Source organism: Channa argus, chromosome 2 (assembly GCF_033026475.1).
Source record: "Channa argus isolate prfri chromosome 2, Channa argus male v1.0, whole genome shotgun sequence".
NCBI classification, from domain to species: Eukaryota; Metazoa; Chordata; class Actinopteri; order Anabantiformes; family Channidae; genus Channa; species Channa argus.
This window is the reverse complement of record NC_090198.1, coordinates 2,970,862-3,032,730: the sequence shown is the minus strand read 5'-3', so window position 1 is coordinate 3,032,730 and position 61,869 is coordinate 2,970,862. Positions and strand designations below refer to the sequence as shown.

At 38.5% G+C, this 61,869-nt stretch overlaps 2 protein-coding genes across 8 annotated transcripts in view; both read right to left on the bottom strand.

Moving 5' to 3' along the window:
* Positions 1 to 2,247, bottom strand: part of fadd (Fas (tnfrsf6)-associated via death domain) — a 3,212-nt gene extending 965 nt beyond the window's left edge. The window contains exons 1-2 of the mRNA XM_067494821.1: positions 1,664 to 2,247; positions 1 to 139 (exon numbers count right to left, since the gene is read on the bottom strand). The exon at positions 1 to 139 is cut by the window's left edge and continues 965 nt beyond it. Of these exons, the coding sequence (XP_067350922.1) occupies positions 1 to 139; positions 1,664 to 1,964 (440 nt within the window). The 5' untranslated portion in view covers positions 1,965 to 2,247. The remainder of the gene's footprint in view (positions 140 to 1,663) is intronic.
* A 3,415-nt stretch (positions 2,248 to 5,662) lies between these two features.
* Positions 5,663 to 57,513, bottom strand: ano1a (anoctamin 1, calcium activated chloride channel a). 7 transcript variants are annotated; one of them, XM_067494760.1, is made up of 27 exons: positions 57,418 to 57,513; positions 50,538 to 50,692; positions 42,914 to 43,258; positions 33,855 to 33,953; positions 33,497 to 33,648; positions 30,582 to 30,636; positions 30,076 to 30,127; positions 28,876 to 28,931; positions 28,600 to 28,641; positions 26,289 to 26,353; positions 25,223 to 25,357; positions 24,781 to 24,941; positions 24,197 to 24,282; positions 23,637 to 23,648; positions 23,492 to 23,512; positions 19,362 to 19,430; positions 18,705 to 18,779; positions 18,147 to 18,348; positions 17,722 to 17,833; positions 17,571 to 17,628; positions 16,626 to 16,726; positions 15,048 to 15,190; positions 11,598 to 11,750; positions 10,685 to 10,737; positions 10,255 to 10,439; positions 9,983 to 10,088; positions 5,663 to 7,830 (listed from the first exon to the last, which is right to left on the bottom strand). In XM_067494760.1, the coding sequence occupies exons 1-27, from the start codon at positions 57,485 to 57,487 to the stop codon at positions 7,594 to 7,596; spliced, it is 3,000 nt and encodes a 999-aa protein (XP_067350861.1). In that variant the 5' UTR covers positions 57,488 to 57,513; the 3' UTR covers positions 5,663 to 7,593. The 7 variants fall into 7 exon arrangements, with proteins under 7 accessions (XP_067350861.1, XP_067350896.1, XP_067350852.1 ...); XM_067494795.1 differs by having other exon boundaries at positions 57,353 to 57,471; XM_067494751.1 differs by lacking the exon at positions 57,418 to 57,513 and adding an exon at positions 55,430 to 57,319.
* Between the last annotated feature and the right edge of the window lie 4,356 nt (positions 57,514 to 61,869).

The following is a 61,869-nucleotide window of genomic DNA, read 5'->3' as shown; positions in this document are numbered from 1 at the left end:
ACTGTCTCCTCAACGTCTGATGGATGCTTATGGCTGATGGACTCCAACTTAACATCTTTCACACCCAGTTTGCGTCCCACTTTACGCCAACCTCTTACTAAATTCTCTGCGATCACCTGAGTGGCAATGTCCAGTTTGGCTGAAGGAGGAGGAGAAGAAATTGAGGGTATAGTTTAAAAATGCTAATTTATGCTAAGCAAGGATCTAGCAATATGGATCATGATACATGGGTTGTGATTTGGTATATTGCGATAATTTAAACAAGGTAATATAATTTAGGAAACCTGTCATAGTGAAGAACACACCACCATAAGCATAAAACCAAAGTAAAAAAACATTTACTCATATGTCCTGACAGCAGCAACTAATCAGAACATCAATTTTGTCATTAGGACTTTTACCACAACACTAATTGTGCCATTGTTTTAAGAATCAAAATAATATCAAAAAACATTATACCATAACCATAACCATATTGCATTAATTAACTGTATCAATATTTTTTTCACAGCCCTATCATGCACCCTCAACACTTCAAACAATTAAATATGAATCTAGCAGAAACAAATTGGAATGGGCCAGCTTTCCTCTTCCATATGTGAAGACAATTGAATAGATCTTTAGAGAGTCAGCTGTTGTAATTTGACACTCAGTCAATACAAAACTGACCCATGTTTTTGTTCAGAATTAACATAAAAAAATAAATCCTAATAGTTTGGATTTAAACATTTAACCTGTTATATATGAATTGTCTTTGAGCCTCGGTTTATATCAGGTAGCTTTAAATTTGTTTAAAATAAATCAGCTCATTTTATTTTTGCAGATATACCAGAGTTACTAGTGTTGTTTTAACAGTAAATAACTATTAGTTTATTCAATAATAAAGAAAAAGTTCATCAACGCCACCTGGTGGTCTTAATGAAGTGGTGGACAGAGGTCAGCATGGGGAAAATGTAATACTGGCTTTGATAGAAAGATGTCAGTACACACAGTGGACCACAGCTTGCTGTGTATGGGACTGTGTAAACTTGTACATAATTGGTCTGACTTCAGCAAGGAAAAAATTATCCTGAACACATGAACTACAAAACCCTTAATACTGAGATAAATATGAAACCCGAGCCTGACCTACCTGGCCACAGGTAACAGTTTATATCACTGAACAATAATAGAATTTGTGAAAGTCAATATAGGCAGAGACAGTATTTGACAATATTTGCTGACTACTCTTCGATTAGACAAAAGGATATATGGATAAATCAATAAATAGTATTATCAGAATCAAAAATTCATGTACCTATCTTCCTCGTAGTCTTTTGAAATCTATTTAGGGATGAAAGACGAGCTGTCCTTAGGAAGAGACACTACTGAAAATGTTGAGCCCAAAGTCAAAATATGTCGGCCTCAACTGGCCTACTTTGATATTGAGCATTCATTTTTATTTACAGGTCATTACTTGTCTTTCAACTTTATGGAGGTGAAAGATTTGGTTCATGTAGTGGTGTAATCAGAGTATGAACGTAGTCAGCCAAAAACAGTTCAATTATTCTATAATCATTAGCATTAATGGAAACCAGCAGCAGCAGTAGTAGTAGTACTGTAGTAGAAGTAATGGCCCTGTGCTGGCTGTAGCCTGGACTCCGCCCTGTGGGCTATACTATACCTTTCTCAGTATCGTCCGGCTCATCGTTGGTGTTTGCGGACTGTGTTTCAAAGCTCGTTAGTTTATCTGCCAGGTCTTGTCGCTGGGCTTCTCGGAGACACGCGGACACAAACTCGGTGTTTTGGGGTCCCAGTTTACCTCTCTCCGTCAGAAGCTGGAACAGTTTGATCCCGCTGTTGATCTTTTCCCGATCTTTTTTCCCGATCATTTCTCTACAAAGAAACTTCAGTGTCTCCAGATTGTCCACGGACAGCTGGTTAGAAATGTCCAATAAAACGGCATTAAACTCTAAACAACTCATGTCTGATCGCCCAGCCGAGTTTTCTGAACTAGGAAATACTCCAGTTTTACTTTCACTTCCGTTTGTGGGTGGGGTGGGCCGTTTTTCCTTCACCGGTTCATTCTAACAGACTACGGTAACTAACTAATATCCAGCCTATACTTACTGAGACATGTTCATATTCACCTACAGATCATCTGGACCGTCCAGGAACCTACACTGGGATCATATTTGTGCATTTCACACTATCATCTCAGGCCTGCTACAGGACAGGCTTCTCCAGCTAAACGTGTCTTACTCCACCTGCAGGTGGATCCACACTTGAATTTGGCTAACATGTCTCTGACTCTATGTATCAGCACCACCCCCACAAGGCTGTGTTCTTTCTCCATTACACTTATTCCTGTAAAACATCTACAACATAAGACATCAGTCTGTCAACACCCTGGGTTTTGCAGAAGACTTCAACCTCATTGGCCTGATCTGTGAGGGAAATGAGTCTCAGTGGGAATTTTTGAGAGACCCCATTACCCTGTACCTCCACACACATACACCTGAACACACACAAGCAAAAAAACTACCACTTGCTCTGCATTAATGTTTTTTAGATAATATTATTTAGCAAATAATCATGTATACACAAGTAAAAAGGCTTTATAAAAACTAGGCTACTTCAGAGAAATGTCAAATTGAACCCGACTAAAGGAGCCATTTCATCTCATAATTAGGTGGTAATTAGAATGAAATGACATTTGGAAAACAATTTTTTCTCTCAATTGTGAATAAGTGCTTAACAAACCTGGGATCCAAAGTTTAATTATCACCTTGTTAGGAGAGCACAAGTCTTCACTTGTGAATGTGTTTACACTTGGTTTCACTCATTTTTGCACCACTTAAGGAGTTATTACATGTTATTCATTGACCCAAAACTTTATTAAATTAACTGTGTCAAAAGAAAGTAAACAAAGCTGAAATAATTTGCAAAATGATGAATTTCTAATATATCAGTGATCCATTAAAAATGCTGCTCTGTGTTGCTATTTGCAAGTCTGGATCAAATACAAGGGAAAACATAGTGATGCTGATGAGAACATGTGGCCTAATGGACAGGAGCAAATGAACTACATGTAAAATTCTGAGTATTTCAGGTTTTCAGTTTGATTTTCTTTGGGATATCCACCCAATTTGTTTATTTGTTTTTTGTTTTTTGTTGTTGTTTTATTTTTCTGTATTTTCTCTTTTGTATTTACAGTGTTCAGCTTTTCTGTGTTTAAACAAGTAACAAAAGAATGAAATCTGATGCAGCACAGCATAAAAATAATTTCTGATTTTCAGTGAAATTTCTTTTTTTTTACTTTTTCACATTTTGTATACTTTGAATATGTGTCTTTTTTTTACTTTTTCACATTTTGTTGCCATTGTGTAATAACTTATTTAAATAATGTATTAATTTGAGTCTAAGCTGCGTTGTTTGGGGGACATTTTTGGTTTAAGAAACTTGAGCAATCAAATTAAAGGAGTAGTTCCAGCATCTTTGGAAATTATTTTTTTACTTTCTTGCTGAGAATTAGAAAAAGATGTTGACAGCGTCATTAAAACCAACATGTGCTTGAGCTATAATGAAACATAAATCTGTGTAACTGACTTTGACGCCAGGTACCTGCAGTGTAACAGGCTCAGACTAGGAGGCTTTGTATCAGTTTATGCAGGAATCAGAAGAAGCGATCATTTTCCAGTAATTAGTTCTCTCATCACACTTACACAAGTCTTTGTTCCTGCAATCACTCAATTTGCAATCAAATTCCTCAGGATTTTGTCCTGTAGGTTGCCGTCAAACGCATCCCTCTAGCATTGGATCTGATGTCTCAGCAGCAGCTGTTTAGACCACAGCCCAAATCCTCTTCTTGTTTATCCAAGAAAACAGAACCATACTCAATAAAAACTAATTCTGTGATGTGTAGCTCGCTTTAGGTCTTAAATGGGTTGAAGTACATGATCTGCGTAAGGGTCTTCCTTCTACTCAAAGTGGCTGGACCAGAGTCATCAGCTGTGTCCTTAATAGACTGGTATGATGTGGAGCTGGTTATGGAAAGGCTGGTGCCCCCTCTGGTACTGCTTAAGTACTTGGAATACAATAATGGTCCCCTGGAGGAGAACACAATCAAGGTGCAGAAGCTGGTGGAGCATGTGTCTGTGTGTGAGGGGTTATGCAAGCTGCACTGGGGTCCATCTGAATATGTTATCATTTGAAATGTGTCCGTGTCATTGGAGATTTTAAGTCTTTAAAATGCTCAGGAAACACTACCTAGGAACCCCCAAAGGCTACAGTCGACCTAGTAGGTTATAAAGAGTCAGGAGCAGCACAGAGTTCCTTTCTTCACTGCACTGAAGAATGATCATCATCATGAAGCAGCTGATGGAGGCAGCCATCAACAGTTCCAGTTTATCTGTTGTGATCATTTGTTCTCTCATATTGGCTGCTTCTTGTCTCATGTTCATTTTTTCTTTCTGCCTCCATCTATCATCCATTTTTGAAGGAACTGAAGTGTATGCTCCTCCTGAGTTTTAAAGGTATGGAAGGTACAAGGCTGGCCCCACCACTGTTTGGCAGCTAGAGGCTGGATATAGACAGCTCATCACATCTGAGTTTCTCCACAGACAAGTTAAAATCAACAAGGAACTGTCCGAAAGCGAATGTCCATCAGCTGCATTTTGTAAGTACAATGTTTTCCTCCCTCCACAGAAAAAGAATCACAGTAAAGTTGGAGTTAGAGAGAAATAAGATTAGTGTGGAAGCTCCACTGATCTTTTGGAACATGTGAACATCATGGGAAAAACTATACAGATATTTACTCCCAAAAAGTCTGTATAGCTTTTTTTTGGAGGGAGGAAAACATTGTACTTATACTCTGCTACATTCATTTTTCAGCTTTAGTTACTATAATCTAATTAACTAATAATTGATTATTATTAATAGACATTATTACACATTATTAGTACATTATCACGTTACACATACTAAGTACACAGAGTGGTTAAAATCAGCTTGAACTTTACCAGCTGTACTGTTTTTGTTACACATCAAATTGCTAATTAATTTTGATTTTTCATTAATTATCATACCTTTTCTTTGTCATAAGTTTTACCTTTGAGAGTTTGTTGAAAAGAATCTTGATAAGTATCTAATATGTATGTTATCAGTCCCTGTAAGTGAAGTTTAGAGCATGTACTTTAATACTTTTAGCAAAATATTTCACTTTTACTTTGGTATTGAGTTTGTGGGCAAAGAACGGTGGACTTTGGATGACTGGAAGAAAGTCTTGTGGACTGATAAGTCAATGTTTGAGGTGTTTAGATCCAAGTGAATAATATGTGTTAGAACCAGAGCTCATGAAAAGATGATAGGTGCCTGCCTCACACCATCTTTAAAATATTGGTGGAAATGAGATGATCTGGTTAAGCTATGGCAATAGGAGACTGGGTGATCTGCACTGTATGCAAGTCATCCTCAATCAGGATGGATACCACTCCATGCTGAAGGGACATGCCATTCCCTCTGAGAAATGACTGACTGGGGATAGCTTCATTTTCAGCAAGACGATGACCCTAAGCATTCTTCCTCACAGTGCTTTCAGACCAGTTCATATTAGCCATTGATTGTTTGTGGGACTGCTCTTGAACAAATCAATGTACAATGTAGAAATACACCAGAAGAAGAAGACTGTGTGCCCATTTATTTGCAATTAAACATAAAACACTCAAAATATCAGAGACAGAAGAATACATGCATATACACATGTTGTGAAATATGCACTTTCATACATTATTATAGATAATGTCATGTGATGGGTTGTAGCGATTTATTGATGCTATAAGTATACAACATATCAACGGGTGGCAGTAGGAAGACATCTCATATATCTTCATATGTTACATCAGCTTATAACATGTTCTAAAGATAAAAATATTCTTGTTAAAACTAATTTGCAGTCTGTAATCTTTCACAACATTAACTCTACTTACTAAGACCACTAGTAGTATTAAGAGTTGCTCTTAAAAATATTATTAATAAAGTGTGCAGTTTTTGCTTAAACAAATAAGTCACATCCCAGCAATAAAATCCCTTTCCGTAATGCTCTTGTGTTGAATATGATTTTTCCTGGTACATTGAAAGCACTCAAATCAAATATTTAGAAAAAGTCCCCGATGTTTAAATCAGTGGTCTGTGGTGGGTTGAGAAAAGCCCTCTAACATATAAAAAAAAGACATGGAACATAAATTACAGATAAACATTTTCACCTGAATGGATCATTGCATCTTTAAAAATAATATATGTATTAATACATTCTATCAGTCTGGGTTGTTGGCTTAAATTTAGATGAGTTAAAATAAATTTCCAACTGTGACAGGATTTGACCCTGCAGATGTGAATGCACATTTTGGTTTATACAATTAATTTAACTCAAAGTGATGTCAAATCACTCACGTTATTCAGTCTTTGTGCTTTAACAGTTAAAGAGTTACAGCTTGAGGAAAAAGCTAAAGGATTGTATAAGGTTAATTTAAAGCAAGAAACAATGTTGTTTTCCTATTTTAACTGATCATGTTTGTATGAAAATTGCTAAATGGATCTTAAAATGATCCTTAAGGCAGTTATGTATGGCAGGGAGAGTCAGGAGCTGTCACCTCACTACTTTCAAGACACATATAGACATTCCTACTTTACCTAAAACAAAAAATACAACATAATTTTAAATGAGACAAAAGCCTATTCAGTCCTATCTGATGCAAGATGCAACTTTCTTGTTGCATGTTATAAAAGCCAATGACACTTTATACACACAAGTTCCATTTTCAGTTTGCAACCTTAAACCTGGGTAAATGATTAAACACACATTCCAACTGGACATTTTCATTTCATTTACAGTTGCTAACACTACACTAACTAGCTACCAAAACAACCAGATATTAGGATGAGATTCTATAAAGAGGACCAGATTGTCGTCTGAAAAACTCTCTAATGAACAATGCTGTAGGCATCTTAACAATATATGCAAATATGTGAATAGATTTTTTGGTTTTAATGAACAAAACTAATTTAATTGATGGGCTTTTTATGGCTGCATAAGGCAACATTTCCCATTGGTGGTTCAAAGTCAAAGCAGGTTTTAGTGAGGCTAACCAGGGTGTGCAGTATGTACAGTACAGCATCTCAGCTGATTGTGCTGAGTTTGACATCATGACAGTTCATTAGAATTAATTATATAGTGACTTTAAAGGGAAAATGCCAGTGAGCACTGATAATTTGAACTCAAAATGTAACAGTGAGCACAGTGGTGTACAAGTCAACAGGCCTCATGACACAAAGTCTTTAAAAACCTGCAGTTCATGGCAACAATTGTCCATATTTAAATCAATCAATCAATTAATTTCTCTATTTGTATGTAAATGTGCAAAAAACAAACAAAAAAACCCCCAAACAAATAAAAAAAAAAACACAAGATCTGATGATATCAGATAGTGATATCAGACATCACTATCAGTTCATTTTACTGACATTGTAAATGCAGCAAAATACTTTGTTATTTATTACCATTTGTGTGTTGGATTAGACTCAATATTCAGCTTTCAGCAGCTGCACAACTCACCATCAGTTAATGTGCGATGCGGGCCTTGAGCGGGGCTGAGGCAGACTCTGGTTGTCTGATGAGGAATACGTACATTTGTCCTGGCTATAGTTGTCCAGCGCTGCAAGCCTTTTGCCCTGCTCCTCCTTCATAAAGAGCTCCACCATGAGGATCTTCTCCTTGTGCATCTGGAGGCTGATGTCCTTGGGGATGTCGGGGATCAGCCAGTCCACAAAGTCACTCATAAGCATCACCACATTCTGCACAGAACAGAGTGAACTGATCAGACTAGCTAACTCCTGACTGTTGGCTACTGAATCCAAAACATTTTGTTATTGTGAAAACATTTTACTTTTTGTTATTAAGAAGAAGTTGTGGTCTTTCTTTTTTCAAGGCACCAATATTTACATCAGCATGTTAATATTAGCAAGTCCATCTCTTTTTGTTACTAACATAAAATGTCTTCCTGCTAAAATATTAGAAGCAAATGTTTTCTAAAACAACTGGTGTTTAAAATGAAACATTTTACCATTTCATTGAAAATATTTGCTCATTTTGAATCTGATGGCAGCAACACATCTCAAAAAAGTTGAAAGAGGATAATTTTTAGCATCATGTAGCATCCTCTCTTCTTTTAACAACTGTGAGGAGTGAGGAAACCAGTTGCTGGAGTTTGAGGAGAGGAATGTTGACCCATTCTTGTCTGATGCAGGATTCTAGCTGCTCAACAGTTCTGGGCCTTTGTTGTCGGATAGTTTCTTCTATGATGCACCGAATGTTTTCTATTGGTGAAAGGTCTGGCAGGCAGGCCAGTTCACCTGGACTTCTCTCCTGTGAAGCTATGCTGTTGTGATGGATGCAGTATGCCGTATTTTCTTTCCGAAATCTTCAAGGCCTTCCCTTTAAGAGACATTGTCTGGATCGGAGCATACGTTGCCCTAAAAGCTATGTCTTCTTTTCAGCATTGTGGTGCCTTTCCAGATTTGTAAGCTGCCCATTCAATAATAGGAACTAATGCACCCCCATACCATCAGAAACTCAGGTTTTTCTGTCTTCTGATAACAAGCTGGATGATCCCTCTCCTTTTTAGTATTCAGGACATGAGATCTATGTGTTCCAAAAATAATTAAAAATTTTGATTAATCTGACCACAGAACGGTTTTTAATTTTATCTCAGAACATTTTAAATGAGCTCTGGCCCAGAGAACACAGCGACATTTCTGGATAATGTTGACATATGGCTTCTTCTTTGCATGAAACAGCTTTAACTAGGATTTGTGGATTGCACAGTGAACTGTGGGCTCTTTAAAGTCTTCAAAATTTTATGTTGAGGAACATTTTTCTGAAATTGTTCCACAATTTTTAAAGACAGTTTGTTGCAGATTGGGGAACCTCTGCCCATCTCTACATTCGACATTCAAGAGGCTCTGCTTCTCTGAAATGCTCCTTTTATACCCAGTCATGTTACTGACCTGTTGCTAATTAATCTAGTTAGTTGTCACATGTTCCTCCATTTGCTTTGGATTTGTGGCAATTACTTTTCCTTTTGTTGCTCCTTTTCCAACTTTTTAGAGATGTGTTGCCGCCATCAAATTCAAAATGAGCTAATATTTTCTATGAAATGGTAAAATGTCTCAGTTTCAACATCTGACAACATCTGTTTTTTTATGTTTATTGTTAATAAAATATCGGCTGAAGAGATTTGCAAATCATTGTATTCTGTTTTATTTACGTTTTACATATCATCCCAACTTTTTTGAATTGGGGTTGTAATGCAATCCAATACAGCCGCTCTGCCACGAATTCTACCTTGACAATGTTATAATTTTTCAGTTTTTAGATTAAAACTGTCAGAAACTGTGTGTTTATTTTTGAGGTCATACTGGAGTGCATTATATTAAGGTGGTTCTAATGTTTTGGCCAGCCTATATAAGATTAATGAGGAGGCCAAAACATTAGAAATAGTAAATGCTCTGCACTTATATAGCGCTTTTCTACCTATTGGCACTCAAAGTGCTTTACACTGCTTCTCATTCACCCATTCGCACTCACAATTACACACACACTCATACACCGATGGGGGAGCTGCTATGCAGCTGGCCAATGCTCACTGGGAGCAACTAAGTTGGGGTTCAGTGTCTTGCTCAAGGACACTTCGACATGTGACCGGAGGAGCCGGGGATTTAACCAACAACTGCGAGATTGGTGGAAAACCGCTCTACCTTCCTGCGCCACAGTCGCCCCTTCCGCCGAACCATCTTTGAATATAATCCACCATAAATATTTCCACTATCAATGACTTAAAAATTAATTTCCTTTTCCTACATTCATTCTAAGTGCATTTAAAGCATTTGCATAGTAGCAGTAATACAGTATGTGTGCTTTGATCTTAATATTTGTGCTTGTCCAAACCTGAAAGACAATAACGAAGGCGAGGCGAACTGCCAGAATGGCCCAGAAGTCTTTAGAGAGTTCATATGGTATGCTGGACCAGGGAGGTTCTCTATAGTCCTTATATCTGCAGACAGATAGAAAACACTGGCTTACCTGGTTAACCCTCACACATAATTATGAAGATAATCAGTGTTAAAAATTATAGATCCTGACAGGTACCTGTATGAAGACAATGTGGTTCTCTGACAGACAAAAAAATGTCTGGGAATATCCCACATGATAATACATACCTGCATACTTCTACCTTGTAGCCCAGGTGCATTGAATCCAGTGGTTCTGTGCCAGGCTGGAAGTCGGTGACGTTAAAGAAAGACAGAGTGTGATTGACAAAGCCGTGCATTGTCCCGTCAGAGCTGTATTTGTACTGGTAGACCAGCCGGGGGATAAAGTCAGAGGTGAAGGAGATGACAAAGGCCTGAGGGACAGAAAACTGCATATCACCTACTGTCCTCATAGACTCTGACTTTTTATTTATATTTACGTTCATTTTTTAGGTGTGTTTAAACTGTGGCCTGCACACTATGTACAGTCCAACACTTTAATGTTAAGTTAAAGAGTTAAGTTAGTTAAGTTAGACATGTTTCTACATGTGGCCCCTTGTTTAAAAAGTGTGTTGACCACCCAACATTTACTGTTACTGTAAAGACACAGAAGACTTACATTAACAATCACTGCTACTTTGCTGAGTCCTCTCAAGAGATTGTACCAGATACCTGCAGACAGACAGAAGGTTAAACAATTCAACATGCTGACAGAGTAGCAGCCACCAACAGATGGCACAAGTAGCTGGAGCATCAAGAAAAGACTCGACTGTGTATGACTGTGTGTGCTAGGAATGTTACAGGTTTGTGCTTAGGAATGTTAGAGGCATAATTAGCTTCAAGTTACAGTTTGACATGTAGTAATGAGTTTTTTAAATAAATATTTTCAATACCCAGTGCATTCACTGACATTCAGGAAGAGATGTCGAGTTAGACAAGAGATAGATAGATAGACAAAACATTTTTGTAACTTTTTGTTTTGATTTTTATTTTTGTGGGGGTGGCTGTAGCTCAGTTGGTAAGGCAGTTGTGTACCGACCACAGGGTCAGTGGCTCAATCCCTGATATCTTTTGAAATGTCTCTGGGCAGGATACTTCCCCTAACAGCTCATTCCCCTCCCCAGCTGTGCAGTGGTGGTCTAAGCCTGGTAGAAATTAGGGACAGTTGCATCAGGACAGGCATCTGGCGTAAAAAAAAACTGTTCCAAATCAACATGCAAACAATGGTCCGCTGTGGCGACCCTGAACTCATAGGATAAGCCAAAAGGACAAAAAAGAGAAGAGGATTTTATTTGATCCACACTATGGATCTGATGCAGCTGTGGACAGGAATAACCTCAACCTCTCCTCCTCAGTCAGTCATGATTGTTTTGAGATTGAGGTTTCATCTGCACCCAGCCAGAGCATAATGTTTGGCTCAATTGACTGCACATATTTTCTCCTTTGGGTCTTCACTTGGACATGTGTAGTTGAAGACAAACACAGCATCTTGGGGAAGATGTGAGGTGTCCATTGAGACAGTGAAAACCTACCAATGTCTTTGGCTTTGACTGCAATCGGCCTGCGCAGCTCCTTCACAAACTTCTTGGCATCCAGACGAATCTCGATAATGTTATTCAGGAGAGCGAAGAGTGGTGCCAGAGGGAAGGAAGCCACGAAAAGAGTCACCATTCCAAACTGGATGACTAAAGATTGGGGCAAATGGAGAAATGAGCAGAAGGACAGAGTTTAGTACATAAATGCTAATCTATCATTAGAAATAAAAAATAAAAACAAATAAGCTACATGTAGAGAGCAGGGTTTTCCTATAATGATCTACTTTAGCTTAAGATAATATCAGTGTAAAGCTATAGATGGATGAAGTACCTAAAGTAGAGCTGTAAACTAAATTAAAAATGCAATATCTTTATCACCTGTTGTCCAGATGAGGTGCCCACCAGCACAGCAACATTAGCATTTATATTTCTGCCGATGAGTTAGTTTACAGTATAAGTTTAAAGTAAACTGATGCTACTGAGTATTCTACTATAATATGTTGAGGTGCTTCTAACACCTTTTCACACAGTTGGCAAACATAGTCTCATATTAGGTTTTGGCCCAAAATGTTTAAACGTGGATACATAATTAAATATGTAAGTTTTTTCTGAGTAGCACAAATGCAAGTGTTTCTTGGAGCTTTAATTTATTATGGTAAAGGGTCTGCACTTATATAGCACTTTTCTACCTACACTGCTTCTTATTCACCCAATCACACACACACACACACACACACACCGATGGGGGAGCTGCCATGCAGCTGGCCAACGCTCACCGGAAGCAGCTAAGTTAGGGTTCAGTGTCTTGCTCAAGGACGCTTTGACATGTGACCGGAGGAACCAGGGATCGAACCAACTGTGAGATTAGTGGACGACCGCTCTACCCTTGTGCCACAGTCACCCCTTATCTTGTGAAAACATACTTGGATTTATCTCCTTAGATGCCAAATGTTTATCTTCAACAAATACATTCAACTTTATCTGCAGTTTTGTACTGGGTGGAGTACTGAGGGTGGCAGGCTATAAAACAATGAGCAGTCTGGGGTCTCAGTGAGTGAGTACCACCGCTCACATTACACATTGTCATTTGGTCTATGGTTAATAGAAACAATTATTATTATCCATGAGATTTTAAAAAAATGTTCATGGTGCTTTTGTGTCTCACTGACTGAACTTCTATATGTGATACTACATGTAAATGACACACAGGCTGTATTTAGAGCACAGCTAAAACCAATACTCAGTGTGCAGCTACTGTACTCCAGGAACCGTACTTTAAATTATACGTATTGATCATCAGGACATGAATCTGAAATAGATTCGATCCTCTCTTTGAAAAAATGGGACACTTAGTAGAAGGAAAAACCTAAGGCAGCATATATAACACTTTTATTTCTATTTATTCTTCATTTAAATGCATGTGTTAATATAGATCCCAGAAGAGCAGTTAGTTAACAGCTGACTAGCTCTGACTAGCCACAGTTTCAAATGTTCTCTCCACTATCTATCCAATATCTACTTATTTTCATTAAATACTTGTATGCTGAAAACACTCTGGTGCACATGATTTCTGGCTGCATCACTCACTTACATTCTGTGTTCTGTGGAATTTATAAATCAACTTAAAAGCCAGTAGAGCGAAGCTGAAAACTGAGTTTAGTTTGAATATCAGCTCGAATGTGTCTGCTGGTTTACTACATGAAAACAACAAATTCTTAAGAAAAGAGCTGACATATAAAAAGTTAAGCAAAGGCGGAACATGACATGAAGCAGGAGCACAGAAACACGACTTTGCTGCTACATAGAAGCTTAGCAATGACATGACTGTTCCAAAGTCTTGGTTACTATGTTTTTTAGTTTGATCTCAACACTGGACAAATGTTGTGACTTTAAAAGGACTGACTATGCCAAAAAGATGATGTTTGGTGCATGTAGTACACTTCAAGACAAAATAAGTAACACTTTTCTGAATGAAAGAATATTTCTTACATCCAGGAATCCAACCTGAAACTTTCTTACACAATCAATTCTGTGCAGAAACTGCAAAGTACTATGGGTCCAGTGGACTAAAAATGGGTTCTGTTCAAGTTCCTCCCTTTCCCTCATTAAAAAAATGCTGTTGGTATAGAAAAGAACCACACCCTTTTAAAAGATTTACATTTGATTATTTCAACAGCCCGAAATCAATACACACACGCACTCGCACACACACACACACACACACTGGAATTACTTAATTAGGAAAATGATCACCACCTTGTGTTAATATTTTCTAAAACCATATTTTGCTTTAATTACAGCCTTAAGTCTGTTTGGATACTGTTACACTAACTTTGCACACCTAGACTGAGAAGTGTTTTTCCATTTTGGTTCCCATATTCAGCTTTCTGGCATATAGAGGATTAATTGAAATCCTTACTACTAAAGCTATTTTGGAAGTAATAAATAACAAATTCATAATTATCTGACAGAAAGTGCAAATTTATATATATATAAATGGATATATACAGCTGGGTGCAAATATTTGCATCCTCCTATTTAGAAATGTCAAAAATATGTTTAAAAAATAGGGTAATTTATATTCACTTCCACTAATATAATTTTCATTATTTTGTATTACTTTTTATACACACCTTTTTTCTTACTTCTTCTTACTACTTAAAATAAAATAATAAAATAATATTTGTACCAGCTGTATATGCATTGTTATTATTTTAGGTTCACTTTACATCCCTTATGTTACATTTAAATCTAAGGGGATTCAAAGTTAAAACTGCAATCTAATATGAAAATTTGTGGGCTGTTCAAAACAATGGAATTGTTAGATAACAAATGGATGTGCCTGTGTTTTAATATAAATGCCAGTTTACCCCCAGGTGGCTCGACTCACACACTGACTCAGATCAACTCTTGCCCCTAACATGAAGCAAGTTGATCAACAGCAATGCTTTGTTTGAGAGATCATAATTTTAGGCCCCTATGTCATAGACATAGACATTTTTATTATTTTATTTCATAGGAGAGTAACTTAAAATAAAAGTACATGTTTTTATTTATTTATGTTTGATTTGTTTCACTACTTTTACTACTACTTGACCAAGAGAACACAGTAAAGTAGCAGTCTGTTTGTGCACATTTGGATAGAGGCAGGTTACTATTTAGCTGGGTGGGGCCTCAGGCACCAAAATCTTGGTTCATTAAGCTTGGATTAGCTGTAGAACACTCATGTTTACTTTGGAGCGTAATTAGAACAGCAAACACATAACATCCAAATATGAGTTCAAATATGAGTCATCATCTAGGTTTTTATCTTGTTTGTATTAGATGGAGGCAATATCAGAAGGACAGAGATGGTGAATTTGTTTGTAATGCTTTTTGACTAAATAACATTGTGTCAGGTGAGGTGCTGTGTGACTGGCATGTTTGTGCATTTGCATTTAAACTCACTCATCTCCATGTACTCAGGGCTGATACCCACAAATGGACCCAGGAAGTGGTCTTTCTCATAGCGCTGCATGGTTCTGTTCAGCTCTTCCTCTTCCTTTGAATCCAGTTCAGACTTCCTCCTCCGGAGCAGCTTCTTTAGCTTCCTTCATAGACCACAACCAGTGGTGGAAAGAAGACAATAAGCCTTGTTATTAGAGCCTGATCAATGTTTGAGATAAATATACCACATATATACAAAGATTCATTTTTGGTAAAGACATTCTAGACGTCCTTTAGAATTCTGCATTTGTCAAGGTCAAATGGTTGTTTTAATGGATTTGTTTCCTTCCCTGTAGAGGAAAACAGATACTGCATATGAAACCAGCCATTTAGAGTACAAAGTAACCTTGTAGTATGAGTGGTAATAGTTTCTAAAGGCCTAAAAGTGTTTCAAAGTAAAGTTTAAATCAAAACGTATTTTATTTTAGTTTTGAGATGTCTGTCTGTGTCAACACTACATTATATCTCAGGGTCGCCTTTAGAGGATTTCTTTAAAACTGGCATAAATGTCTACTGGTAATCAAGGATGAACTGATTAGATTTTGTTGTAAAAGGTCAAACATTTTTGCCAGTGTTACCTCACATTTTCGAACTCTCATCAATGCAATATCGAAGAAACAGATGGAGGGACTTTCTTCAACACCCACTTGGACTCATGGATGAACTGATTAGAATATGCCTCTGGACTGACATGCATGTTAAGTGCATCCTCACTGGTCAATGGTGAGTTACAACTAAAAAGGTAATTTCAACTCCTCACGTGGAGTTTCTTTCAGTCTCCAACCAGGAGCAGCTTATTTTTTGTGCTGTAGACCTCCATTGTTGTCAAAAAAGTCAGACACATTGGTCCACTCAGTGACATGTTGCTTTACTCTATAAAATTAGTTTGAGCAGTGTTGTTTATAATTTTGACCCAAAGTGAGAACATTTCTTCAAACATGTTTTTGAACTACAAATGTCTACAGAACAAAATAGCAAGCAAACTGAGTTTAGAGACTCACAGAGCTTTACTGTGAGTAAAGCCAAGTCTAGTTTCTAATTTTAGTGTCTGTATGGGGATTATTAAATATACCATTCATTTAGAAAATGACACAAGTAATTAACTATGGTAAATTTGTGGACATGATGTTCATATGCGCCTTTAAACCCCCCTACTGTTAAACTTTTATAAAGATTTGTAATTAAATAAAATTTTATTATATTGCTGTTAGATCTATGTGACACAGTTTAGATGTGTGCTTTTAGTAGACTGTGATGAAGGGGAGGAAATAAACATACAGTAGCGTAAACCTCCATCACAGTGTACTATAACAATGTTGTTGGCAGCTGACAGAGTTCAGTAAGAGTTTCTGTGGTTTCCGGATAAGTTTGTCTACAAACCACATCAACATTCAAATGAGTCCCTCAAGTGAAAGTAAACCTAAGTGGGTGTGCATTATTTGTTTTGTGGTTTGTTAAACCCACTGTTGTGATCTGTTTTTTATCTTGTCTTCTGTGTGTCAATGTCATGTGTCTGCACAATGTATGCTTTGCACTCACGGTATGCCAATCTCGAACAGGTTGTTCTGGATGAGCTGTTTGCCAAGCATGGTAATGCACAACTGGATACACAGCTCCATGAGGCAGCCTGCGTGGGCACACTGGGGACATAGAAAGTGAATGCTGCATCTGTCTAAGTGTCTGGAGGTGGCAGGACATCAAACTGAAGCAGAGCATTGTAAGAGCTGACATTGGGAAGAGGAAATCGAAGTGTGTGGCAGTAATCACGGTTAGATCTAGCATTTCAGCCTACAGTAGTCCATGTTCAAACATACTGCATGTAGCATCCTTTTTCAAAATATAATAGTTATTGTCTGGTTATTCATGCAGCCCAACACAAACCACATCATTCCAATAAAGGGTACAATTGTAACTGATAAACAATCCAACTTCCTGACGTCACTCTATCTGACACAACAATGACTAAACACAATGTGACATACTAGTAATTGAGGCTTTGCAGGAAAGAGAAGTTTTACTTATTGTCAACTAATCCAACAAAAACACCAAAATCAACAATGCATGTCTCGGCTTGACCAATTCTCTGTGTGCATCAAAGTCTGGTACATTTTCTTAATCTGAACCATGGAGCTTCATTGTTGTCTCAAAACTATTAAAAAAAAAAGTCACGTGAGGCACACGGTTGAACTGACGTGCAATGTGTTTCTTCATTACCAAACACACACACAATAACTTATTTTGACTCAGTTCCCCATTCACCATCATGCTACCAAAAAAACAGATATTGGTCAATCCACCGTTGAAAATAGGCCTAAACAAATGCCCTACATCCCCATATTTGAGTAATGCGTGGTTGTGCAAGGCATATACTGTATACAGTATGAATGTGAGAAACAGTTGAAACACAGACCTTTGTGCTTGGTTTGGCCATTTCATGGAATTTGTTGACATGAAGAAAAAAGGTTGAAAATAAAGCTGAATTACCTCTTCCATTCTGTACGACCCAATAACATACAGATAGTTCCCAGGCCGCCCAACAAGCCTGCAAACCAAGCACAACATGTTTTACAGTTAGTGAGTGATTAGAGTATAAATTGGACAGTGTAAAAAAAGCAAAGAGAAGTTATTATTTTACCTTCCCCTGAAAAAGGCCAAATAGACAATGGGTGTGAAGGCATTGACAAACTTCAAAATAAAAGTCTTGAATATGAGTCGTTCTTCGAAGCTCTTGTCTGTCTTTGGAACCTCTAAAAAAAGAGAACATCTGACTTTCTCAAACACACATGAATTTATCCAGTTGTAGAAATTACATAACTTTCATACTGAACCATGACTGGCTTAAAAACTAGCTGGTTAGAAAAACCTTTAGCAGATGCATGTAAGAACAGTGCACATACACAATTTCTGAATATCTATGAATATACTATACAGTAAAAATACAGTAACTGCTGTTATATTTGCTTTTGTTCTACAAACACCTGTGCTTTGTTTGAGAAGCCCTCTGATCCAATCACACTGGAATGAGAAATTAATCTGTGTGTGAAGTGAAATGTGCCTCACCCAGTATGGTGAGCCAGCGGGCGATGGCAGCGTAGACTTCATCTAAGATTATGATAATTATTAGATTGATGATGGCGGCAGTTGTTTTGACAGTGGCTCTGATGTTGGCTCGCGCTGCAGGGTAGGTGCTCATGTGCAGCGCTGCCTTAATGCTAATCCGGTATAGGATGACCCCAAAGACGATGGCAAATGTCACCACAATCTACAAGTAAAAAGAAGGACGAGAAGGATTGTAGATCACACAGGCTGAAAAGGCGCTTGGATGGACCTAGAGTGATTTTACAAGAGGCAGGAATTTGAACCCAGGATCTCCTGTTTAATAGACAGGTGCTTTAACCAACTATGCCACAGCACCTCTATACCCGACTATGTATGACTATGTAACAACTAATTTGTGTGTAAAAAATCTATATAAAAATAATAAAAACATATAATGTGTGGTGAGGGCTAAATGTTTTCTACTGGTTTGTTAGCATAGAGATTCAGGATGTTCAGATTCCAGAAAGTGCCAGAAATACAGAGGCTGGTAATGTTACAGAAGAAATGTTGGACACGTACCAGGAAGGCCATCATGACCACAGTCGTCAGGTAGGCTGGCAGTCTGTCTGTACATGTCAGCTTCACCTTCTTATCCTAAAACAACACACACACACACACACACACAAATACACACATGCATTTATGTATAAATCATTAGCTGCATCTCCTGCTGTGAGTATGTTAATGTATGTGTTCATCCTCCCACAGCCTCATGTTAGTAGCTCTTTCACATAAACATACACACTCACTATGGGGCTCCAGTGGAGCACAGCTAATTCTGCCCTAAGCTGTCAAGTCACATTCAACCCTACACAGAAATGGGTCACAAAGTATGTGTTGTGTGTGTGTGTATGTGTGTGTGTGTGTGTGTGTGTCCTTATGTGCATTGGGTAACAAGGAGGACCTTAGTTTAAGCCAAAAGGCATAAGGCTAATGATCAACATGAATATGCTGGACCCTGTCATGTTCAATGTGGTTTTATGTTTCTGTGTGTATTGAAACAGTGTTTCAGCACTGAAGATGCTGACTGTTTGTCTCCTGAGATTTGGAAGCTGCTGATGAAGTCTTTGTGTCTTGAATGTTGCTGTTAAGGAAGATTTCAGTTTGTGATGATCAAAGATGTTCGTCTAAACACATAACTTGAAAATGGTTGAACAATTTACCACTCCTTATTACCTTAGTTTTATGTTCCTTTTTTCCCATCTTTTTCATAACCCGGAACTCATACTCTGCTCGGTTGTGGTCCTGGAAAAGAACTCACATTTAATATTATGGTCTCTGAAACTGTTGTACATTTAGCAGTAAAACATGACAGTAGACAGTAGAGAAAATGTGTATGGAATTTAAAGAATGGAGACAAATGAAATGAACAGCCCGCTTGCATGAAAATGTGCAAAATGATCATGGTGTGTTCATGTGCAAGCTCAGCCCTCTGTGCAAGAAAAGAGAGACATGGATCAACCCACCATGAAAAGATTAATAGAACAGTAGACATAAACATGAAAACCGTAATTTGAGTTAACAGTTGATTTGGGGTATTGTTGTGCTATTCCAATATCAATGGAAGTCAAGCTTTTGAACTCAAGTTTGAACTGAGTTTGAGTTTGCTGTGAATAAAAGCCAATAACTTCAACCTTATTCACAACTTGAAAACTACAGTTTGCAACTTAAATATAATATGTAAAATCAATCCTCTCTACTCATCTACTCATCTCTACTACCAGTCATGCCTCTCCCTGCTCTAAAAAAACTTTACATTACTTGTTATGCTCCACTACGCTCTGCACAGCCCTTCGTGTAGTTGTAGTTATCAAAATTATAATAAATAAGTATGCTAATAAATTTGCTATTTAAGCAGAAATTGTTGCTTTTCTCGATTGGTCAGAAGGGTGAGCCTCGCTCCCTTTGAATGAAAACTTTGAGTGAATATCTCTACACTGCTGCCAGTATTGTTTAATAAGTCTCTGTCACAGGAGGGTTCTGAAACACCTCTCCACATTTAGATTAGGGTTTAAGCATATATCTATTAAAAAATGTGGAAGAATGTTGCGCACCGTAACATTAAAGGACCTGACATTTTGTGAAAATATACATGTTTCTACACAGGCTTAGTATTATCTCTGTGTCCAGATTTGGACCTGTTTTGCAAATATGCGTTTACCTTCCCAAATCCACCTTTTAATACCCCCATGATGTGAGCTGTATAATTTGTATCTTTGAACAATAATCCTTTCATGATGAGAAAAATACAATATTAATATGTGATGTTATGTAATATTCAGCAAAAAGTAAGCGCATGTGTACAGTTAGAGTATTAGTGTCTGCAGTCAGCCAAGAGGGATGAGAAAGTGCTGTGTGTACAAATGAAACTGAATTTCTAGAAAACAAAGCTGAGTGTTAGACAGTTACTTTTGGCTTGGGGGTCCATGTGTAAAGCTAATGTAGGAATGGACAGACAGAGTATAAACAGATAAAAGGACGGATGCAGATATAACCTGATTTAACAAAGAGGAAATAACATAATTGATTGTAAAGACTCACCAGCAACCAGCAGGCAAAGCCTTGATTTGCAGTGTATGAAGGGAGGCTGATGTCATGGCTGGGATTTTGAGCTATTTCTACTCAGACTTGGATTGTTTAAAATGTTTCTTGTTTTCATATTCAAAGTAACGATAGATTTTCAGAACACCTCTGAAGACCACAGTGAGTGAACACAGTTTGTCTCTGCATCCCCAAATATAAGTTACAACTCTACCATGCAAAGAAAAAAACATATATAAACAAGACTTAATTTGAAAAGGACTGAGGTGAAGTACAAAACTTGTCCATGGGTCTGACAAATTAAAATTGTATGCTGTGTCTTCCAGGCTAAAGAAGAGAATGCCCATCTGACTTGTTATTTGGACACAGTTAAAAAGACAGTATCCGTCATGATATCAAGGTTCATTAAAGCACACAGCATCGGAGACTTACACATCTGTAAAGGCTCCATTGTTGAGAGTTATATATACGGGTTTTGGAGCAGCATATGCCGCCATGCCATGTCTTTTTCAGGGACAGTCTTGCTTATTTCAGAACAAAGCTCTCCCTTAGGTTTCTTCCACTCATTTCCTATTAGTGAATTTTTGAGTAGTTTTTGTCTTAGCTGATTCGAGAGTCTAAGTACAGACAGTGTTTTGGTTGTTACAGATTGTACGGCTTCTTGAGGAAAAATTCTGATTAGTGATTTTTTGTATGTGATATCAAATTTGATTGGATTGCAGCTGTAAAACTAAATCAAAGCAGCAGAAAACCAAAAATATGAGGTGAAGAGGGTAAAGAGTTAAATGGTAGAAACATGAAAGTAATATAAATATATTAATTAGGATTAGTAACTTTTGAACAGTTATAGCTTTTTAAAATTTTTTGGTTTAACATAGCCCTGTCTTCCTTGTCCATGTGAGTGAGCTGGACATACAGGTGCTGGTCAAATAATTAGAATATCTTGCCAAAGTTGATGTATTTTACTAATTCATCATAACTCACTAATTTTTGGTATCGATCCACCCATCACTAATGATTATAACTGACAACTAATGAAAACCCCAAATTCAGTATCTCAGAAAATTAGAATATTACTTAAGACCAATACAAAGAAAGGATTTTTAGAAATCTTGGCCAACTGGAAATTATGAACATGAAAAGTATGAGCATGTAGAGCACTCAATACTTAGTTGGGCTCCTTTTGCCTGAAGTACTGCAGCAATGTGGCATGGAGTCGATCAGTCTGTGGCACTGCTCAGGTGTTGTGAGAGCCCAGGTTGCTCTGATAGTGGCCTTCAGCTCTTCTGCATTGTTGGGTCCGGTATATCGCATCTTCCTCTTCACAATGCCCCATAAATTTTCTATGAGGTTAAGGTCAGGCGAGTTTGCTGACCAATCAAGAACAGGGATACCATGGTCCTTAAACCAGGTACTGGTAGATTTGGCACTGTGTGCAGGTGACAAGTCCTGTTGGAAAATGAAATCTGCATCTCCATAAAGTTGGTCAGCAGCAGGAAGCATGAACTGCTCTAAAATGTCCTGGTATATAGCTTGGACCTCAGAAAACTAAGTGGAGCAATATCAGCAGATGACATGGCAACAAACCATCACTGACTGTGGAAACTATACACTGGACCTCAAGCAACATGGATTCTGTGCCTCTCCTCTCTTCCTCCAGACTCTGGGACCCTGATTTCCAAAGAAAATGCAAAATTTACTTTCATCAGAGAACATAACTTTGGACCACTCAGCAGCAGTCCAGTCCTTTTTGTATTTAGCCCAGGCGAGACGCTTCTGACACTGTCTGTTGTTCAAGAGTGGCTTGACACAAGGAATGCGACAGCTGAAACCCAGGTCTTGCAAACGTCTGTGCGTAGTGGTTCTTGAAGCACTGACTCCAGCTGCAGTCCACTCTTTGTGAATCTCCCCCACACAAGGTGCAGTTATCCCTATTGCTTGTCCCCTTTTTTTCTACCACATATTTTCTTTCCCTTTGCCTCTATATTAATTTGCTTGGACACAGAGCTCTGTGAACAGCCAGCCTCTTTTGCAATGACCTTTTGTGTCTTGCCCTCCTTGTGCAAGGTGTCAATGGTCGTCCTTTGGACAACTGTCAAATCAGCAGTCTTCCCCATAATTGTGTAGCCTACAGAACTAGACTGAGAGACCATTTAAAGGCATTTGCAAGTGTTTTGAGTTAATTAGCTGATTAGAGTGTGGAAAAATCCTTTCTTTGTATTGGTCTTAAGTAATTTTTAAGTTTTCTGAGATACTGAATTTGGGGTTTTCATTAGTTGTCAGTTATAATCATCAAAATCAAAAGAAATAAAGACTTGAACTATATCAGTCTGTGTGGAATGTATGTATACATTATACAAGTTTCACTTTTTGAATAGAGTTAGTGAAATACATCACCTTTGTCAAGATATTCTAATTATTTGACCAGCACCTGTATACTAGAGCAGGTAAAGTGGCTCAAAACCATAGGTACTGTAGTACATTAGGGTCTGCCTTAACAACTACTGCCTAAAGTGTACCATTAATAGAACCTATTGGAAACTTCAGTCACCTAGAGCCAAAATACAGTGACCATTCTAAATTGCAAAGTAAGGTACATGCTAGAACAAGACCGATAGCAGTGGAAATAAAAAAAAAAACAGTAACTGTGTTGTGCTGAGTGGCTGCATGAATATGAACACCAGGATGGACCTCAGAGAGAAACAGAAGAGCTCCAGAAAAACAGGACACATGAGCAAAAAGATGAAGATGTCCAGTGAAAACACCTCAGTTAGATCGTTAGACACCTTGAGGGAGAAACATTTAGTGTTAAAAGTGGCCGCAGAACAGATCTAAAACAGTTAATCAAAAAGAAAGATGGTAAGTTAAATTATGAGGGACAGCAAAAAGTAAAGCAATTTGGATCCAAACCTTGTGTTCTTCCTGCAAAATACACCACACACATAAAGCACATGGACAATACACGTCAGTAAGTCATTTTGTCAGAAGATTCAAACTTTTAGAGTAATTAAGGAAAATAAAATATTCATATAAGTGGCAGTGCAGTGTTTCATTTCATCGTGATTTAACAAAAAGAACATTCGGTACTGATGTCTGAGGCCATGATGTTTGTGTGGGAAAATCCTTGCTGAGAGCTGACTCATTACAGGGCACACAAAAGACAGAGGAGCTACTTTATATGCATACCTGCATTACCTAATCAGCCACTGATAAAACAATCTAAAGATGGATTTTACTACATCACTAAGATGCAATAATCTTGTTTTTAGAACATTAAATCTGTCACAATCTAAAACCTAAAATCTTTGTGATATGTAGCATTATATTATTTGATGTCTACCTGTAATAGTAATGTGTTATGTTGGCAATGTAAATGTCTGTAAATTGGCACAGATACAAAAATGGTCAGATCCCAGAAAGAAAAAAACTGTAAAATCAGAAAACATAAATAATTTGTGTCCTTGTCTTACCTGTTCCTCCTCTCCAAAGCCTGTCAAGTCCCAGACATAGTTGAGTCGCATCTGTCGTCTCTTCCAGTGCTCCATGAAGAGAACGGCTACATAACCAAGCATTTACAGCAAGTGAGCTCAAAAACACACGTTACATGTCTATGACTTACACGTAAACTTGGAATTTTTTCCAATTGGTAATGTTTCTGTACATATAAAATCTGTATCTAAAATATCTGCAAAGATAAACATGAAGTGATGTGCTAACATGATTTTTATTATAAATGGTTATTACATGGTAAATATGACTGACACAAGCTGTCAGTAATGTTCTGACTTCCATAACCCTAACTGATGCTGTTAACAGATGGCAATGTGATTTGGCAGGACATCAGAAGAGGACAAGCTGTGTGTTTACTCAGGATTTTCCTGTGTCGATTCCTATTGTACTGTAAATTCTATGTGTACGTAAGGTGCATTCGCCATCTTTGCTCCCATAGCTGTACTGAAGGGAAATGGAATCTATTAGCAATGCTTAGCTGTCTCTATTTGTAACACTTTACTTGTCTTTATGGTACCTTGTGTGTGTGATAAGATGTCCTTACCCCACAGAGCCATAAAGATAGAGAAAAAGACAGTAGCCGGGTTGTCAAACAGGTGGCTGGCTCGTGCTGTACCACACGCAGTCTCCAGCTTCCAGTAGCTGCAAACACGGTCGCACAGCGGACACATGGTGATGTTGTTCCTCTCATCACAAATCTCCATACTGAAACCACAGAGGCAAATGAGGATGTAGAGCATTCAGCTCCAGGTGAATGGAAAAACAAAAACAAAAAAACAAAAAATATGTTAAATGTGGAGACTGAAGCAATTATTTTATTTTTTTACAGCAGCTCTGTTTTGATTCTCAATATCCAGACTGAACACCTCTCATTTCCATCCACCTACAAAGGTTCAGGTGTAGTTAGCTTCAGACTGATGACACTGCAGTAGATGAAAAGCAAACATGTCTGCAAGTACGTGTGTGTGTTACCATAAGTCCTATACCTAGGTATGTTTTCATCAACAGTGGCACAGCCATAGAGGAATACAATGACTCCAATGATGGCTGCAGGGATCAGCATCTGTGTGTAGACTCCTAACCAGGCAAAATACAGTCCGACCTTCTCCCCAAAATACTTCCTGTGGAAGGAGATACCAAAGATGACAGATTATTCATATACAGCCAAACGCCAACACATTAAAGCTATACTTTTTTAAGAAAGTTTAGTAGACTCTAGCAAGCTCCTGATTCCAGCATAATGAGAGAATTGACATAAAGATGAACAACAAGAAAATAAAGTCTTGAAAAAAATTCCAAAGAGACTCTCTTTTGGCATAGTGGTTGCTTGACTGGTAAGGTTTGTAACATTTATATTTACTGTAATATACTATAATTTTATAATCCCTAATACCTAAAGGACAGGGAGGAGTGGAGTGGATTGACAAAAAGGCATTTTTTAAGGTGTGTCCCATTCATCTGTCTTTTGGAAATCATCTCCTTTATGCAGTGATCCAATGAAATAGTTTTGTAACACCTGTTAAATTCTTGATATAATGTTTTGGTATTAACAAAATACATAGTATAACTATGAGTGCATCATCTGTGGAGATTCCAAGTCATCCAAATTGTGTTTATCCAGAAGGTGCTACTTTGTGGCAACTGGACTTGAATGTCTTACCTCCTATGGGACAGAAATGTACGTGGAACTTCTGACCAGTCAGTGAGAACGGAAGAAGCCTTTAGATACAAGGCAAACCATCTTTTAAAAACCTCAATCAACACCAGTTGCCACTGAATGGCATCTCTAGGATGATGCATCAGATTCTGGTCCCTGACAACAATGTGTTCAATAGACACGACTTCAGATTTTGGTCATACTCCCATGTCTGTTGTTCTGTATAAGAGTGTCAGTGAAAGTGAGTGACAGTCCTTCTCTCTCTTTCTTGCTCGTTGGCTGGTAAAGGCAGTTATTCCAGTTGTGCAGAGAGAACCAGCCACGACAAACGTAAAGCTGAAGGAAATGTGTCTGTAATTCACCTGACGTGTGTGACAGGACACTATAGATCTGACCTGATGAGTCCAATGGGCTGGTACTTGTAGAAGACACTGTAGCAGGCCCACTCCTCGTACAACAACTGTGAAGCCAAGTAAGAGTCACCAACAACTGTAAATGATCATATATTGTGTCGTAATGTAAATTAGAAACAAACCATTATCTGTAATCATTTCCATGTTATGTGTAAATAAATCTTAGGTATTATACTTTGTATTTTAGAACTGTATTAAGCTTTGTATTGTATACTGTATAATGTTAAAACAAAATACAATTCTCGACAAATAGCAATCAATCAGTAGCAAAGAAAGTGTTTTTGCTACATTTGCATATATATTATTTAATTATTACTTGATTATGAAAGTGCTTGTTTTTGCATGGCTAAGTGTTAAGTTTTCTATTGTGATTTAGTATAATGTGGTCAAACATGTATAAGATAATAAGTGCCGCATAATACGACCATTACAATTTTAATCAGAAAGCTAATGGGATTTGTTTTTGTGTATGTGCTCTGCTCCCACTACTAGTAAACACACAGTAGGAAACAAGCACATAAATCAGTGTGAAATGGTGCAACATTTTCACAAACAATCACACGGTCCATTCACAGGCACATGCAGGAGAAAGCTGGAAGACAACAAATGAAGGCTTTTAATCACAGGAGCAAAGCCCTGAGGTAGAAGCAGCTCATGAGAAAACATGCAATACACGCATACACAAACAAACACACACAATTGAGATCTCTTGATAATTGTCTTTATTTCTGGTTATATATATATGACCTAAAGTGTGATTAGATTTCCCAAAACTGGAAATTCAGTTAAGGATTTTTGACGAGCTTAGATGAAAAATTCTCGATTCCCACCATGATGTAAAAAGTTGCAAAACAATTTGGATTCCACCAGTTGACTGTCAGGCAGATGGAGAACACTCACAGCTAAGCCCTCCAGTCAACAAATACGAATCACATATAATAGGGAGTGTGTGCCTCCAGCAGTGGCTAATAACAGTGTTCATGAGTCCACCAATAGGAGAACACTGAACTGAACACTGAGAAAGTCACTGCTCACCAAGAAGAACAATGCTGCTCACCTACAGTTTGGTCAAAAAGTTGGGTCAAATCTGATCTTAATCCTACAGAAATACTGTGAACAAACCAGAGGGGGACCTGACTAGGCTATTGCATTAGTGAAACCCAGCAAACACTATAATTATAGAATGCTATCAGGGGAGAAAATGCCCTTATACTCAAAGCTCTTACTTTATATTCTTTCCAGCTGACATAGGCTCAAATTGCAATATCACAAAAATGCCAAAACCGTAATGTTATCCTCATAATCTTTGATGCTTCATTAGTTATTTTTAATAAAGAATACCTGAATGGTGTAACTAATTGACTGGTCTGTTTCAGTCTCTAGCAGATACTGTGTTACGGTATTACACTCGGGATATAGAGGAGGCAAAGCCATTTTAAAATCACGTACGCTACCTGACAGTTTCATATTAATTTATCTTTATGAGGAACACTGGAGGCAAAATGAGAATGTTTTTTTTTTGTAATTTGCAGTGCATTGTTGTCTTACAGTATGTGTTCATTTTAGCATACACTTATTACCATACTTATGGAAAATGAAAGTTTAGAAATTAAAAATGTCCAGTTCTTATAATTGTGAAGCCCTTTAAGTTAAAAGGAAATGGCATTATTTTTAACTGTGGCTGTTATTGTAACAGTTGAGAACACTGTGAGTCTGCACAATTCTGGTTCAGAATTTCTTGAAATTAATTGTGAGGAATTTTACTCAAATCACTTACAACACTTACCCCTGATGCTGCATAGAAGCTCCCTAATTGGTATGTGAGTGTGTGTGATTGTGAGTGCGAATGGGTGAATAAGAAGCAGTGTAAAGTGCTTTGAGTGCCAAAAAGCGCTATATAAGTGCAGACCATTTAAATTTTTTATAAAATAAATATCTACAAATTTTTTTTTTACATTAATCCTTAGAAAACATGTATTGAGAAGACTATTTATGTGTGGACTTCTTGCTGTGGAAGTTTGTGGCTGCCAGTAATACTGATATAATGAAAAAGTGAAATTTCATTAAAAAAAAAAAAATTGTAAAACTAAAAGTTCCAGGGATAAATAACTTTATCAAAATCAACAGTTCACTCATTTTTAAAATTAAAACCTGGACAAGACAGATGTAAATATATGAATTGAAAGGTACTAATACTGCATCAGTCGAAGTGAAATAAACTTCAGCCTGAGAGGAAATTCCAAATGGATTTGTACTGCTTCAGTTTATTGAATAATCAACTAGCTCTGCTTACCTTCCTGTCATTAGGTTCTGCATTCACTCCTTCAATGTCTCCCTGTAAAAAACACAAACATACAGAAAACACCAAGCACAGTTTGTTTTCAGTGAACAGTCTGGTCATCAAACATGAATAATGCATTTAATTTCAAATACAATTCTGAGTTGCCATTTGTTAGAAACTCCACCAGTGACTGTTTTATAAAATGGCAAAGTAACATGTACTTTGTTGATTTTCATATTAGCAACTGAAGAGCAATAAGAAACCCTGAAGTCTGTTGGTTATACTCACATCATGCAGTGGATAACCAGAAAGGTAGACACTGTTGGCTAGTAGACTGGTGATCCCTGTCAGGATACAAATTTTAAAAAGAGTATAATCCAATAAACACAAATACACACCCAGAATAATGACAGCTGATAAAATTAAGGCTAATTTCCATGCAGAATTTCCTGCATTAACATACAGTATAAAGCTCTATCATGAATTTCTTTAGTTCAACAACATATTTTAAAGGATAGTTCCAGTTTATTACAGTTAGGCCTTATTTGTGTTGCCCAGGTTATGTGGTTATAAAGATAATGCACTCAACAAAGTAAGGGTTGAACTGCAATAAGGCGGAGAGATGAACACAGACAACTCTTAACCTCACCTGCATTACCCATTAACATCACCTGCATGTCTTTGGAATGTGGGAGGAAACTAAAGTGCCCGAAGGAACCCAAACAAGCAAGAGGAGAACATGGGAACTACACACCAAAAGGCTGAGGCTGGCAGGTGGATTTGAACAAGCGACCTTATAGCTCTGAGATGGTAGTGCTAACCAATCCACTACTGTGCTGCCCCACTCTGCAGCAATACTTCAATAATTTCCAGAAACTGGAAATATTGTGATTAATTGTAGCACATTTTCTATCAGATCAAGATTTTTGAAATCCTCGTTGTCTTTCTTTAAAATCTCAAATGAATACTGATGTGTTTACCACTTTACCAAAAGTTAATAATATTTATATTTACCTTTAATATTTGAAATACTATATATTCAGTTTTAAAATGACAGGAAAAAGTGCGGAATGGAAGGAGTGTATGATAGACAGTGTTTTCTGAGTAACTGGGTAGGTCCCTTGAATAACTACAGTACTTTTGCACTTGCAACTAAAAAAAAATCAATCCACTCTGCTCCACTCAGCCCTGCTCTGCCCTGCTCCAAACTGCTACACTAATGAAAATTATTGCACAGGATGCTAAGGTTTGGCATTATGGTAGAGCTGGACACACTGGGATAGGTTCACTGCCCTTGATGCCCTTGTTCTCTTGTGCATCAATCTGCATGTGTTCATCACCAATCAATCTCATCACCAGAATCGAGATCAGTCCAATTTGAGCAAATCTAATCTTTACAGTGGTTTTAAAGATACAGTACAAAAAAGAAAGGAGCCATAGTAATTCCATATTTGACTCAGGTATGTGAAATAGAGGCAGAGGTCTTACCCATTGAATATTTGGCTCTTGTACATTTTGTCCTCTTCACCACCTCATATACCTGAGAATACAAACGAAAGAAAACTGAGCACTTTTCAATGCAGCCACAGACTACAGAGACATAAAACCTGGAGAATCCTGCACACCAAAGAGGAAGTGGTTGTTTCACTCAACAATTATACACACAAACACAATACTCCATGCTGTCACATCTCCGAATTAAACAATTACGCTTTTAGCCACCTTTCATCGATTGGGAAGACTGTGGCATAGGAAGATAGAGTGGTTGTCCACCAATCTCGCAGTTGTTGGTTCAATCCCTGCTACTCCAGTCACATGCCAAAGTGTCCTTGAGCAAGACACTGAACCCCAACTTAGTTGCTCCCGGTGAGTGTTCCCATCAGTGTGTGTGTGAATGGGTGAATAAGAAGCAATGTAAGGTGCTTTGAGTGCCAATAAGTAGAAAAGCGCTATTTAAGTGCAGAACATTTACCATTTTCTATTCATCTACTTACTATTGAGCTCCTGGTCTTGCTGTCAAAGAACTGGTCCCTGTCAGACAGATCAAATCTGACAACAAAGAACATAGCAGATCTAGTTTTAATTGCAGGTGCAGAGAAAGACAACAGACTGTACTACACAGTGGTTGGTGGAAATAAAATAGAAGAGACGTGATTAAAACAATAGACATTTCATCTCAGCACCAACTGGCTGCTGCTTCACATCAAACTAATAATGAGAGGAGGAAGCACTAGAAAACTTCTTGTCAGTCAAACCTGTCTCTGGCTATTAATGTTCCTTATCAGTTCAGGGGGCTATGATAAATATTGAACAAAGATTGTGCGTATGAACAGTCATCTTTCTGTGTATGTCGTTCTATGTTGGGCCTGGAGTCCTGTCCAGAGTGTAGCCAAAGGCAAAGCCTGATTCTGTACATATAAAAATAATTGGTAGAATGAAAGGATTTTGAAGTGTGAGCTTCAGAAGCGTGACAATGGAGTAATGGAGTTAGATTGGAGGAACAGCTCCTAGGAGCTATTAGTCAGAGATGTAAATATAGCTGCCCACTGCCCACTCTCTCCTCCATACATCCCAGCAGGCTGATGTTTAAGACACTCAGAGGAGGAAACAAGTGCACAGAAATATGGCTGGGTGCTCAGCCTTAAAAAAAGCTGTGAATTCCACTGTGCAGAACACAGTAAGAAAAATGATAATCCATGGACAAACAAGGTATCACCTCAAGTACTTACAATCAAGAAGCTGACAGCTGCTCTCTATTCACTACCTGTGAATGCGGTTATACTTGTTGGGACAATTAGTCAGTGTAGATGAGTTGCATTTTGCATTTAAGTAAATTGATTTTGGTATTCAGGCTAACTATTTTTGTCTCTTTGGAGAAGTGAAGGGATGAGAGCTTTGGCACAGTGCAGCAGGGGAACATCACACTTTTCTGTTGTGTAGTCAGAATGATTGATTTTTTAGTCCAATTTACACCTCTGTGGCTGTTAATTCTCAGAGCTGTCTCAACACTGAAAGCTTCCATTTGTTCCAATTCCTCTACCTCAGAATTGAACATGAAATAGGAAGGCTAATGCTGCAATGCTGCATAATTGTAATAATTCAATGTATGACTTAGTACTGTTAAAAAGTTCAAACTATTCTCATTTTTTGTAATGCAGGCAAGTAATGCAGGTAAATGCAAAGGCTGAAGTCAGCAAAAGAGGGAAAATAAATGTAAAAAACACAATGTAAAACCAGGAACAAAGAAAGAAAGGCCACAATACACAGACAGAGGAAATGTGTTGGTATTGAGCAGCTGATGAGAGAATGGGCAACAGGTGACCAAGTGGGTGTGACGGCTGAGGTGACAGTGAAAAGATTGAAGGATTGGGTTTGTCTGCAGGTCAGGTGGTAGTGGCAGGATCTTTTGGAAATTTTCACAAAGTGAGATAAATTTTCAATTAAAAGTCAAAGCCACAAGTGTCAATTTTAACACCTGATTTTTATTTTTTTTCCATCTTTGTCTAAAATATGTAGCCTGCTTTAGTCAGATTTGACTTAATTGATTTTTCATTCAATACATTTTTTGTCATATATTATTCTGTATTTTTATTATGTAAGTATATATTCATATATTATATAAAATTATGGTAAGGCCATGGCTTTTACTAGATTTGTTGTAGGCTTACAGTTACCATGGTGACAGGTTTCATCTGTTGTGAGATCAGTTTAAAAGTCTCATGTTAGTTCAGTAGAATATTAGGTTTCGTAGGTAATCTGTGAAAAAATTCAATGTAATGTAGTAAATTGGTTACTGGAAGTCTGTCTATATGAACTTATGACAGAAGCATGGGTCACAGATTTAACCGTGTAGTTACATCCCATGCTGCTTCCTGACTTGTGTTTTATACCACGTGTGTCTCAGTAAATTGACATTGCAGGGAGATAGCGAAAAAAAAAGCAAGGTTGAAAGTGGCATTTAAAATTCTGGAAGCAACTTTGTGTTACATTTTGCTGCTTGTTCCACCTGTTGGCACTAGTTGAGCTCGAGTTGAATGCTTGTCAGCCGATTCGGTGAATTAAGTTATAGAGAGGGGTCTGTTAGAGAACACTGTGATGGGCTGTTTAACTTTGTAAATCAGTGCATGAGACAAGACCAAGGGCTTGACATAACCTGTAATTCTTTTTTAAACTTCTTACACGGTCAATTTTTAGATTAGCCTAAAAGTAGCTTTAACCATCTATGTAGACCAAGAGTGGCTGTTAAAGAAGGTGCAGTCTTTGCGTTGTGTTCAAGTGCGTCTTTATGGCCCAAACCAAGGTTATGTGAGTCAACTCAACATGCCCTTGGCGTCTAGTTTTAGATGTTTAGATGTTTGCTGTACACTGATGACAGAGATGTATATCAGATGAAAGTTCAAAATGTCATCATTTACTTGTTTGTGTTTAAATCTAATAAAACAGCACATTTTATATCAGATCAATCAAGTTTTTGACTAGATAGTGTAAAATTATTTATGGTAATAGTCCAACTGGAAACATTTCCTTGCACAGTCAGGTTTTTTTTGGTGATTTGGGCAAAAATTAGTGAGTCTTAATGAGATTGTGCAATATATTGTTTGAATGGTGGCTGTAGATCAGTTGGTAAGTCCATGGACCAAAGGATCAGTGGTTTGATCCCCGGTCCCATTCCCTGGTCCAAGCCCTGTAGAAATTGGGGAGGGTTGCATAAGGAAGGCCATCTGGTGTAAAAACTGTGCCAAATCAACACGCAAAAAATGATCCGCTGTGGCGACCCTGAACTCACGGCATAAGCCAAAAGGAAAGAAAACAATATATTGTTTGTAGTGAAATTGTCAGTGTCCCTGTCCATTCTGCCTGAGATGTGAAATGTCTTCACAACTGAAAGTTAGTTAGCAGAGTTACTCACAGATGCTGCTTCTCTCTGGTAAAAGGATGAGAAAGCGGTTTGATGCTCTGCAGTCGGTTGGCATCTACTTTCGGGTGGAGAGGAGCTGTGACTTTGTGAATGAACAGGCGGACCTTCTCCACCACATTACTGCCTTGTTTCACATCGTAAACCTGCGTTGGAGGTCATAAAGATGTAAGATCGGTGTTAATCTGGAATAGAGAGGGCTCTGCATATAGTTCATTCAAATTCATTCAGGTGTTTTGTAATGTCTAGTGAAGTTTGCGCTACACAGTGTTTTTATGGTTTTGCATGCATTCTTATTCTATCGTCTTTCAATTACGAATTCAAATGGAGAATATACTCATTGGTGGAGTACCTTCTTTGTTGGCATTTTCAGCTTCATGAATTCAGCCTCTCGACACAGGATGTTCCAAGGAGCGTGGATCTTTAAGAAGCCCATTCCAGGGATCTTACTCTGAAAAAAAAAAAGCAAAGTTTGGATATTTAAATATATTCTCTATGTACCTACTGCAGAAACAGTTGTCTCCCCAAAATATAAAAAAATAAAAGCTCATCTGTCTTGTATCCTCACTTCAGCACAAACTCTGTCTTGTCTTTATGTCTTTACTGCTAAATATGTAGCATTGCCTCTGCAGCTTCTACTGTTATGTAAAACTACTCCTACACTGCCAGACTCACTTCACACCCTTCAGATTGGCACACTGACCTGTCTGAATACAGAAATACAGAACAACAAATTCAAACTATTTTAAATAGTTTGTTTTGTCCAGAGATATATGTCAAATATTGAACACAATAATGCAATATTGCATACAATGTAGTGCTTTATAAAGATATAAGTACGGTACATATTTTATATTAATATTCAGCACTATGTGAAAAAAATGCATTGTACTGCCAAAAAGAGTGTGATTTATAATGCAACAATATAAAAAATAGAGTGTAGCATGAAACAATGGACATTTTTCTATAGTCACATTTAAATCTAACGTGCTATCGTTTTTAAAATGACTAAACCAAAAAACAAGCCTGCTTCTGGTAAGAATTAAAATTGCAAATATGTTGCTATGAAACAAAAAGAATCCAGATTAAATTTGGGAAAAACAACAGTCATCAGGTGTTTGCTACTTTGAGACTTTCAGAGACTAGAAATCTGTGATAGTTGATGAAAACAGCATTTATATATAAACTGTCCAGTGTGACAATCTTTGCTAGTTTATTGCTATATGCGGAGTATGCAAATGTATATGGCCCCCAAGCCACCAGGGGGCCCCAGTGCCACATCTGAGGATAATTAAAGTTACCTGTCTTTATCTGCAGCTCTGTCGGGGGTTTAAAGAATCCCTTATGTGCTTAAAAATAAATACATTTGGTTCCAATGATGAAAACTCTGGCTAGTGTTATTGTGGCATAATTAAGTCAAAATCGGTGGACTGCACTGTCGTGCAGGTAGTGACACGACAGGTATGAGGGAAATGATTGACAGCTACACATATTATTACGAATATTAATTGAAAACAGTGTTATGGCATTAAAAAGAAACTTATCCTAGTGGGGCAGAAAAAACGTAAGAGAAGTCAAAAGAGAAAGAAAACTGTCAAACAATAAGGTAAGTACATGGTAAATGGTAAACGGTTTTCACCTATGTAATGCTTTTCTACCTATTGGCATTCAAAGTGCTTCACACTGCATCTTATTCACCCATTCGAAATCACAATCACACACGCACTCTCAAGGCATTTGTTTGTGATGAAGTGTGAGTGGGGGAAGGTCTAACAACAAGGTTTTAGCAAGTTTGTTTGTTATTTGTCTTGTTAGCAAACTCAGCTAGCCTCAGATAAATTTGGTTAGCTGGCTAAGATTTGTATCCTCATAAAAGGACAGTGCATACCAGTGCTGTCCTGCTGCTTTAAAAATAACACTAGTTTTGGTAAACCAGTAGATCCTACTGACTGGCTATCAGTTGTCTCTGATTCATACAGGTTATATTTAGTAGGTAGAGGGCCAAAAACTCTCAATATTGTTTTTTTTTCTTTTATGCACGTATAGAGGTTTGTCATTTTCCTTGAATTATCATTTTTTTTATCAGTTTGCTTGCTTGAGTGGCTCAACTTAAAATTTTAATTTTAATTTTAATATTTTTTCTTTAGTAGAAAAGGTAGGCAGTTCTTTAGTGGTCCTAGTGGTTCTTTAGTGGTCCTAATATTTAGTCTGAGAAATCCTGCGTCATGCCATTGATAATTTTCCTGAGAAAGTCTGTAATTTTATTGGCACACTTAAGCTTCCATACATCTCTAAATGTTCTGCACTTATATAGCGCTTTTCTACCTATTGGCACTCAAAGCGCTTTACACTGCTTCTTATTTACCCATTCACACACACAATCACACACACACTCATACACCGATGGGGGAGCTGCTATGTAGCTTGCCAACACTCACCGGTAGCAACTAAGTTTGGGTTCAGTGTCTTGCTCAAGGACACTTCGACATGTGACCGGAGGAGACGGGGATTGAACCAACAATTGTGAGATTGGTGGACAACCGCTCTACCTTCCTGCACCACAGTCGCCCAGGTTTCTACAGGAAACTGTCTTCAAATTTTGCCCCCACATTTTCAAGCCATTTAGAATGACATGCAATGACACATTGAGCTTCCATTATTACAAATTCAATTTTCTAAAAGCTTTTAAAAATCACTCTGCTTTATGTCAAAGGTTTAATGGACGATCCACTGTAAATGTTTCACTGGTCTTTTCTAAAGAAACGTGAATAATAAATGAAAAAAGCTCTGTTTACCTCTGTGCTGTTAACCAAAACAAATGTCCGTGTATACATGGGTCCACTCACGTAGCAAATCCACATAGAGTTCCAAAGATTTACTAGGAATGTAGTCGAGTAAATATCCAAGTTTAGATGATATAAAAAGAAACATAAACATTACAATGTCAAATTAATGGTCCGGAGTCAGTTCAAAGATGTGGATTAACTTAAAAAAATGTATCTGACCAACCCAGAAGCCAAACAACTTATTTAATGTCCTTTTATTACATTATTAAAATGTAAACATTACACCTCCCCTGCAGGTTAATAAACAGACAAACTAAATTGTTTCAATTGACTTCAGTTGAATTTTAATCATCAAAAAAAAAACACCTGATTTGAATATTGAAAATAGTACACAGTTTCACACACACACACACACACACACACACACACACACACACACACACACACAGAGAGGCAAATTGTCTACCTTTATTGTGTACCACCAAATTTGAAAACTATATTAGATTCAGATTAATTAAAGAAAATCAGTATTAACATAACACAAAAAAAGGCAGTGCATAACGTAATTGAAATTGTAACTGTTCAAAACATATGATAACACATAATATAAATTATGTCATTATCAGCTGTAACATTAAAAATGCAACCGCAAGGGTACACAAGCCAGTGTCTTCTTGTGCCAGTCCCTAGTCTGGATAAATGCAGAGGGTTGTGTCAGGAAGGGAATCCGATGTTAAACCCCAGTTACACTTCCTCCCTTTGGACTTTTTGTAGCCCCGCTTCTTGTTCCTAGTCCTGTTCCCCTCACTATTTAGGTCCAGCTTTCCCCACAATTTGTTGCAAGATCTTCATCTCTCTCCTTGCCAACATGTCGAACTCTTGATTTACCTGACCCGAGCAGTCCTGGCTCCTGTGAATTGGACTCTAGTACCAAGCAACTTTTGGTCTGACGTTTGGTGTGTTTCTGTTTGTTAGTCTTCTTAGTCTTTTTCCATGTGTTCATTTTGCTTTGGTAGTTTATGTTTCACATCAGTGTCTTATCTTATTCCTGAGCCGATTCGCTAGTGTATATTTTGGTTTATTATGTATCACTCCTGTTGTCGACATTTGATCTGTTTGGCGTCTTGTTTTCTTTTAATTTAATTTTGTAAGTTAATTTCCCTAGTGTTCAGTCGAGTTGATAGTTTGTGTTTAGTCTTTTGTTCAGCATTCACTACCTGCCATGAGCCCAATTTTTGTTTCATTTTTAAGATTTTTTCAATAAACTGGGTTATTAGTTACTCGCTCTCACATTCACTTCATTTGGGTCCTTCTCGGTACGAATCGTCACAGTAGGATCTTGCCAAATGTTGGAGCCTGAGACGTGTGGGAGGGGGGTTCCATGGGACTGTCAGAAGAAGTCGAATTTTGGCTTCAGACTCTCAAGGTTGTTTTTTTTTAAAACCCTGGCCATTGTTTTTTAGAGATGCACGTTCTACCTTTTCCTGCTTCTGAGAGTGCCAACTCCCTGTCAGATTCAGCTCCTTTCCAATCTGAATCTGGGCCGCAGCTAACTAACACTGTTGGCTATAAGACCCGACCAACCAGATGTCGGAGTTACCGTCACGCCAGCTCCTCCAGACCCCCCAGCAGGAACCTCTCTCCACTACCACCTCAAAATCTGACTCTCTAATTATACCAGCTCCAGACGTTTACCCACAAGGTCAATACCCGGTCATCCATCAGCTGCTTCTACATCTTCATGAGACCATGGCCATCTCCAGGGATCCTGAGGCTCGCTGTTCAGCAGCAAAGCAATTGGAGGAGATTATCAGGTCCAGATCATGGTTGTTGAGGCTGCATGCCCTGCCCTAAATACTGGCCAGTTTGGGTGCTTTCAGGGCGGAGTTTGGACAAGCAGAGCCTCCCCCTGTCCAGAACTGCACACCTGGCCTCAATGCTGATCCTGCTCCGGCTCCTGCCTCTGGCTTGGTCAATACCTCACCCAGCCCCAGTTCTGTTCCAGTTCTTGATCTTTGAGCGTGTCGATACCGATGCTGCTTCTGGTTCTGCTTCTGATCCTGTTCCTGCCTCTGAGTGGGCCGACACCGCCTCGAGTTCTGTTCCTGTTCCTGTCTCTAAGTGGGTCGACGCTGCCTCCGGCTCTTGTCCTGTCCCTGTTTATCCTGTCCCTGTTCGTCCAGATCCTGTCCTGATGCCAGGGTCAGCTGCCGCTCATCCAGCTCCAGTTCCTGTTTGGTCCTGTCTCTGGGCTGGCCAATCTCTCTAGTTGGTATGCCGCCAGTTCTGATCCTGTACCTGTGTCCGAGCGGGTCGACACCGCCTTCGCCTCTGGTCCTGTTCCTGTTTCCAGGCGGGTCGACGCCGCCACCTTAGCTCCTGCTACCATGCAGAGCGACCCCGCCAGCGGTCCTGACAGGTACGCCCAGGTCTATGCTATGATTTTGGTTCAGCTTGATCCTGCTCCTGACCTCGGGTTGGCTAACATCTCACCTGTTGCTGGTCCTGAGCTGGTTGCCACCCCTTTCCCAGGGGCGGCAATCACACCGCCGGTTCCTGTTCCCAAGCGGGCTGGCATAGCAGGCGCCTTGGTTCCTAGGTCAGCCGATGTCCCTTGGGGTCCAGTGCCTGGTCCACAAATGGTGGGTTTATTGCCTGTCTCTGGGTTACCAGAACCCCCCATCTCCACGCCCTGCCCCCGGAGGGCTTCACCCGTCGTTGCTGGCCGTCATTGCCGGCTGGAAGTCCGGCCTCCTGCCAAACCTCCAGTCCGGCCCTCAGAGGGCTTCGGCCATACTGTCCGGCCCCCGGCCCTCAGGCTCAGGGTCTCTAGGATGGAGCCTGCAGGTGGAGTATTCACCCATGTCCAGCTAGATTCTCTACCAGCTGCCCAATACATGGACTTACTTAATGTTTCACATCCGTGTCTTATTTTATTCCTGAGCCATTTCGCTAGTGTATATTTTGGTTTACTATGTATCAATCCTGTTGTCGACGTTTGATCTATTTGGCGTCTTGTATTCTTTAAGTTAATTTCCCTAGTGTTCCCCAGTCAAGTTGATAGTTTGTGTTCAGTCTTTTGTTCAGCATTCACTACCTGCCATGAGCCTTTTCACATCCTCCTCTCAGGAGCAATTTTTGTTTAATTCTTGAGATTTTTTCAGGAAACTGGGTTATTAGTTATTTGCTCTCACATTCTCTTCATTTGGGTCCTTCTCAGTACAAATTGTCACAACACCAAATTAAAATTCGCATCATGACTCACACCGAAAGTGACTTTCATAATGGATCGGTAAAGTCCCGGGTTAACAACCCACAGGGTACCGCTGGAAATTGGTCTAGTGTTGGTCGAAGAAGGAGAGGAGGAAGGTGTGGTCGTAGGCAGAGAGAGAAGAGGAAAGCTAAGAGTCTAGGACTGACAGTAGGGACTTTGAATGTTGGGACTATGACAGATCTAGAGTTGGTTGACATGATGCAGAGAAGGATGTGGATATGATGATTGTGACTGGACCACTACAGCTAATTTGATCAGGGAGACAGATAGGAGGGTACTCGGGATGTCTTCGAGAAAGAAGAAAGTGGACAAGGAGACTTGGTGGTGGAACGAGGAAGTTCAAGAGTCTATAAAGAGAAAGAGGTTAGCTAAGAAGTGGGACACTGAGAGCACTGAAGAGAGTAGACAGGAGTACAGGGAGATGCAGTATAAGGTAAAGGTAGAGGTGGCAAAGGGCAAACACAAAGCATATGAGGACTTGTATGCTAGGTTGGAGCCTAAAGGAGAGCTGGATTTCTACAGGATTGCGAGACAAAAAGATAGAGATGGGAGGGATGTGCAGCAGGTTAGCGTTAAATAAAGATAAGGATGGAAATGTATCTACAGGTGCCAGGAGTGTGATGGGAAGATGGAAAGAAACTTTCCAGTTGATGAATGAGGAAAAGAGAACGAAGAGTAGAGGAGGTGACTGGTGTGGAGCAGGAAGTAGCAAAATTAGTAAGAGTGAAGTGAGAAGGAGGTTGAAGAGGATGAAGAGTGGAAAGGCAGTTTGTCCTGATGACATACCTGTGGAGGTATGGAAGTGTCTAGGAGATGTGGCATTAGAGTTTCTGACTAGTTTGTCTAAAAAGATCTTGGAGAGTGAGATGATGCCAGAGGAATGGAGGAGAAGTGTACTGGTGCTGATTTCTAAGAACAAGGGAGATGTGCAAAGCTGTGGCAACTACAGAGGAATAAAGCTGATGAGCCAAACAATGACGTTGTGGGAAAGACTAGTGGAAACTAGGCTAAGGGCAAAGGTGAGCATTTGTGGTCAGTAATTTGGTTTAATGCCTAAAAAGAGTACAGCAGATGCAGTATTTGCTTTGAAGATGCTGATGGAGAAATACAGAGAAGGTCACAGGGAGTTGCATTGTGTCTTTGTAGATTTAGATAAAGCGTATGACAGGGGGCCAAGAGAGGAGCTGTGATTTTGTATGAGGACGTCTGGAGGGGCAGAGAAGTATGTTAGAGTGGTGCAGGACATGTATGAGAGCTGTAAGACCGTGGTGAGGTGCTGTAGGTGTGACGGAGGAGTTTAAGGTGGAGGTGGGTCTGCATCAAGGATCAGCTTTGAGCCCCTTCTTGTTTGCTCTGGTGATGGACAGGCTGACAGATGAGGTTAGACAGGAATCTCCGTGGACTATGATGTTTGCAGATGACATTGTGATTTACAGTTAGAGCAGGGAGCAGGTGGAGGAAAGTCTAGAGAGGTGGAGGTCTGCTCTGGAAAACAGAGGAATGAAGCTTAGCCACAGTAAGACAGAATATATGTGTGTGTGAATGAGAGGGAGCCAGCGGGAGCGGTGAGGTTACAGGGAGCAGAGGTGAAGAAGGTGCAGGACTTTAAATACTTAGGGTCAACGGTTCAGAGCAATGGAGAGTGTGGTAAAGAGATGAAGAGGCGAGTGCAGGCAGGTTGAAATGGGTGGAGAAAAGTGTCAGGTGTGTTGTGTGATAAAAGAGAGTCAGCGAGAATGAAAGGAATCATGTTCAAGACGGGGGTGAGACCAACAACATTGTACAGCTTAGAGAAGTGGCATTGAAGAAAAGACAGGAGGCAGAGCTGAAAGTCGCAGAGCTTAAGATGTTGAGGTTCTCTTTCGGAGGGACGAAGATGGACAGGATCAGGAATGAGTACATCAGACGGACAGATCATATTATATATGTTGGAGATAAAGTCAGAGAGGCCAGATTGAGGTGGTTTGGACATGTTCAGAGGAGAGACAGTGAATATATTGGTAGAAGGATGCTGAGGATGGAGCTGCCAGGCAGGAGGTCTAGAGGAAGACCAAAGAGGAGATTTAGGGATACAGTGAGAGAGGACATGAAGTTAGTTGGTGTGAGAGAAAAGGATGCCTCATAGGGTTACAGGGAAGCACATGATTCAGTGTGGTGACCTCTGAAAGGGAACAGCCGAAAAGAAAAGAAGAAGAACAAGATCAACTGTAACATTGAAGTGATTAACACATCTAATGCATCTGTAATGATAATATAATAATATCATATTCATCTGATAGTTTTAGATCAGCTTTCACAGTCTTACTTTTACTGATAAATGTTTTTAATTCCTCTACAGTTTTTAAATCATTAGCTGCTTTCCTACGCGCACACACAAACACAAACACACACACACACACACACACACACACACACACACACACACACACAGGCTCATGATATCATGATATGCACTGAGCACCTTCTGTTACTGTCTCTTCACAACACACTGAACCTTGTCTTCAAGCTGTGTCCATATGTACATCATAATAAACCATTTACGCCTGCCTTTGAACAGCTTTACCTCTATGTATGAAGTCACAATGAGAGACATGTTGATTTACACACAATACTCACTAAAGAACAACATGGTATAGTACTAATGTGGTTGGTAGTGGTAGCACGTGAAGCATGAGCTCATAAATAACTGTACTGACAAAAGCATGTGGATACTTTATAGATCTATTCAGCAGCTAAATTTAACAGGTAATAAAATGTAGCTCAAACATATTGTAAGACCAAGGAAAAAACATGGAAATTAAATTAAATCTGTGGCTGGATATCCAGTTCTGACACTCTCAAGTTTCCCACTGTCAGCCACATGACATAAATTTGCCCTGAGACCTGCTGCTTTTAATACCTGACTTTTTATTCTTTCTTTCTGAGAACCTTCACATTCTCATAGACAAAAATTATGTAAAAATGAGTGGCCAAAGTTATATAGCAACTTAATGTGAAGCAAAAATTCATAGTTGGCATTTAATACAATTTTTTCTTCATGGATCATTAAGTAGTACAGACTTCCATGGGACTTTGTATAGCATCACTTATATCACAGTGAAATTATAAATACGTCAAGTGGTAAATGTGTTACTGATACTGTATCACTGTAAAATGCACAGTTGCAGTTCTGGAAGCACAGGAGAATATATAGAGGTGTAATTGTGGTGGTGGTTGTGGCTCTGCCAAAAACTTCCTTTCTTGTTGACACCATATGTACAATTTTATGGAACCATAACTAGCTAGAGGTTAAAGCTTGATGGGCTTAGCAACTGTGAAAGGTTATTTCTACAACATTTCAGCAGTTCTCACCTCTTCATCCTTTTCAAGCTCTAGCCCTGTCTCCAGGAGTTTTTTCTCAAAATCCTCCCGCATGATGCGCTTGTCATCCTCGTGATAGTCAGCCTGTTGCTCTTGGGCGGCAATCTCTGGGTCTTCCTTTGGCTGCAGTGGAGCTCGGCTGTTTTTTGTGCTGAAGCTGCGCCGAATCCGTTGCATGAAGCTGTTGTCACTAAACTTGGATGACTGGCGGCGTATGCTGCTGGGCTTCTGGATTGGGTATACCAGCACATAGTCAATCCGCCGCTGCCCATCAGAGAAGTATGGACCTTGTTGTATATACAGGGGTGCGTCATCTGCATAAAGATTTTTCAATGGCTAGAAACAAGACAGAGAGAGAAAGAGCATCATGACTTCCTGTATATCCAAAAATCTCTACATTTTACGCAATGTGTAAAATGTTTTTACACACTTTTTTTTTTACACATTTTTCCCTAGTGTGAAATAACCCAAACTGTTCCAAGTTTTGCAGAGCAGGAGATGATCGCAAAGAGCTGCAGGCTGACCGTGGAAAAAGTTCAGGGTTAGCCGTAAATGTCTGACCCTAGTTTGGTGGTCAGCCACTTTACTAATTGAGCCACTGCCAGCACTCGAAGCTGAATTGCTGGTAAAGCTCTTATTTTAGATCATCTTGTTATTGTTGAAAGATGTGTAAGTTGTTGCTTTTGTGTTGGCTTTTGTGTTCCTGTGGAGCTGACTGCAGCATTAACAAGCCAAACTAATTTCTCTCTGTGTTTATAAAGTTTATAAATCTGAAACCATAAACATTTCTTTCAGCATTTGTACATATTGCGTACTTAAGAATACAGGGGTACACCAAATCATGGGCTGAATTCGGCCCCTAATAAACTTACTTGAAATGTAACACCATTGACAACATTCTACATAAAATAGAAAAATCTGTTTTTACAGCAGAGTCATGTAGCCATTTCATGAAATATTTAATATAAGCAATAATGCATGTGCAGATAGTCAAATACATCCTGGACTGCTCATGTATATTTAGCAATTTCCAGCTTCATTTAAATAACAGGTTTTGTTTTTCTATACTTATGTGGATTATAAAAGCATCCATTTTATGAAAATAAAATTATTCTCTTGTTCAGTGAATGCAAGCATTCACTATTCTGGTTAAAAGAAAAGAGAATTTCAAATAAGGGAGAAGTTATACTAATTTGACTTCCCCCCTTTGTACATTGTTGTTATACCGCAGGACACTTTTGTTTAATAGATTAGATATGCAATAAAAAGAGTCTCAATATAAACAGTCTCATAAGTCTCACCATAATTCAATTAGGATCAATGCTGCAGACTAACAAAATGTCTGTAACCCGAGCTAAAATATGGACGTTTCCAATCATTTGTTATTCTCTTTTAAAACTAACAATGTTGACCATTTATTTTCTAAATATATTATCTGATGCAAACAAAAAAAAACCTCTGTGTGCTCTGACCTTGTCTAGTTTATCTGATTACAGCTCAGTGCGGTATGCTGCCACTTGATGAACTAAAACTGCAGGCTATTTGTTGTTCTGCTAACTGTGTGTGTGTGGGTGTGTGCGTGCACGTGTGCGTGTGTATGTGTTTGCTGCCTTCGGTTATAGTAACATTCTTCTGACAAAACAGTTAGGCAGACACTGGTCAAACACACAGATCCTCAGCTGCTTTTACCGATCCCCAGTAAGTTACATATGGTACAGAACAAAAAGCTGGCTGTTCACCCCACTCTATGATCTAACTAACCTTTTTCTTTTTTTATATCCCATAGAAATTTATGATTAATGATGATTTCTTTTCAATGTGCCACCAAATCATGGAGACATAGGACAATAAGCATAAGCAATAGAGTAGAAACAACAAAACAAATTTAATATGTGTCACTAGTTTTGACTGTGGTGAAGAAAATATAGAAACATTTTTCCCCTGCTGATGCTCTCTTGATATGGATGTTTATCAGATTTACTGTTTTAGGGTGTGCCTCCAGTTCATACTGGCAATAAATTGATTCTTTGCTAAAGCCATATGGAGGTGATTAAGGATAAATTCCAAGGCGTTCTATAAAAATACATATTTAAGAGCATATATAAAGCTAATATGAGGTTTTGGCAGCCTATGCTCATCAAATCAAGTTCATATCTTCCAGTGTTAAATACTTTTTGGTGATAAAACAACACAGAAAAACATTTTGTGTTTTATTTTCCAATAGAAGAATAGATATACTCATAAGGCGGCAGCTTTGGAAGATATACATTTAGTGTGACTAATTTGGAACGCTGCAGCCCTACGTTGTCTTTTGATAAAAGTTTGATACATTTTTGCGTGGATAGAAGGTTGTATTTTGGCTGCCATACTGTATTTATGAAGCGTCTTTGGTGGCCAGTATTAACAGGACTGATTCAGTGTTCATATAGAAACCTTTTTGTTGTTTCAAGACAGATTTATCATTTCTTAAAACATTAGTTAATATTCGATCTAATTAATCTCTTTTATTCTAATAAAACCTGCGAATATGACTATCTTCTATGATTTATTCTATTCTTCTATGACTATCTGTCCGATATTTCATTGTAATCCATCCATGTAATGTTCAGAAAAACCTGCTTCTTGTCAGTCTGTTTTTCAGTCAGAGAATCAACAAAGTCATTTGGTTATTTCATCCAGGGAGCGCTGAATAACTCAACCAAAGTTATTTGCACTTATCCAGTGTTTTGTGAGAAATAGTGGTTAAACAACCAGTACAGAGTGTAATCAGTTTAAATTAATGGTGTCAAGCTGCACTAAGTAATCCCTCGCACTGTTGTCTTCTCTAATCAAAACCATCGAGACACACTAAGTTAGAATTAATGGTTAGTGTGCACGGCACATAACTCAGCATTCTAGGTTTGAATCCAGACGAGGCCCTTTGCTGCATGTCAAACCTCATCTCCCAAGCAATCATAGTTCATCATATTACAAAAACAGCACTGGTAAAAGTCACCTATGATCTTGGCTTCAGATAATGGGCTAGTCTCTATACTTGTTCTGTTAGATCTTACTACTGCTTTTGATACTAGTGATGACAACATTTTATTACAGAGACTGGAACATGAAATTGGAATTAAAGAAACTGCACTAGGTTGGTTTAAATCTTATCTATCTTGTTTCAATGTGTTCATGTTAATGATGAATCCTCCATGCTCACAAAGGTGCATGGAGGAAATATAGTTCCACAAGTCTCTGTATTAGGACCAATACTTTTTACTTTATATATCTGCTTTAGGCAACATTATTAGATAAATAATGTTTATTGATCAGCATACCCAGCTATATCTATCTGTGGAACCAGATGATAAAAATCAGTTAATTTGCTTCAAGCATCCCTAAATTCTCTGCACTTGTATAGCGCTTTTCTGCCTATTGGCACTCAAAGCGCTTTAGACTGCTTTTCATTCACCCATTCGCACTCACAATCATACACACTCGCACACCGATGGGGGAGCTGCTTTGCAGCTGGTTAACACTCACCAGGAGCAACTAAGTTGGGGTTCAGTGTCTTCCTAAAAGAAACTTCGACATGTGGCCAGAGGAGCCAGGAATCGAACCAACACCAGCAGGATTGGTGGACGACTGCTCTACTTACTTGCGCCACAGTTGCCCAAAATAGATCATATTTCACCTTCTCTAATTTCTCCTATAATATCTATAACCTCCACCCCCACCAGGCATGGCCCTGCCTACCCCCCAGCTCCTTTCCTCCTCTTGTCCCTCTCTACTTTTCTCTCACCCCACAATTGTCACCACTGTATGACATTAACTTAGTGTGTTCTTTCTCCCATAGTCGTCTTTGTCTTTTTCTTTCTCCCTCTCTCTGTCCCTTACTCCAGGTGTCCTCGGCTTTGGAGCCGTTTGTTTTCTAGTGCACAGCTACTGGTCCTACCAAACTGCCCCATTTTTGTTGTTGTTTTTTGTTGCTCTTTTCTTTTCTCTGTCCACTTTCCACTCACTGTAAAGTGCCTTGAGATTAATTTGTTTTGGGGCTATATAAATAAAGTTGAATAGAATTGAATTGAATATCATGACAGGGAAAGGTTAAAAATATCTGAATTTTATGGAAATATGCTGTGCCGAGGACCAATTGGGAGCATTTTGATTTGTGTTTACCCACCTGTTTTTTTCAGAGGCCTTTATCTTCTTCTGAGGCAAAATTTGTCGCTATGGTGACCACCTACACTTAGGATTTACAATCTACTGTAGGAAAGTGTAGTAGAGTTTTTACCAAGCAGTGGAGAAAGCTACATGTAAAATATGTATATGCAGTAGCAATAATAGACAGCGTAATCGGTATGGGATTTTGTGACAGCTAATATGCAACACCTGATAGTGATAAAGAGACAATAACACAGCAATAAATGTGGAGAAGATCACAAAGCTGCTATCAATAAAAGAAGCACATACTGAATGTAGGTGAATGTCATAATCATCAGCAATTAAATACAAATAAATTAGTGACCCAGTAGGCACTGCACTGAAATGAAAAGCATCCTGTCTACAGCAACAGCCTTTATATGTGCTCTAAATGGAACATGCCACATACACATGCTTATTTATGTTCAGCCCTCTCTTTTAACAGGAAGTAGTCATAGCTGAAAAGGTGAGAGGTCGCTGCTCAGAGGGTGCACAAGGATGTGGTGGTGGATGTATTTACCAGTAGGATTTCCTTTCTCACTAAGCCACTGGGATATGAGGTTCTCCTCTCCTCCGGGCTTCCACAAGCACATACCCTCCCCCACATACACACACACACAGACATGTTTCTGACCCATAGAAAGCCCAAGGCTGAGACAACCCAGCAATTTTCAAGTCAATAAATGTTTTTCACAGAGGCCGCATGGAGTGGCTGGAACAGTCTTTGCATGTCGAAGGTTCACTTCACAATTTGTTACTGGAAATTGGACTTCAGTAACCAGCAAGGCAAAATAAAACATTTGGTGACGGTCCAGTGGTACTCTGGTGGTATTCTAATCTATATATCATCTACTGACACTGGCCTCTTAAAGTAGTATGTAACCTATTGATTTTGATTGATCTATTGATTACTACAAATATGCTCCAAAATGTTAATGTATAGGGGTAGTGAGGAGGCTTCCTGTGATACTAAGTCATTTAACAGCACTGAAAGCAGTGTGGCAATATTTGCAACAAATTTTTCTTTCCAGTTTCTTTTTAGCAATAAAATTGCCTTACTATAAATCTTGAGTTTTGAGCTTTGTCATCTGACTACACATATTGATACTTTGTTTGATTTAAGTTTCAATAACTAATGTCAATATGAAATATTTAGCCCACACATACTGTAGGGTGAAGATTATAGCATGCCACAATTTGCCTAAAGCATTACTTGATTGACTGGGCTAGTTCAGTTCTCGTAAAGCGACATGAGAGTGAAACCAAACAGTTATGTTTTAATGTCTGTGAACTAAGCTATTAATAGACTATTCTCTATGGGTTTGTGATTATGCAAAACCTTTGACATTAGATGGATTTGTTTGTCCCACTAAAAATAAAACAAATAGGTTAGTGTAGCATTTAAAGGACAACTGCTGTATTTCCATCAATCCCTATACATACAATAAAACCAATGATGGCTAATGTGTTTTTCGGCATTTTTGGACAACAGATGTCTATACCATACAGTACATGAATAAACTAATCCATGCTGCATAATAACAAATCCCCTGTGAGTAAAATAATATATGGTCTGCACTTATATAGCACTTTTCTACCTATTGGCACTCAAAACACTTTACACTGCTTCTGATTCACCCATTCGCACTCCCAATCACACACACACACCAATGGGGGAGCTGGCCAACACTCAGCGGGAGGAACTAAGTTGGGGTTAAGTGTCTTGCTCAAGGAAACTTTGACATGTGACCAGAGGAGCTGGGGATTGAACCAACAACTGCAAAACTGGTAGACAACCAATCTACCTTCCTATGCCACAGAAGCAATTCATTGCTAGATTTAGTCGCTGTATGGGGATTGATGAAAGTATTATTCATTTAGAAAATGACTGAAGTTATCCTTCAAGGCCTATACCTCTATTTTACTTTGCCACATATTAATTCCATCCTGTGGCACAGTTTTAGTAAACTCTATTGAGGATAAAAACTACTAGTCCTGTTTTTTTTTTCTTGTGTTGGCTGCCATGATAATTGGAGAGTTGTCTGATTAAAAGGGGGGCTGAGCTGCAAGAATATCATTAAGCTCAGGTGGTACTTTAAGTGCTGCTCTTTTCACAGTCTGTTCACTCCAGCTCAACCTCGATGTTCAAGTGCTTTGCTGCATTTCTAAACCAGACAATTTATTATCGACCTGACACTTGATGATAAGCTATAGAACGGGCTCTAGCCGACATCACTGCTCTGCTATAATACAGAGCAGAATAAAGTGTATTAATTAATAAGATGTGAGGCAATGACCATATGTGTAATTACTTATAATAAGCTCCTAGTTACTGTGTCAATCTTGATTTTTAGCATGAGCTCAATATTCACATGCTCTTTTAGTGATTATAGTGTTCTGTAGTGATCATCTGCCAAACTTGGTGGTGGAAGTGTCATAACTTTGATCTGCATGAACATGCCAAATCAACATGCAGAAGACATTCCACTGTGCCAAACTGTTGATCTTTTTTTAAGGGAATATCAATATCAAAAATATCAATATCACTTGGCAGCATGGTGGTGGAGTGGTCAGAGCCTTTCAGCTGCCTCACTGCTATAAGGTCCCTGGTTCAAATCTACTTGATAGCTACAGCCTTTCTGTGTGGAGTGTTTTTCCCGTGCTTGTTTGGGTATCCTCCGGCTACTCCGGTGTCATCCCACAGTCTAAACGCATGCATGTTAGGTTAATTCTTATTTATTTATTGTCCTTTCGGCTTATCCCGTTAGTTCGGCTTTGCCACAAGGATTGTTTTGTCAACATGTCTATTTTGCACACTTTTTACGCTGGATGCCCTTCCTGACGCACCCCTCTCAAAATCTCTACCAGGCTTGGGAATGGCACTCCGCAGCTGGGTTCAGTGTCTTGCCCAGGGACACTTCAACATGCGGTCAGGAAGAGCGGGGTGTGAACCTCCGACCCTATGGGCAATAGGCAGCCACCTCTACCAACTGAGCCACTGCCACCCAAATGCATGTTAGGTTAATTGGTTAATTGACTCTAAATTGCCTGTAGGTGTGGATGTGATTGTGAATGGTTGTCTGTCTGGTGACCTGTCCAGGGTGTACCCGCCTCTCACCCAATGACAGCTGGGATCCGATGCAGTCTCCTGGACAGGATAAGCGATTATAGATGGATGGATGATATCAGCAACAAGTGTTTAAAAGTAGACCATGGCTATGTGTCACTGCTACTGCAAAATAATCACTTCCTCTTGTTTTCACAAGACATATCAAAAGACATATTACGTTCCCAAAGAAGACACCACACACTTTGAAATTATAAAGCAGCAGCACTGTAAAAAATCAGCCATACACAGACACCCCCATTGATGTTGGGGGATGCTAGTTTGAAATTAGTTTAAATCCTGGTTAATATTGCTACAGTGTCTTACTATTGACTCATTGCTTCTGCTCTTGGTGTTGACTAAGTCCACATCTGTGTTCTTTTCCTTTCCAGTGACTGGCAGGTAGTTGTCACTCTTCTTCATTGTGATGGGTGCCTCTTGCTGTGGGCTGCCTGTGTGCTCATGAGCCAGGGGAGGAGGACCTGATAGAGGAACACAGAGATCTGGCATTAGCCATGTGTGTCAGAATGCTGGAGATAACACTGCCCATGATGAAAAGCAGAATCAACGATGTCTTATTTTTTTTTTTTCACTAGATTTCTCCTTTTTTTCTGAAAAGCTGTCACAGGAGATATGAAATTCACTGTCATCCATAGCCGTGTGATGTATTTGATGTTATTAAGCTTCCAGTTGAGAATTACAGATTTATAAGGTAATTGGTAGTAAATGTTATTTATGTTGGTATATTTTGTCACTCGCTTGACATCAGTCATTGTAAGAGGATAGTGGGCAATACTGTTTTAACAATACCAAATTTTTACTTCATTACCAATCCCTTCCTAAATATCTCGATACTGATAGTTAAACGATATCCAAAACATGAAACTCAAAAAATAAAATTATGAATTTTGAAAAATCCCAATAGAAATACAAAATGCAGAACACAAACCTTCACCTAGGAGGTGTTTTGAGTACCTTGCAATCATTATACGATTATTTAACAGTGCAGTATCTAATCCTGAGTTTGAGCTACAACACCACGAGGTTCACTGTAGAGTTAATGTAATTTGTTTTTATTACTTTCATGCTCTATAAAACCCTTGTTTGGGTGTTGCATTGCTTTTCATGTATGTACAATAGTTGTGTTTTTAAAGATTATTAAAGCTATTACTGAATAAAATCCCTTTGTGGAGGTCTGTGCTTTACTGTGCATATTGTTAGTAATAGAAATAATTCTAAATAAAAATGTACAATACGTGCCATGATTGCCATTACCAGTAACTACTTTTGAAGTAAAAACTGATCATTTATTACTTGAATTGTTGATCTACATACTTATAACTGCCTCATTTTCAGTCAAAATTAATAGTAAAGATACCGTTACAAGTGTGACCGTTTGCATAAGAGATGTTGGCCACAGATGTAAGTTAAAGAAAAAATGTATTTTATCTTAGGTCAACAAATTGATGTGGTAAAAAGCTTTCTTACCACTAACTAAATCACACTTATACACACTTATAAGCGTGTTGTAATTATGTTATTTATTACATTTGTTAACCTGTTTCTCTTTAAAGTCATGACAGTAATATCCACTATGCCTGCAGACAGACAGTGGAAAGAAAGCAATGCTCACACTGCACTGCTGTCATATTAATGAGCAGAAACACACAATCCTAACAACGTGGTTCTTTACGCTGACCACAGACAGCAGTAAGACATGTCTTCATACACGTTTTCTGGTCAATAACTAGAAAGTCCTGTAAAGCACTTAAAACATTTATGATTCATCCTATGATTCAGGGGGGCATGTGGATACTGATGCTTCTAAACTTTTTTCTGCATTTCCGCATCTTACATTATCTTTCTGTCTAAAACATTTCTCCAGTTCAGGTGATGTCATATGAGTTCTGGAAAACTACAACCCTCCTAGAATGATCAACACGATGATATCATCTGAACTTAACTCCTCCCGATGGTGTCGTCTATTGAATTTTTGCAATTTTTGCAAGATTTAATGCCATTAATATATATGTACTAGCTTCAACACCATTAAAATCTAATTGGAAATCAGTGAAGTTGCCCTTTAAGTCAGTGCTTGTGCTCGTCCTTTTCCTTTATTACCTCAGATTTTTGACTTGACTTCGTTATTGTTATTTTCAAAAAATCATGTCTCTTTCCTGTATTTACTAATTCATGGCATCAAAATCTCAAAGGACTAGCTGAACATATCGAACATCACGTTCTGTTGAGTGAATGTTACCTCGAAATGTCCCCTGCACTGCAGTTTTTGGTATTGTTGACTCAAATATTGACTCATCACTCAATAGTGTGGAGTGAAATTTGAAAGTGTTCTGTTACACAGTCAAGCAGAGAGAGCTTCATCCAAGACCAGCTTAGTAGTTTGAGCTCCTTCTCCTTTGATAAAATTAAGTATGATGCCTCAAATACATATACAGCACATTAGTACAGGCATTCATTGGTGTCTATAGTGCATTACAGTGGTGCAACTGGATAGGTCACTTTCTGGCACAGGGAGCCTTTTAGAGTTGCAGAATGACTGCAAAAACAAGTTGTTTTACAAACATTTTAATGACCTGCATGTTTGCCTGACAAGCAACCTTTCATTCTGGTGGACATAAGGACTGCCCTCTGTATGGTGGAATGTTCGCATGCTGCTACAAACCCTCTTAGAAGGAAGTTTGGTGGTGTGAAATGTGTACCTAAGTTCAACCATGACTCCAGACTTTAGGTTGTGTTAGCTAAACACAACCACATCAGATGACACTGATGACACATTAAAATTATACCAAGGCAAGGCTTCAAAATAACACTGGCTCAGATGGAATGGTGCCTTGGGTGACGAAACAGATATGGTTTGTTTTACTTTCTGCAGCTCAAAATACCTTAAGCAAACTTGATGTTATGTTTAGAACAGTCAGCCTTTTTGTGCACTTAATATTTAATACAAATATGCATCTTTCACCAAATGTATACTCTACCGTATGTTCTTATTTTGTAATGTGTTTTACAATATATTTTATTGTAGGAATAAAGCACTTGCTGGAGTCAATTGCTTGCCACTGCCAAAAAGAATGTTCAAAGCTTGGAATACTTTATACATAAATACTTAATATTTTATGCTGTGCACAACAATATAAAGCTATTAACAGTTATTCCTTAACCATACAACCCTGCCAACCTTGCGAGACTTGTCAATAGTCCAGAGTACAAACAGGTGGCTCCCAGCATGCTTCTTGGATTTAGTTTCAGTGTAAATCAACATTTACCACTATCATTAGTTCAACTGACAGAAATCTGAACCTGGCTGTGTTAGGTAGACATAAATGATAACCTGTGTGATTATCATTTATGTCCACCTAACAATCCAACGTCGGTGTATTAGGCAGAGATGGTGTCTGTCTTGAGTTTGACTCAAGTCAAATCATATGATTAGTCACTGCTATTAGTAAGAGGTTAGAAATTTTACATTTTTTCCACAGCTGATGGATTAAATAGCCATTAGTTCAAAGCTCAAATTAAAAAGTAACGTGATAACTAATACTTCAGTTGAGCTGCTCAATCACCCAGTGTTAGTCCTGTCAACCTGCCGTGCTAATAGTTACAAAGTATTGTTTACGCTCAATTAGTCTCTAAAGACACAGCGTCTTCTGTTTAAGGTCTCTTAGTGATGTGATCAAACAATATGTTCACACAATAACAAAACAACAAAATCGAGATTGTCCAGTACATATAAACCACAAATAATCATATAGGGAAAATGACAGCTCTTTGTTTCATTGATCGAGTGCCACATAATTCTATAAATCATAATGTCAGCAAATATTTTAGGCTATTATCTATAGAGCAGTATAGAGCATAAACAGCTGAGTGATGTGGACAATCACTGATATATGAGCAAAGCATTATCTTTATGTAGAAAAATGCTTATTTTATTCTTAAAGCTGCACTAACAAATGTACCAAATATGAGTTATACTGTCAAAACCAGAAAATAATTAGTATATAACTTACATAAGTATAATATTATATAATATTATATAACATTTCTACATTTCAAGGTCAGCTGCAATGTTACATGCTATGCAATGCTAAAACCCTAAAACATTTGTCACTTCATTGTTTTGGTTTCACAACATAGACATTTACTATTGAGGTACAGTATATTCTTTGGATTTAAGCAGCTGCCCTCAGCTATTTTGACTCAAAAGGCTCTGAAATCTCACTCACCAGCACAGACCCACTTAGAGCCTAAAGAGCCAGAGATTTCCCTCATGGGAAATAGGACGTTTTACCAAGTCGACTTTATGTTCCACTGCCCATAAAATAGCGTTTGGCAAGTTCGAAGGAATCTGTAATTGATTACTTATTACACCTTTGTCATTAAACAAGCCTCTCTTTTAATGGGGCTCACACATCAAGCTACAGACAGTCTGTCCCCTGAAAGCAGAGTGAAATGAATGTTCCAACAGCTGGATACTGATCTGCTGGCCAACAAGCAAAATGTCATAAAACATTTATTTAATAAGTTACAAAATGACAACGCTCAAGATCAGAAGATAATAAAAAGCATAAGTTGATACAATGAATTATAATAAAAAATTATCAGCATTTCAAAGATCGCAAACTGAAGGAGATTCATATAAAACAGTGATTGTGTGACTTATTCATATACCTAAAATTGAGAACAACTTTGAATTTGGGCTCTTGTTAATTCACAAAGCAGACAGCAAGTACTTATACTGTAATATTCTCCAGCTCTGCATATATCTTAAGCTCTAGATGCTTGAAAACCTGGAACCTACTGTCTGTTTAAGGTTACTGAACAAATGTCCTGAGGTCAGGTTGGACCAGTTGGAGCTACATTGTAATATAAATGTGTGGGTTATAGCTTATGACTGAGCTAAAACAGGAGAAGAAATATTTTTCCTATACTATACATAATAAAATGCCCATCGTGAGGATAGCAGTCAGACTCCGCCACATGATGTGGGGGCTCCCTGCTGTACCAACGCGCTCATGTGCGTCATATCAACAGCAGCAATTCACCTAAACCAGCCAAAGGGAGCATAAACTGCAAAGCTTTAATTTCTCCTTCTCTCCTCAGCGCTCATGCACATCACAGTCCTCATCCACATATTCCTGTCTTTTATGGCGAAAAAAAGTGGAAAGCAATTCGCGCGGACAATAAAGCGCTCTTACCGGGCTCATGTGCACTATCGCGATTGTCTCCGCTCCCGACCGGCTCGTCTCCATTATCTTGACGCTCCATTTGGTTTAAGCGGCGCTCACGGTTCCTGGAAAGACCCAAACCAGATCCGCAGCTCTGTCCCTCTCTGTGCTCCTTCACAGTGGCTTGCGCTATTGCATGGAGACGTTGGACGGAAAAGCTACAGTAGCACTTCTTCTTTGGGAAACCTGACGGACTATTGCCAAATAGTGGGTCCAAAATGAGCTGATTGTCCAGATCAAGTGTTTGTATATGCAGGAATCTGTCTGAATGGCATTCTCCGTCTGAGGGAGACTGCTTTTTGTGTGTGTTAGGTGATGCTCTGTTAAGCAGAGAGAGAACGTGTGCGAAAGCTCAGCGAAAATCATGCCAAAACGGTTTACAAGGATGCTGCATTCATCACCCACAGGAAATGTGAACTTCCTAAATGTAACTGTAAATCCTTTGTTTGATTTTAATTTAATTTAAAAAGTTTGTTTCTAATACAGTTTCTTGCTCGATGTGTAGCCCTTGAATAATATGTTTTTGATTGATCATAAATAAGGCTGATCTGACAAGGGTTATAGTGAAAGTTTCCCTCAGTTTCTTGTTAAGGTGGACTCAGAGCCAAGGATCTCTTTCACAAAAAAATTAAAATATTTGCGTATACAACATTTAGTACTACATTTGTAATAGTGACTTTGAAAAATATTTATATTTCTGATCCATAGAAAAGATTTGCAAACAATACTAAATCACACCTTTCTTCTTACTTTAAAAAAGACTGAAACCAGAGTTGTACCACGCAACAAAATGTAGAATATTTACCAGTTATCTGCTCCTATAATTGGCCTTTTCTTTATAATATTTTAAAAGTACACGTAAACATGTAAACTTTGCATACACAAAATGAGCGAAAGCTGAGCTCTAGTCACTACTCGTCACGGACAGGATTCGAAACTGAGCGGGGACCTCTTGGCCAGCGTGAGAATATGTGATTTAATTTTTAATTAACATTTTTAAATTTTAATTTCAATGCTAATGTTGCCTTATGACGTCTTGTTATTTCCTTTAGGTCATGAATGCATCTTTGCTCTTCAGCTCGGGCTCTCTGTGCGCCCGCCGCTGCCGCCCACTCGCGCTCGGGTCTTCCAGTATAGGCGTTGAGACCGCACTAGAGCATCATGTAGTGGTCTCGCTCCATCACTGACCACGTGAAGAGAGGAGAAACTCACTGACAGTGATCGGCTCAAAACAGCAACAGCAGCAGCAAGAGGAGCACTCCATGACTGATCGGGAGCTGTTATTTAGTTTGAAACCAATAGTTTGCAGTGGCGGTATACTACGTTTCCGTAAATGACAACACTGAGAGGAAATTTTTTTGCAGGCTAGTTTGCTTTCCATTCCTCAGGTTTCCCACAGCACAGCACAGGGGGAGCGAGGACGCGCTCCTTGCCTGGATGAGATGCAGAGCGCATGAAACCAGGCTTAAGGCTGAAAGCAGCTTTCCTCCGGCCGCATTTTGAACTGGTGGCGCCAAGAACGCATATTAAATCATTAGCCATATAGCCGCATTGTAGATGCCAGACACTTTCCCCCGCACTGTTCACAGATCAGTCAGTCAATCACAGCCTATCTCTGAAACACACGGCGAGTCCTCCTCGCTCAAAAATTTGCCTCAGGACATAAACTCAGTCGAGCTTCGTGCAGCATGGAAAGCAAAATCCCAAATATTTAACCAACCGCTTCATTCCGATACTGTAAAACAATCATTCTCGTATTGTAACAATACAACAGTTTATGTGGTGAAATTATACAAAGTGCAGCAAAAGAACAGAACAAACGAATTCGACAAACGCAGGCATTGGACTAGTTAATTTAAAGCTATGTGTAAAAACCATGAAATAATTATTCACCTTTTCTCCAGAGTTCAGAAAAAAGACATATGGGTGGAAAGTAAGTGTAATACTTCCCTTCTCACCTGTGTGCAGAAGGGGAGGAGGAGGAAGTTTCTGTCCTCTCAGGTAAAGTCTCTCCTCCCACACTAACATGAAATCATTTGTGAGTCATGCAACGTGCAAAGACATGCAACTGCTGATTGGCCAGGAACTCAGAGAAAAGACAAGCTATCCTACACCTACAGTATACATCCTGTAAGAGCCACAGCCGTGAAACTACCTCTTATCTTTGTAGGGGAACTGATACCGCACTGCTTTCTTATCTGTATAGTCTGTGAAGGAGAACTGAGGCACTGTGATTTTAGCAAAATCCACATGAAGTCCCTTTAGGTGACACACACATTCCCATACAGACATGTGGGGACTTGCTGTGGACTGCAGTGGCAGTTTTCCCGTCCCAAAACGTGCCCCCCCTCCCCTAAAGTGTGTTTTCCTACCAAATCCTTCAACAACATTCACATTTTCATATTCAAAGTGTGTCATCTAAGGACAAAATGTAGAACGTCTACCTGCTTCATTGACATAATATTCGGCTACTACTATGGCTGGAGTACCAGCATGTTTTCATTTTATACCATTTCAAGGGATTGCAGCAGTAATTCTGAATATCAATAATTAATTTTAGCCAAACTACACAACACAATGGCGATGCTCAGTAATACTGCTACTACTGCTAAGTATTTGTAGAAGTAGCAGCAGGGGAAGTTTTTGAGGGTGGCTAGTGGCTAAAGTCAGGCCATCCCACACAGAATCACAAATCTTACGTAAGAATCACAATGCAACAGCTGTAGCAGCTCCCGGCCACAGGAACTAAAATATTTTTTCAATAATTTTTGAATTATCATTGTCCCAGTTTGTTTTTTTTTATAAAAATTAGGACAAATTAATTTGGTCGTAACATGCTTTCGCATTGTATACAGTTTCTGTGCCATTATTTTGAAAATCCGCTTAAAATGTCATTAGGTAATTACAGAGCAGACTTAACGGTTTAGCTCCTGTTTGCACCACAAAAAATAAATAAATAAATAAACAAGAACGAGAGTATGCTCAGTCTCTTCTTCTGTTCAGCTGGTTTGCGCCTTGTGCCATAGTTGAGAGACACTTGACAAAATGTATAAAGTCTAATCAGACAGGTGAGTTATGTGTAAACTTGAATAAAAACTAATATATTTGTTTGTGATCACTTTCTCTGTGTGTTGTGTTAAAATGATAAATGAGGACTCTCATCATGAACTGCTATGTTACAGTTGTGGTAACATAGCAGTTAAAACATAGGCATAGGCAACATAGTAAAATGATCATCATTAAAGTACACAATGCTTCACACTCGAGTCAAACCATGGCCTTGAAAGTCTTGTGTCCTGTTGTGCCATCGAACGACCTTACTGTGAGCACTTTTGGCTTTGTATACATTGCTCTAGGTTTGAATTATTCATGCACCGTGGTTTCTCTTGTACTTAGCCACAGCCCTGTGCATCTCATACCGACACAAACCAGTACTTTTATACTGTAAAGAAATGTAACATAGATATACAGGAAAATACAGAAGGGTTAACAGTATATTACAGTTTTTTCTATAGTAATACTATTATAATAACATATATCCAAAAACATTCTAGTGCTGTATTTTTTTGTAAATACAGTATACTAATGGCAGAGTGGCCGCAATATTATTAATAATCCAAATAAAGTACCATGTGGTCATTTTTTAAAATACAGCATTAATCACAGGCAGTTCCTATGATTTAAGGCACTGTCTTTCCTGTAACCTTGCCTAACAATTTTACTGCAATATACATATACAGTACTCTAGTTAACTGAAATATACCAATAAAAATTATATGGAAATAAAGAGAACATAAAAAACTATTGTGTAAACAAACATTTTTTTACAAAAGGCAGCTCCAATAAAACATGTAACTTAATTTGCTAATACAAACAGTTTTCACCATTAAAGTTGTAAATTTCAGGTATGTATAATGGAACACTAAACTTAATTAATTTTTATCTTGTCAGTGTACTGCTGCGTCTTTTATAAAAAATGCACAATTTTTCAGTGGGACTGAGAAATAACATATTCAGACTTGAATAGGGTTTTACGCAAAAAAGTGCTGTAAAATTTGCTATAATACAATAAACTTTACAAAACATCATCTCTACAAACTAAAACAACTTAGCTTAACTCCGTTATTAAAAGCAAAAATTATTAAATGACATAAACAGGTTTTTTTTAAATCATAACGACAAAGCTCCAAGTCCTTTCAGATTCAATTTGATCAAGTGTCTATCAAGACTCTGCTAATCATTTTGTATAAAGTGAAGTTCAAAGACAAAACACAAAAACTTTGGTCTACTTGGTTCTTCTCCCTCAATCAGTTCAGTTGTTGTATGGACCATCTCCTCCAACATGCTATAATGTATCTCTTTAAGACATTTACACTGTAGCTCTGGTGTTTGGTTGATACAATTTATTTTATTCACAGATATGCAACTGAAATTGCTTGACAGACAAAATTTAAAGGAAAGTCGTGATGAGAAAGTTGCAAGAAAAAAAGTGCAGAAAGGTTTAAGTGGACCCTAAAAAGACCAGAAATATCTGTGCACTTTTCTGCACAGGGCTGATGATGTTACAGTCAATGGCAGTGGTAGAGAAGGTCACAGCTCTGTACAACTCTTCTGCCACAGAAAGACTCCTTGGTTCTCTTCTCACTTACATAGCTACTGTATGCTCATACAGGCCTGAATTGCAGTGTTGAGTCAACAACTGGTTATTTATACCTAGGGCTAATTATCACACACAATTTCATTCCCACTGCTGCCATGGACACATCCGTTTTTCCAAGTCACAACTAGACCCTCTAGTTAAAATCGTCTTCTTCAGCCGGAGAACAACATGGACCTGCTTCTCCATTGTGTTTTAAAACGTCTTCACATTCACATCGCAAAAACATTTTATGACATTTATTTGACAACGTGACAAACAAAGTGTCCCTACTGAACAAGAAGCTGTATATGTATTTTAAAGTCCTGACATGCTGCTGTTGGGGCTATTTTGCCAATGCATTAATTGAAAGACAACACTCTCCACAATGATAAATATTTGAAGAAAACTGATTCAGAGAAGACTTTGATGTGTTCAGAGGTGGGAGGTAAAAAGCTACATATACTACAGCACGAGTGAACAACGTTAACCATGAGTGGAGTCAATTTATTGTTGGTTTTAGTGGCTGCTCATGTTCCCAATAAATCATACTTTCAGTAATCTACATATAAATAATCCTTTAAAATCTCCCCCAAAACGGCCAATGAGATACTTGTCTCCATGCTACAAAGTGTCTTTTGGGCATCAGCTGTTATGAGATGCCTAAAAATGAGCTGCACCATATTTGCACCTGTTCATTTGCAGCCTTCTTCGTAAATTCAAATCAGTGTGTAAATTAGTCCAAGGTAAATGTGCATGGTCTGTTTGGAAATGCTCTGCATATACAGATGAAGAAACATTCATCCTTCTCAGAGGATGATGTAATGCTGATGCAAAGGAAGAGCTTTGGACTAATTCAACATACATCAAGATATTCTGGTGCAGGTAATTATTGTTCGAGTTTCACTGTCTGGAAATTAATGTAAGTCAATGCAATGTCCCCTGAAGTCATAGAAACCAAATACTGTGTGCGTGTGTGCGCGCGCATGTGCGCGTTTGTACGTGTGTGTTGGGGTGGTGAAAAGCAGTGTGAGGACATTTTGACAAAGTGAGGATGGTTCTTTCATTTTTGTGAATAGTGAAAGACCTTTTTGAGTGTTAAGATTTGGTTTTAGGGTTAGAGTAATATTTGGTTTTGGTTAGGAGATTAGACATTACACTGCATGCATTATGTCAATTAGTGTCCTCACTTTGATGCTTGTAGAAATATGTGTGTGTGTGTGTGAATATTTTGTAAACTTTAATCATTTAGTCAGTCACCCCATACCCCAATTTAAATGAGTTTTTCTGAAATGTTTGTGTATTTCTCAAAATTAAGGTAAATGTGCTGGATGCATATTGTTTTTTTAATAAAAAATAAATTAAAGGACATGCAATGTTTGCATTTCTTCAAAGTCTGACATGCAAGTGTTGAACTAACAAGTGATTATATAAAGTGATTCTTTGCTATAAAGTCATTTTCTAATAGCAACGCATTCCCAAGGAGCAGTTTGCATGAAACTGGAAAACAGATGAGACAAATAAGAAAATTCAGTTTGTGCAAAATACATTAATTACCTTAGGTTGCATGTTTGCAAAACACCATATTCTGGTTTCTGAATGTGGTAACGCATTACAGTATAAAGTAACTAGGGAGACTGCGGACGATTGTAACCCTTTTCACATTTCATTCAGTTTTTCAGAGACTGTTTATCCTAGAAAGACAAGATTTAAATACATTAAACTCACATCTCTCAGCTACCCACACATTGCTTTAACATTTGTACATGTGACA

What these genes read in the sequence shown, in the direction of transcription:
- ano1a (XM_067494760.1), bottom strand. Translation starts at nt 57,487, where the DNA reads ATGTTAGTGTGGGAGGAGAGACTTTACCTGAGAGGACAGAAACTTCCT. An exon ending in CTGTTCGAGATTGGCATACC is followed by an intron (nt 15,191 to 16,625) that starts GTGAGTGCAAAG and finishes TGGTCTATGAAG; the next exon opens with GAAGCTAAAGAAGCTGCTCC. An exon ending in AAGTAGCAGTGATTGTTAAT is followed by an intron (nt 10,440 to 10,684) that starts GTAAGTCTTCTG and finishes TCTGTCCCTCAG; the next exon opens with GCCTTTGTCATCTCCTTCAC.